Raw genomic sequence first — 72,089 nt, 5'->3', positions numbered from 1 at the left:
AGTCTCCTGTGTGTGTGTGTGTGTGTGTGTGTGTGTGTGTGTGATGGGTAGGTTTAGGGGCAGGGGCAGTGTGTGTGTGTGTGTGTGTGTGTGTGTGTGTGTGTGTGTGTGTGTGTGTGTGTGTGTGTGATGGGTAGGTTTAGGGGCAGGGGCAGGGGCAGTGTGTGTGTGTGTGTGTGTGTGTGTGTGTGTGTGTGTGTGTGTGTGTGTGTGTGTGTGTGTGTGTGTGTGATGGGTAGGTTTAGGGGCAGGGGCAGGGGCAGTGTGTGTGTGTGTGTGTGTGTGTGTGTGTGTGTGTGTGTGTGTGTGTGTGATGTGTAGGTTTAGGGGCAGTGTGTGTGTGTGTGTGTGTGTGTGTGTGTGTGTGTGTGTGTGTGTGTGTGTGTGTGTGTGTGTGTGTGTGTGTGTGTGTGTGTGTGTGTGTGTGTGTGTGTGTGTGTGTGTGTGTGTGTGTGTGTGTGTGTGGACTGGTAATCCCTACGTTATGGGGACAAAATGTCCCCACAAAGATGGCAATATCTGAAATCCTCGTCCTTGTGGGGACATTTTTTGGTCCCCATGAGGAAAACATCTTATAAATCAGACTAAGTGATGTTTTTTGAAAATGTAAAAATGCAGAATGTCTCCTGTGATGGGTAGGTTTAGGGGCAGTGTGTGTGTGTGTGTGTGTGTGTGTGTGTGTGTGTGTGTGATGGGTAGGTTTAGGGACAGTGTGTGTGTGTGTGTGTGTGTGTGTGTGTGTGTGTGTGTGTGTGTGTGTGTGTGTGTGTGTGTGTGTGTGTGTGTGTGTGTGTGTGTGTGTGTGTGTGTGTGTGTGATGGGTAGGTTTAGGGGCAGTGTAAGGGGATAGAATATACAGTATGTACGGTATAAAAACCATTATGCCTATGGAAAGTCCCCACATTTCACAAAAACCCCCCTGTGTGTGTGTGTGTGTGTGTGTGTGTGTGTGTGTGTGTGTGTGTGTGTGTGTGTGTGTGTGTGTGTGTGTGTGTGTGTGTGTGTGTGTGTGTGTGTGTGTGTGTGTATGTGTGTGTGTGTGTGTGTGTGTGTTTTTGTGAAATATCAGGACACAAATGTGTATAATGACACAGGTATTACAAAAAGAGGGTGAAATATGAGGACGTTCCCCATGTCCTCACTTTTCAAAATGCTTATAAATCACAGAATGAGGTTTTTTTCACAGAAAGTGAACTGCACAGTCTCCTGTGTGTGTGTGTGTGTGTGTTTCCTATAGCTCAAACAGTAGAGCATGGCGCTAGCAACGCCAAGGTCATGGGTTCGATTCCCAGGGAAAGCAAGAATTGACAAAATGTAAAATGTGTACCTTGAATGTAATGTAAGTCGCTTTGGATAAAAGCGTCTGCCAAATGCATAAATGTAAATGTAAATGTGTGTGTGCGACTCGAGCTTGGTCAAATGCAGGATTATTGTAACAAATATACAATTATATCAACCCAATTAAAGTTTCACAGGTCTTAAGTAAGTGTTAGCAAAACAACCACAAACAATCATTATATGACAGGTCCATTTTAAAAGTTGACCTATTTTCTGACTAAACTATAGTTAATTATTCAGTCAGAAGCTCAACTTTTAAAAGCTATTTCTCTTTTCTTGAGACCAAACCCCTGTGATGTCCTGCTTCATGGACAGGAGGAGAGTTATAATGTTATGAATGAAGTGCCCAAAGGAACACTGATCTCCATAATGACGAGGGGTTGACGAAATGGCTCTCAAACCAATCAGTTAATCTTAACTTAGGTTTTATAAGTGAATAGTATGTGAATAGTAAAGATAGTTTTACAATCAAGTTCAGACATTAAGTAAAGTTAACTAAAGTGTGTCTTTACCAGCTGAGAAGGCCTCGCTGTGAGCGCTCCAGGGTTTCTCCAGTTGAGACTCTCTGCTTGTTATGATACGAATACGCTGTCAAATCCAACAGTTGCTCTTACTAAGACTTTTTTAGTAAACTTTACATAATGTCCAATAATTTGTTGAACTTACTTAAAACAATTAAGTAATCTGAACTATTTGCATGCTATGCCTTCGTTATTTAGAAAACTCTTTAAATTTTTTTTAGAAAACTTTAGAATAAACTTTACTTGACTGGTTTGAGCAGCATTTGGCCAAAGCAAAAAAACAAGCGGGCGGACGGACAAAGTGTTTTTGAGGCGGGGCAATTTTTTATAGACTTTTCACTCATTTCCTCCACTTCCTCTCACCATAACTGTGATTAGTGTTCCCTTTGGTTGGGCACTTGAAACTTCATTCATATTATAGTAATAAACTTCCTATTAATGCAGCAATGCAAAAAGAAATCATAGTTGTATGATTTCAAAAGAAGGGAAGTAATATATATATATATATATACTGTATATAAAATAATAGTCCATTAATGATATATATCATAACTATATTTCATGTCAAATAATGATCTTTTTAACATTTTTTTTGCTAATATTTATGGCATAAACTTTTAATTGGGTTGATATTATCCCTCTATATTTGTGACAATAGCAATTGATCATGCATGAGTGAGTCACACACACACTTCAACATTCAGCTTGCAAAACACAACAATGGAAACAAGGATTTTTTTTGTAATTAAGTACTGCTTACTTAATTTAATTAAGGCAACGCGTTTGCACAATTTAATTAAGTAAACTGAACAAATTAGTTTTTACAGTGAGCATCTCATTTCCCAGATGGTTTATTCCTGTATTGATTCTAAAAATGCTGATTGTAAAGTATTTGCTCGGGCTCTTCACTCAAAACAATGATTTTCTGACGCTGTTCACTTTATTTAAGCAGTTCCTCTTGATTTAACAGCATTATATCAGGTTTCTGCTTCACATGTAATTGATTCAAGTTAAACTGACTTAAAACTGTCACTCTTTGACATAACTTGATGTTTTCATTTTGAAATAACATGTCAATCAAGCAAGACTTTCACTTCCCATCATGCTTTGCAAAGGGGCTGAATTCAGAGAGTAAATGTTTAAATAAAGTGTTATTTGATGCGTTTTTAACCAGATGAGAAAATGGAGAGACTTTTTAATGCTTAATGTTTTGTTGTGTTGGTATTTAAAAGTGTGTGTTATATTAGTGTGTGTTATGTTAGTGTTTAAAAGTGTGTGTTATGTTAGTGTTTAAAAGTGTGTGTTATATTAGTGTTTAAAAGTGTGTGTTATGTTAGTGTTTAAAAGTGTGTGTTATGTTAGTGTTTAAAAGTGTTTAAAAGTGTGTGTTATGTTAGTGTTTAAAAGTGTGTGTTATATTAGTGTTTAAAAGTGTGTGTTATATTAGTGTTTAAAAGTGTGTGTTATATTAGTGTTTAAAAGTGTGTGTTATGTTAGTGTTTAAAAGTGTGTGTTATATTAGTGTTTAAAAGTGTGTGTTATATTAGTGTTTAAAAGTGTGTGTTATGTTAGTGTTTAAAAGTGTGTGTTATGTTAGTGTTTAAAAGTATGTGTTATGTTAGTGTTTAAAAGTGTTTAAAAGTGTGTGTTATGTTAGTGTTTAAAAGTGTTTAAAAGTGTGTGTTATGTTAGTGTTTAAAAGTGTTTAAAAGTGTGTGTTATGTTAGTGTTTAAAAGTGTTTAAAAGTGTGTGTTATGTTAGTGTTTAAAAGTGTTTAAAAGTGTGTGTTATGTTAGTGTTTAAAAGTGTGTATTATATTAGTGTTTAAAAGTGTGTGTTGTATTAGCTAGTGTTTAAAAGTGTGTGTTTTATTAGTGTTTAAAAGTGTGTGTTTTATTATTGTTTAAAAGTGTGTGTTTTATTATTGTTTAAAAGTGTGTGTTTTATTATTGTTTAAAAGTGTGTGTTATGTTGGTATTTAAAAGTGTGTGTGTTATATTAGTGTTTAAAAGTGTGTGTTATATTAGTGTTTAAAAGTGTGTGTTATATTAGTGTTTAAAAGTGTGTGTTATATTAGTGTTTAAAAGTGTGTGTGTTATATTAGTGTTTAAAAGTGTGTGTTATATTAGTGTTTAAAAGTGTGTGTTATATTAGTGTTTAAAAGTGTGTGTGTTATATTAGTGTTTAAAAGTGTGTGTGTTATATTAGTGTTTAAAAGTGTGTGTTATATTAGTGTTTAAAAGTGTGTGTTAATATAAAAAAAAAAAGTGTTTGGGCCACGGATGTAATAAAACCATCCTCTGGTCAGCCAATAAGATCTTATAAAAGGTTTTGTAAATGTTGTAAAAATAGTATTTCACTAAATAAAAATAATCAATTAAACTGGATTACTTGTTTTGGTTTGCTTTATATTTATTTTAGAATAATTAAATGTAATAGTTTAGGACAAAATTAAGATTGTTAACCGGATTTAACTAAATGGCATTGAATTAATCTTACGTTAAAAAAAACGTACGTTTACTGAAATAAACAATGTTAATTACATTCAACATAACCCAATTACGTGGAACCTGTGGACATAAAAAAGTTAAGTAAATCCAACGTATCATTTTTTTTAGTAGTTTTAAATGATTTTGTTCTGTTATTATTGCTTGTTGTCATCTGATGATGTTGTAAAGGCAGAATGTGGCGATTGGTCGGTGTTGTATTTGTCCCGCCCCTCCTCCACTGTGATTGGACGACTGGGTGAAAATTGTCAGTGAGCTGTGTTTTTGCTAATGTGATGAAGAGATGAGAATACTTTAACACACACAAATTATGACTTTATTCATCCATCTCTTCTCGTCTGTGTCAGACTCTTACGCGGTTTATGTTGTAAATAAAGTGCAGAGCTTCTGAGTTACATCTGAGCTGTCAGAACGCCGGCCTGCCATTGGCCGATGATGATCATGTGACGCATGCGTGTGATGCTCACGCAGAAGCTGACCAATGTAAACCGTGTAAGAGTCTGACACAGACGAGAAGAGACGGATGAATAAAGTGGTAATTTGTGTGTGTTAAAGTATTCTCATGTCTTCATCACATTAGGGCTGAGCCGCTGGAGTCACATGACTACTGTAACGACTCTTTACTTCCTCTCTGGCCCTAGAAAGTGTTCATCAGTGCAGTCTATGAAGGGGTCAGAGCTCTGGGGTCATCAGAAAGATCTTCACTAGAGTCTGAAGATGAGTGAAGGGTTTGACATCAGGAATTAATGACAGCATTTACACTTCTGGGTGAACTGAGCCTTTAAATGTGCCGCTTTATTTAGTACCAGTGGATAAATATTAGGGTTTTTTTGCATTGCAGTAATCAAAAAACAAACTAATCATAAAAGATTTGATGAAAAAAAATCCAGAGTTATTTTTTACAGACGATTAGAGCCGTTTGTTATTTGGAAGCATCATTTCTAGAATGGTTTATTTCTTAAAAATTACAAAATCACACAAATCAGGGTTTAGATTTATTATTGCAGTGAAACATTCACACACACACACACACACACACACACACACACACACACACACACACACTCACACACACACACACACACACACACACACACACACACACACACACACACACACACACACACACACACACACACACACACACACACATGTTGGGTTTTCATGTTTTATGGGGACTTTCCATAGGCGTAATGGTTTTTATACCGTACATACCGTATATTCTATCCCCTTACACTGACCCTGCCCCTAAACCTACCCATCACACACACACACACACACACACACACACACACACACACACACACACACACACACACACACACACACACACACACACACACACATGTTGGGTTTTCATGTTTTATGGGGACTTTCCATAGGCGTAATGGTTTTTATACCGTACATACCGTATATTATATCCCCCTACACTGCCCCTGCCCCTAAACCTAACCCTCACAGGAGACATTCTGCAATTTTACATTTTCAAAAAACATCACTTAGTCTGATTTATAAGATGTTTTCCTCATGGGGACCTAAAAATGTCCCCACAAGGATGAGGATTTCGGATATTGCTATCTTTGTGGGGACATTTTGTCCCCATAACGTGATGATTACCAGTCCACACACACACACACACACACACACACACACACACACACACACACACACACACTCACACACACACACATACACACACACACACACACACACACACACACTGCCCCTAAACCTACCCATCACAGGAGACATTCTGCAATTTTACATTTTCAAAAAACATCTCTTAGTCTGATTTATAAGATGTTTTCCTCATGGGGACCAAAAAATGTCCCCACAAGGACGAGGATTTCAGATATTGCCATCTTTGTGGGGACATTTTGTCCCCATAACGTGATGATTACCAGTCCACACAAACACACACACACACACACACACACACACACACACACACACACACACACACACACACACACACACACACACACACACACACACACACACACACACACACACACACACACACACACACACACACACACACACACACACACACACACACACACACACACACACAATCACACACACACACACACACTCTCTCACACACACACACACACACACACACACACACACACACACACACACACACACACACTCACACACACACACACACACACACACACACACACACACACACACACACACACACACACACACACACACACACACACACACACACACACACACACACACACACACACACACACACACACACACACACACACACACACACACACACACACACACACACACACACACACACACACACACACACACACACACACACACACACACACACACACACACACACACACACACACACACACACACACACACACACACACACACACACACACACACACACACACACACACACACCTTGAGCACACGCGCTCTAACAGCTCCAGACGGGAACAGCTCAGTTAAACTCATCAGTGTATTTGAGAAGTTCTGCAGGATGTGTGTTTGTTTCACCACATCAGGAAAATATGGGGAATTCTTCCTTACACACAGTCAGAATGATTCAAATCAGCATGAAATCTAAACCTGTCCTGCATGTGTTGTTGTTTGAGAAGCTGTTTCACTCAAATACACGTCACAATATTGAGGAAAAGACGACCGCAGCTTCCATTTCATGATCAAACAATGAGTTTCACAACAGCTGAAGAGTTCATGAGTCATACAAAACATCTGGGGGGGATTGGGTTGTTTTAACCCAGGGAATGGGTTGTTTTAGCTCAGCCATTGGGTTGTTTTTTACCCAGCGATTTTTTTTTTTTTAGCGATTGGGTTGTTTTAGCCCAGCGATTGGGTTGTTTTAGCGATTGAGTTGTTTTTGCCCAGCTGTTGGGTTGTTTTAGCACAGCGATTGGGTTGTTTTAGCACAGCGATTGGGTTGTTTTAGCGATTGAGTTGTTTTTGCCCAGCTGTTGGGTTGTTTTAGCACAGCGATTGGGTTGTTTTAGCCCAGCGATTGGGTTGTTTTAGCACAGCGATTGGGTTGTTTTAGCACAGCGATTGGGTTGTTTTAGCACAGCAATTGGGTTGTTTTAGCACAGCGATTGGGTTGTTTTAGCACAGCGATTGGGTTGTTTTAGCACAGCGATTGGGTTGTTTAAGCCCAGCGATTGGGTTGTTTTAGCCCAGCGATTGGGTTGTTTTAGCACAGCGATTGGGTTGTTTTAGCCCAGCAATTGGGTTGTTTTAACCCAGGGAATGTTTTTTTTTTTAGCAATTGGGTTGTTCTTGCCCAGCGGTTGGGTTGTTTAAGCCCAGCGATTGGGTTGTTTTAGCCCAGCGATTGGGTTGTTTTAGCACAGCGGTTGGGTTGTTTTAGCACAGCGATTGGCTTGTTTTAGCCCAGCGATTTTTTTTTAAGCGATTGGGTTGTTTTAGCGATTGGGTTGTTTTTTACCCAGCGGTTGGGTTGTTTTAGCTCAGCGATTAGTTTTTTTTTAGCGATTAGGTTGTTTTAGCCCAGCGATTTGGTTGTTTTAGCGATTGGGTTGTTTTTGCCCAGTTGTTGGGTTGTTTTTGCCCAGCGGTTGGGTTGTTTTAGCCCAGCGATAGTTTTTTTTTAGCGATTGGGTTGTTTTTAGCCCAGCGGTTGGGTTGTTTTAGCCCAGCGATTGTTTTTTTTTAGCGATTGGGTTGTTTTTTACCCAGCGGTTGGGTTGTTTTAGCCCAGCGGTTGGGTTGTTTTAGCCCAGCGATTGTATTTTTTAAGCGATATGGTTGTTTTTGCCCAGCGATTGGGTTGTTTTTTACCCAGCGATTTTGTTTTATTTTAGCGATTGGGTTGTTTTAGCCCAGCGATTGGGTTGTTTTAGCCCAGCGATTGGGTTGTTTTAGCCCAGCGATTGGGTTGTTTTTTACCCAGCGATTTTGTTTTATTTTAGCGATTGGGTTGTTTTAGCCCAGCGATTGGGTTGTTTTAGCCCAGCGATTGGGTTGTTTTTTAACCAGCGGTTGGGTTGTTTTAGCCCAGCGATTGTCTTTTTTAGCGATTGGGTTGGTTTTGCCCAGCGATTGTTTTTTTATCGATTGGGTTGTTTTAGCCCAGCGATTGGGTTGTTTTAGCCCAGCGATTGGGTTGTTTTTTACCCAGCGATTTTGTTTTATTTTAGCGATTGGGTTGTTTTAGCCCAGCGATTGGGTTGTTTTAGCCCAGCGATTGGGTTGTTTTTTAACCAGCGGTTGGGTTGTTTTAGCCCAGCGATTGTCTTTTTTAGCGATTGGGTTGGTTTTGCCCAGCGATTGTTTTTTTATCGATTGGGTTGTTTTTGCCCAGCGATTGGGCTGTTTTAGCTCAGCCATTGGGTTGTTTTTTACCCAGCGATTTTTTTTTTTTTTAGCGATTGGGTTGTTTTTGCCCAGCAGTTGGGTTGTTTTAGCACAGCGATTGGGTTGTTTTAGCCCAGCGATTTTTTTAAAGCGATTGGGCTGTTTTAGCGATTGGGTTGTTTTTTACCCAGCGGTTGGGTTGTTTTAGCTCAGCGATTTGTTTTTTTTTAGCAATTGGGTTGTTTTAGCCCAGCGATTGGGTTGTTTTAGCACAGCGGTTGGGTTGTTTTAGCACAGCGATTGGGTTGTTTTAGCCCAGCGATTTTTTTTAAGCGATTGGGTTGTTTTAGCGATTGGGTTGTTTTTTACCCAGCGGTTGGGTTGTTTTAGCTCAGCGATTCGTTTTTTTTTAGCGATTAGGTTGTTTTAGCCCAGCGATTTGGTTGTTTTAGCGATTGGGTTGTTTTTGCCCAGTTGTTGGGTTGTTTTAGCCCAGCGATTGTTTTTTTTTTTAGCGATTGGGTGGTTTTTGCCCAGCGGTTGGGTTGTTTTAGCCCAGCGATAGTTTTTTTTTAGCGATTGGGTTGTTTTTAGCCCAGCGGTTGGGTTGTTTTAGCCCAGCGATTGTTTTTTTTTAGCGATTGGGTTGTTTTTTACCCAGCGGTTGGGTTGTTTTAGCCCAGCGATTGTTTTTTTTTAGCGATTGGGTTGTTTTTTACCCAGCGGTTGGGTTGTTTTAGCCCAGCGATTGTATTTTTTAAGCGATATGGTTGTTTTTGCCCAGCGATTGGGTTGTTTTAGCGAATGGGTTGTTTTAGCCCAGCGATTGGGTTGTTTTAGCCCAGCGATTGGGTTGTTTTTTAACCAGCGGTTGGGTTGTTTTAGCCCAGCGATTGTTTTTTTTTAGCGATTGGGTTTTTGCCCAGCGGTTGGGTTGTTTTAGCGATTGGGTTGTTTTTGCCCAGCGGTTGGGTTGTTTTAGCGATTGGGTTGTTTTTGCCCAGCGGTTGGGTTGTTTTAGCGATTGGGTTGTTTTAGCCCAGCGATTGGGTTGTTTTTTAACCAGCGGTTGGGTTGTTTTAGCTCAGCGATTGTTTTTTTTTAGCGATTGGGTTTTTGCCCAGCGGTTGGGTTGTTTTAGCGATTGGGTTGTTTTTGCCCAGCGGTTGGGTTGTTTTAGCGATTGGGTTGTTTTTGCCCAGCGGTTGGGTTGTTTTAGCGATTGGGTTGTTTTTGCCCAGCGGTTGGGTTATTTTAGCGATTGGGTTGTTTTTGCCCAGCGGTTGGGTTATTTTAGCCCAGCGATTGTTTTTTTTTAGCGATTTGGTTGTTTTAGCGATTGGGTTGTTTTTGCCCAGCGATTGGGTTGTTTTAGCCCAGCAATTGTTTTTTTTTAGCGATTTGGTTGTTTTAGCGATTGGGTTGTTTTTGCCCAGCGGTTGGGTTGTTTTAGCCCAGCGATTGTTTTTTTTAGCGATTGGGTTGTTTTAGCACAGCGATTGGGTTGTTTTAGCCCAGCGATTGTTTTTTTTAGCGATTGGGTTGTTTTTTACCCAGCGGTTGGGTTGTTTTAGCCCAGCGGTTGGGTTGTTTTAGCCCAGCGATTGTATTGTTTAAGCGATATGGTTGTTTTTGCCCAGCGATTGGATTGTTTTTTACCCAGCGATTTTGTTTTATTTTAGCGATTGGGTTGTTTTAGCCCAGCGATTGGGTTGTTTTAGCGAATGGGTTGTTTTAGCCCAGCGATTGGGTTGTTTTAGCCCAGCGATTGGGTTGTTTTAGCCCAGCGATTGGGTTGTTTTAGCCCAGCGATTGGGTTGTTTTTTAACCAGCGGTTGGGTTGTTTTAGCCCAGCGATTGGGTTGTTTTAGCCCAGCGATTGGGTTGTTTTAGCCCAGCGATTGGGTTGTTTTTTAACCAGCGGTTGGGTTGTTTTAGCCCAGCGATTGGGTTGTTTTAGCCCAGCGATTGGGTTGTTTTAGCCCAGCGATTGGGTTGTTTTTTAACCAGCGGTTGGGTTGTTTTAGCCCAGCGATTGGGTTGTTTTTTAACCAGCGGTTGGGTTGTTTTAGCCCAGCGATTGTCTTTTTTAGCGATTGGGTTGGTTTTGCCCAGCGATTGTTTTTTTATCGATTGGGTTGTTTTTGCCCAGCGATTGGGCTGTTTTAGCTCAGCCATTGGGTTGTTTTTTACCCAGCGATTTTTTTTTTTTTTAGCGATTGGGTTGTTTTTGCCCAGCAGTTGGGTTGTTTTAGCACAGCGATTGGGTTGTTTTAGCCCAGCGATTTTTTTAAAGCGATTGGGCTGTTTTAGCGATTGGGTTGTTTTTTACCCAGCGGTTGGGTTGTTTTAGCTCAGCGATTTGTTTTTTTTTAGCAATTGGGTTGTTTTAGCCCAGCGATTGGGTTGTTTTAGCACAGCGGTTGGGTTGTTTTAGCACAGCGATTGGGTTGTTTTAGCCCAGCGATTTTTTTTAAGCGATTGGGTTGTTTTAGCGATTGGGTTGTTTTTTACCCAGCGGTTGGGTTGTTTTAGCTCAGCGATTCGTTTTTTTTTAGCGATTAGGTTGTTTTAGCCCAGCGATTTGGTTGTTTTAGCGATTGGGTTGTTTTTGCCCAGTTGTTGGGTTGTTTTAGCCCAGCGATTGTTTTTTTTTTTAGCGATTGCGTTGTTTTTGCCCAGCGGTTGGGTTGTTTTAGCCCAGCGATAGTTTTTTTTTAGCGATTGGGTTGTTTTTAGCCCAGCGGTTGGGTTGTTTTAGCCCAGCGATTGTTTTTTTTTAGCGATTGGGTTGTTTTTTACCCAGCGGTTGGGTTGTTTTAGCCCAGCGATTGTTTTTTTTTAGCGATTGGGTTGTTTTTTACCCAGCGGTTGGGTTGTTTTAGCCCAGCGATTGTATTTTTTAAGCGATATGGTTGTTTTTGCCCAGCGATTGGGTTGTTTTAGCGAATGGGTTGTTTTAGCCCAGCGATTGGGTTGTTTTAGCCCAGCGATTGGGTTGTTTTTTAACCAGCGGTTGGGTTGTTTTAGCCCAGCGATTGTTTTTTTTATCGATTGGGTTGTTTTTGCCCAGCGATTGGGCTGTTTTAGCTCAGCCATTGTGTTGTTTTTTACCCAGAGATTTTTTTTTTTTTTAGCGATTGGGTTGTTTTTGCCCAGCGATTTTTTTAAAGCGATTGGGCTGTTTTAGCGATTGGGTTGTTTTTTACCCAGCGGTTGGGTTGTTTTAGCCCAGCGGTTGGGTTGTTTTAGCTCAGCGATTTGTTTTTTTTTAGCGATTGGGTTGTTTTAGCACAGCGATAGTTTTTTTTTAGCGATTGGGTTTTTGCCCAGCGGTTGGGTTGTTTTAGCGATTGGGTTGTTTTTGCCCAGCGGTTGGGTTGTTTTAGCGATTGGGTTGTTTTTGCCCAGCGGTTGGGTTGTTTTAGCGATTGGGTTGTTTTTGCCCAGCGGTTGGGTTGTTTTAGCGATTGGGTTGTTTTTGCCCAGCGGTTGGGTTGTTTTAGCGATTGGGTTGTTTTTGCCCAGCGGTTGGGTTGTTTTAGCGATTGGGTTGTTTTTGCCCAGCGATTGTTTTTTTTTAGCGATTTGGTTGTTTTAGCGATTGGGTTGTTTTTGCCCAGCGATTGGGTTGTTTTAGCCCAGCGATTGTTTTTTTTTAGCGATTTGGTTGTTTTAGCGATTGGGTTGTTTTAGCACAGCGATTGGGTTGTTTTAGCCCAGCGATTGTTTTTTTTAGCGATTGGGTTGTTTTTGCCCAGCGATTGGGTTGTTTTAACCCAGTGATTGGGTTGTTTTATTATTTTGGGTTGTTTTTTTGGATTGTATAATTACTAGAGGCAGCAATAATAATCAAAAGGTGAACATTTATTAATAAGCAATTTCATAAATGTGTATTGTTTAATTATGATTTATTAATTTTATGAATAATGTTCATTTACTAAACATATTAATAAATGTTCAAACATACTTTGGGTTCATTTTAAGCAAGAAATACAGACATTTTTAAACAATAGTTTCAATCACTGATTTAAAACAACCCATTCGCTTGGTTTGTTCATTTTTAACCCAACATTTTTGTTTGTTGTTTTAAACCACTGGTCAAAAAATAACGTTCTATTTTTATATAAAATATTTTGATTGTTCCGAATAAAAACTGTATAGGAGCCCAAATCAGGAAAGCTAGACCTGTGGTGTCTGTCAGTGAGGGGGCGGGGCCTGTGACGTGTTTCAGCGCGCTCTTCTGTGTACGTCTGGACCGTTTCTGCGATGACGCTGTGATGGACAATATGGCGACGGGAGTAGACTTAGCCTGTGAACCTGTCGTTGTCTAAAACACTGGCGATCCGACAGGATGAACCTCTGCGCCCAGTACTTACGGTGAGTACCACCGGGAGATCCCCAGACCCGAGCGGGCGACCGAGTCCGTGTGTGTATCCCTCAGGCCGGGGGCGGTTTATCGGAATGTTGTTCGGCTAGCATTGGCTGTCAGAGCTAGACGCTAGGCTAGTTAGCATGCTAGCCTGTAAACGAGACACGAAACTGAACACAAGCAGAAGTGGAAGGCGTATTGCTCTAACTCTAACCAGAAAACACTGATAGATGTGTGACGAGGCAGATCGAGACATTGGCTTTATCTGGCGAGAGTCCGTGTGTTCGCGGAGCTGGTGTGGGAGGGCATGCTAGCTGTGCTAGCCCGCGTTAGCTACAAACACCACTGGATGAAGGCAGAAAGCAGTCCGGCTACACATGATCCACACATTAGTCACGGAGTTCTTATCCTTCAGTATTAGACTGGCGAAAACACCACAAGGGTTCGGAGAGATTCCCCTTTCCGGCTGCCGGATAGCGAGCGGCAGCGATAGAGCCGACAGGGGTTTATGACTGCGCGTTTAAAGCTTTATGTTAGTTATGTGGAAGATAAGTGTGTGTGTGTGTGTGTGTGTGTGAGACCTTGTTTAGTTCGTGTCACTCGGACACACATTCAGATCCAGATCAACACGTGTTTCTGAAGAGGCTCGTTAGACTGTGGGAAAGTCTGGGATCTGAGAAGCTTCAGGAACCTTGAGCTGGTTCATAACAGCGTGTGTGTGTGTGTGTGTGTGTGTGTGTGTGTGTGTGTGTGTGTGTGTGTGTGTGGCTGATCAGGAGAGGCTGTGAGCCCATGGATGAGGAGGAGTGATGATGAGGATGGTGATGATGATGGTGTTGATGATGCTGATGATGGTGTAGAGATGAAGATGATGATGGTGTTGATGATGATGATGGTGTACAGATGATGATGCTGATGGTGTTGTTGATGATGATGGTGGTGTAGAGATGAAGATGGTGATGGTGTAGAGATGAAGATGGTGATGGTGTTGATGATGATGGTGGTGGTGTACAGATGAAGATGGTGATGATGATGATGATGGTGGTGTAGAGATGAAGATGGTGATGGTGTTGTTGATGAAGATGGTGTTGTTGGTGATGATGGTGGTGCCTAAATGCAGATATGGTAGCAGTAATTTGACGTCTTACAGAACTGTGTAAATGACGGTAATGTGACTGGTCAACTGAGGATAGCCCAGCATATTTCAAAATCAAGGATTTAAAGTTTGAAGCTGAACTCTCCTGACCACACACACACACACACACACACACACACACACACACACACACACACACACTGATCTCCTCACGGCTCTCTGAGAGGATTGTGAAATGTTTATGGGATATTCAGCGATGTTTGATAATGACCTTCCTGCGAAGCTTTACATCTGAAAGTGCAGTGTTTATAACAGTATCATCTCTAAAGTAAGAGTTGAATTGTTTCTCAAACGAGTCTCAAGCCGTTTCGTTGTGACATCATGACCTAATCTGTCGTTCTTACTACTTTGAGTAAAGGTAAAGAATAGAGAGAGGTTTGTTTTTGAAGCTTCAGTGCTTCATACCCTATACTGCTGTTTATTTCTGTTATGATATTATTTTGATGATACCGCTAGGCCTGTCACGATAACTGCTTTTTGTTTCACGAAATATCGTCCCAGAAATAATTGCGATAAACGCTATTATTGTCATTTAATGCCACTGAATATATAAAAATCAAAAAAAAAAAAAAAAAATCAAATCAAATCACTTTATTGTCACACAGCCATGTACACAAGTGCAACAGCAGGTGAAATTCTTGGTGCAGTTCCGAGCAACATAGCAGTCATGACATGTACAACATTTAAAGCAGCATCAGATTACACATCTGATGCGCCCACAATTACTCACAGCACAGTAAACACTACAATAAATAATTTACACAATGTGAGTGTAGTTCTCACAGCTTTAACCAATATACACATACTTACAATATACATATACTTTAAACAATATACACTAAACATACATTAAACAGTATACATTAAGCTATAATAGTAATAATAATATACAATGTACAGTATCCATTATTATTCACAGTAGAGATCCAATGTACAATAGGTGCTATATGATATATGATAAATAATAAATTATATAAATGTGTATATAATGTGTGTTTATCTACAGTGGGTTGTGCTGAGTGATATTCTGTCCAGTGTGTGTTATGATCCTGATGGGTCAAGAGTTAAGGAGTCTGATTGTTTGTGGGAAGAAGCTGTTCTGGAGTCGGCTGGTGCGTGATCTGATGCTGCGGTACCGTCTGCCTGATGGCAGCAGTGAGAGCAGCCCATGGTTCGGGTGGCTAGAGTCTCTGATGATCCTCTGAGCTCTCTTCACACACCGCCTGACATAAATGTCCTGGAGGGAGGGAAGCTCACCTCCGATGATGCAGCTGGCCGTACGCACTACCCTTTGCAGGGCTTTGCGGCTGCGGGCGGTACTGTTGCCGTACCAGGTGGTGATGCAGCCAGTCAGCAGGCTCTCTGTAGTGCTGGTGTAGAAGCGTGTGAGGATGTGGCGGTTCATTCCAAACCTCCTCAGCCGTCGCAGGAAGAAAAGGCGCTGATGAGCCTTCTTCACAACGGCCTCGGAGTGGACGGACCATGAGAGTTCCTCTGTGATGTGGACACCGAGGAACTTGAAGCTGCTGACTCTCTCCACCGGTGCTCCATCGATGGTGATGGGGCGGTGTTCTCTCTCATTCCTCCTGAAGTCCACCACCAGCTCCTTGGTCTTGCTGACGTTGAGGGAGAGGTTGTGCTCCTGACACCACCGTGTCAGAGTGTGCACCTCCTCTCTGTAGGCCGTTTCATCATTGTCAGTGATGAGACCTACCACCGTCGTATCGTCAGCAAACTTGATGATGGTGTTGGAGCTGTGGGTTGCCACACAGTCATGTGTGTACAAGGAGTACAGGAGTGGGCTGAGAACACAGCCCTGAGGGGCTCCAGTGTTGAGAGTCAGTGGTGAGGAGATGTTACTGCCCATTCTGACCACCTGGCGTCTGTTTGACAGGAAGTCCAGGATCCAGCTGCATAACAGGCTGTTTAAGCCGAGAGCCCGGAGTTTCATGTCAAGTATGGAGGGCACAATGGTGTTGAATGCTGAGCTGTAGTCTACAAACAGCATTCTCACATATGTGTTCCTCTTTTCCAGGTGGGAGAGAGCAGTGTGAATAGTGGATGAAATGGCATCATCAGTGGAGCGGTTTTTGCGGTATGCAAACTGCAGTGGGTCCAGTGAGGGGGGGAGAACAGAGCAGATGTGGTTTCTGACTAGTCTCTCAAAGCATTTGCTGATGATGGGGGTCAGAGCAACAGGACGCCAGTCGTTTAAGCAGGTGGTTTTTGCTTGCTTCGGTACAGGAACAATGGTGGACGTTTTGAAGCATGTGGGGACCACAGACAGGGAGAGGGACAGGTTAAAAATATAATCCTATTATATTATATTTTATAATATAATATAATATAATATATATAATCCTAATATAACCGCATAATAATGCAGACCTACACGCTTTCAAATGACAACCTTTTAATTCTTTAGATCATGGAAATTAAGGGTAAAAAATATATTATCCTAAATTAAATTAGTTTTTTGAATAAATAATAAATAAACTTTTTCGCTTGTGAAACCGCTTTAAAGGATTAGTTCACTTTTAAATCAACTTTTGCTGATAGTTTCCTCACCCTCATGTCCTCCAAGATGTCCATGTGTTTCTTTCTGCAGTCGAAAAGTCAAATGTTGTTATGCTATGGACACTGTAGATCTGATCATAACCGCGATGACACTATGGGTTATTCTGCTGCACAGAAGACGATGCACGTTAATAAAGAGTAGAGGACGACCGATAGTGGATTATAGACATAACTAGTGGGACCGCACTCGCCGATAACCGATTCATCGACCGGTAAAACATAAGTAAAACAGTGCAGAACTTTATAACAAGAAATAAAAAACACTACTGATCCATGAAAATGTGCTAAATTAAAAACATATAAATATGAATATTAAAATGAGAACAAATTCTTCAGAAAATAATTTAAACATTAAAATATTACAGGTCAAATTAGTTTCTTTACCTATAACCTAGAAGCATGCGTGCACATTTCAGTCCCTGAGCAACGAGGATGTGTAGCTCACATGAGCGATATGCATTATGCATGTATTAATATGAGCAATACAATTTATCTTGATCATTCATGTTAGCTCATAGTGCATTAACCAAGGCTAACAGATAAACATATAAACTCAAACTCCTTTTAAATGTTCCTCCGCGATTCTGCCTGGTTTAGTCAGTGTGTTGTTATATAGGGTTAGATTTTTAAAATCAAGTGTGTACATTAATCTCTGAGCTTTAGGAAGCCTCTGGGCGGAGCTGGAGTTCAGTTCTGTTTGTTTCCGAAATATGCTCTGTATGCGGTAGACCAATCACAGCAGACTGAGCCATCTGACCAATCACAGCAGAGTAGACCAATCACAGCAGACTGAGCCATCTGACCAATCACAGCAGAGTAGACCAATCACAGCAGACTGAGCCATCTGACCAATCACAGCAGAGTAGACCAATCACAGCAGACTGAGCCACCTGACCAATCAGAGCAGAGTAGACCAATCACAGCAGACTGAGCCATCTGACCAATCACAGCAGAGTAGACCAATCACAGCAGACTGAGGCATCTGACCAATCACAGCAGAGTAGACCAATCACAGCAGACTGAGCCATCTGACCAATCACAGCAGAGTAGACCAATCACAGCAGACTGAGGCATCTGACCAATCACAGCAGAGTAGACCAATCACAGCAGACTGAGGCATCTGACCAATCACAGCAGACTGAGCCACCTGACCAATCAGAGCAGAGTAGACCAATCACAGCAGACTGAGCCATCTGACCAATCACAGCAGAGTAGACCAATCACAGCAGACTGAGCCACCTGACCAATCACAGCAGAGTAGACCAATCACAGCAGACTGAGGCATCTGACCAATCAGAGCAGAGTAGACCAATCACAGCAGACTGAGGCATCTGACCAATCAGAGCAGAGTAGACCAATCACAGCAGAGTAGACCAATCACAGCAGAGTAGACCAATCAGAGCAGAGTAGACCAATCACAGCAGACTGAGCCATCTGACCAATCAGAGCAGAGTAGACCAATCACAGCAGACTGAGCCATCTGACCAATCAGAGCAGAGTAGACCAATCACAGCAGACTGAGCCATCTGACCAATCAGAGCAGAGTAGACCAATCACAGCAGACTGAGCCATCTGACCAATCAGAGCAGAGTAGACCAATCACAACAGAGTAGACCAATCACAGCAGACTGAGCCATCTGACCAATCACAGCAGAGTAGACCAATCACAGCAGACTGAGCCATCTGACCAATCAGAGCAGAGTAGACCAATCACAGCAGAGTAGACCAATCAGAGCAGAGTAGACCAATCACAGCAGAGTAGACCAATCAGAGCAGAGTAGACCAATCACAGCAGAGTAGACCAATCAGAGCAGAGTAGACCAATCACAGCAGAGTAGACCAATCAGAGCAGAGTAGACCAATCACAGCAGAGTAGACCAATCAGAGCAGAGTAGACCAATCACAGCAGAGTAGACCAATCAGAGCAGAGTAGACCAATCACAGCAGAGTAGACCAATCAGAGCAGAGTAGACCAATCACAGCAGAGTAGACCAATCACAGCAGAGTAGACCAATCACAGCAGAGTAGACCAATCAGAGCAGAGTAGACCAATCACAGCAGAGTAGACCAATCATTTCACACTATGATATAGTGCACGTAGTGCTGGGCGGTATGACCAAAAATATATATCACGGTATTTTTCTAAATTATATCGGTTTCACGGTATATGACGGTATTTTTTCCCCTATGCATGACCGGGTGTTAACCACATTTTCTACTGATTGAGAGAGGAAATACTGCAGTAGATTGACTGGAATGCCCTGTTTTACTGTCATGACGGGTGAATATTGTAGAAAAACTCCACACTAGAGTTAATACAGGTTTGCAAAGCCCCACAAAATTATGCTATGGAGAGACAATAAAACATAGACCTACAACACACTCATTACAGGCACATGAATATTAAAATATGACCACAGATAGAAAAAAAAACAGAGTTGAGGGCACCTTAAAGCTACACTATGTAACTTTTCTGTCCACTAGAGGTCGCCTGTTCATAACAAAGGCGTAGTTTGATGACGCCACGTTTGAGCGCAGAATCTCGGGACATGTGGTCTTCACCTCACAGCCGGTGGGAAACAGTCAGGATAGGACTCGGGCAGAAATCATGTTGATGGATGCGATTATTAACATTACTGTAGTGAAGCAGAGCAGGACCGAGTGTTGTGGAGCTGAGCAAGGCCGCAGGAGCGATTGAAGAGCGGGACTGTTATTATGGCAGAGTCGCTGGCGGGACTTTTATTATGACACGGTTGCCGGCGCCACTTCCTCTTCTCCAGTGCTGAGTGTGAGGTAACGCAGCTCTGTTTATCGTATTAGATATATCTGAGTGTGTTGAAAAGGAAGTTATGACGTTCGCTCGGCGGCTGCTATGACACTTGTTCACTCTGCAGTGAGAGTAAAGTGTTTCACTGAATAAAACCGGAGACCGAGGGTGACGCAGATATGACGCAATCGACAGGCGTCTCCCTCACACGCATAGCTCACACGTCCCGGCTCCTCGGTTAAAATAGCAATTTTCTCACGAATTACAAATAGTTTAAAACATTTGGGATATTCTAAGTACTCATCTGAACAAAATATATAACACTGGCCTAGTGATTTCTGGATGTTTTACTGCAAAAATCCTACATAGTTCACCTTTAAGCATTTTAAAAATCTAACCATATATAACAACAAACTGACAAAACGAGGGAGAAACGCGGATATTTGCAATACATTTAAGAGCACTCTCTGAACAAATGACACACATCAGTTTAACAGAAAGAATAAAGCAGTTACTTTTTTGCCCATTCTTCTTTGAATTGTCAGTTTATTTATTAACTTGCATCATTCATTGTCTTTTGTATAGCAGAATAATCGATCGTGTCATAGTGGTCGTGATCATATGGTTCAGTGTAGCCAAATCAGTGCACATTTAATTTGAAGAAGATGTGATGAAATATGTGCGCATACACGCTTCTGGTACTTGTTCAGAGCACTATAGTATATGAAATATGTCCATTAAAAACTTAAACGCGCTCGCACCGGCCTATATATGTGCAATATGATCCATGAGGAGAACGCTGTTAATCTCATCACGGCGCTCCGCGCAGAAACTGCTCTCTCGCGCGCGCCGCGTGTAGTTTCTCCGCTATAATCAAGGGCTGAATCAGAAATAGCCCCCTATAACTTCAAATAGGGCATTATTTGGAGGGGACAGCGCTTTGTAGTGGTGTCCGAAACCATTGGACGTTATTGAGTGCACTCAGTCTATCCCACATCACACCGCAATAACGAGTGTGCAGCCGATGTACACACAACGGTTGTCCGACTTCACGCACTCGTTTTCATTCACTCCTTCAAATAATGTGATAACGTAGGGAATAGTGAACGAGGGTATAGGGGTTTCAGATTCGGATTCAGCCATAGGCTTTAGATGCGATCTCAGCTGTGTTCTGACTGCTCTCACCAGTACAGTGCAACAGTGAAATCGGTCCCCTCTCAAACAATGACGCGCTGCGCCGCGTTCCGAACGTTGTTTAGCGACATATACCGGTATTGCGGTATCATCAAAATTCATATCATAACAAAAATAAATACCGGTATTCGGTATGAACCGGTATATCGCCCAGCACTAAGTGCACGTCTATATGTGAGCAAATTTAAGAGCACTTAAGGGATGGTGATATTCCCTATAATCACTAAAGCCAAACGTCTAGCTTTATAACACACATATTTTGTGTTGGTTAAGATGCGTGATAACCCGCCGCTTCAGATTTAAGAGGTTAAGGTTAACGATTACTGCACTAACGTTAAGGTTAACAACTTGATGAATAAAAAAATGACGTCTTTCTAAGTTTCTCAAAATAACGTCATTTAAATATTCGAATATTAGTTTTTTATGAGGCCAAATATTCGAATACAATATTTTGGAAAATGGCCATCCCTAAAATTGACACCCCTAGTGTATCTCTAATGCAGATTCAAAGATATATATATTTACATTAGGGCTGCAACTTACAATCATTTTAATAATCGATTAATCTGTAGATTATTTTTCGATTAATCGGATTAAAAATAAATAAATAAAACCAATCTTTTATTCAAAAACAGAACTGACAGTGCAAATTCACAGTGCAAAATCAATAAACAATAATAAATCAGCTGCACAACGGCCTTGAGTGTGTGTGTGAGTGAGTGTGTGTGTGTGTGCGTGTGTGTGTGTGTGTGCGCAAGACTGAAGCTGAGATGCTCACCAGACCCAATGATTGGCTCTTAAATCATCTCCTCATTAACATATTGATGTGTTGTTTTGAGCAGGCAGGCAGAGGCCCTGAAGGCGGACATGACAGGTACATCTCTACTCTACTCACTCGCTGTACTTCTGTGCATGATATTGATGTGCTTATCTGACTAATAATCTTCTATATGGCAATGCTTGCACATTATTAGAGGCGTGTTTGTCATCTTATCCCTGTCACTTTGGTAACCATGGCATTGGATGTGGTTTAAAGGGTTAGTTCAGCCAAAAATGTAAATTGTGTGATTAATGACTGAGCCTCATGTGGTTGGACACCCGTCAGACCTCCGTTCATCTTCAGACACAAATGAAGATATTTTAGTGTAAATCTGATGCTCTGAAAGGCCTCCATTGGCTCAACTTTACACTCTCAAGACCCTTAAAAGACACTAAAGACTAAAGTTACAAAGTCCATCTCACTACAGCGGCTCTACAATAACTTTATGAAGACGAGAATAGTTTCTGTGCACAAAAAAACCCTAAATAATGACTTGTATAGTGATGACGATTTCACAACACGGCATCATGAAGCTTCGAAGCGTTATGAATCAGTGAGTCGATTCAGCGGTTCAGAGCGTTATGAATCAGTGAGTCGGTTCAGCGGTTCAGAGCGTTATGAATCAGTGAGTCGGTTCAGCGGTTCATAGCGTTATGAATCAGTGAGTCGATTCAGCGGTTCAGAGCATTATGAATCAGTGAGTCGGTTCAGCGGTTCAGAGCGTTATGAATCAGTGAGTCAATTCAGCGGTTCAGAGCATTATGAATCAGTGAGTCGATTCAGCGGTTCAGAGCATTATGAATCAGTGAGTCGGTTCAGCGGTTCAGAGCGTTATGAATCAGTGTGTCGATTCAGCGGTTCAGAGCGTTATGAATCAGTGAGTCGGTTCAGCGGTTCAGAGCGTTATGAATCAGTGAGTCGGTTCAGCGGTTCAGAGCATTATGAATCAGTGAGTCGATTCAGCGGTTCAGAGCGTTATGAATCAGTGAGTCGGTTCAGCGGTTCAGAGCGTTATGAATCAGTGAGTCGATTCAGCAGTTTGGATCGCCAAATTTCAGCAGTTTGACACGCGATCCGAATCATGATTCGACTGATTCATAACGCTCTGAACCGCTGAATCGACTCACTGATTCATAACGCTCTGAACCGCTGAATCGACTCACTGATTCATAACGCTTCGAAGCTTCATGATGGCGTGTTTTGAAATCGTCATCACTATATAAGTCATTATTTAGGGTTTTTTTCGCACAAAAACTATTCTCGTCTTCATAAAGTTATTGTAGAGCCGCTGTAGTGAGATGGACTTTGTAACTTTAGTCTTTAGTGTCTTTTAAGGGTCTTGAGAGTGTAAAGTTGAGCCAATGGAGGCCTTTCAGAGCATCAGATTTACACTAAAATATCTTCATTTGTGTCTGAAGATGAACGGAGGTCTGACGGGTGTCCAACCACATGAGGCTCAGTCATTAAAGCTACACTGTGTGATATTTTCCCCCATCTAGTGGTGAAAAGGTATATGACCATCCAGTGAATTTTTGTTTCTGTTCCTCTCAATTCCGATTTCGTTTCAACTCCTACGGTGGCCGATTTAGTCCAAGATTAACATGGCTTCCAGTTCGACCTCGTCCACATTCGACCCGGTGCCTGTGGGATATTCTGTGCGCAGTGGGATGGTTGGAACTCAACTGGCCTAATTATTCGGCTAGAAAGAACTGCAGCTAATCCAGAGTGAACTTTGATGATAGTAATGTTTATTCAGTCATCCAATTGCAAGGCATAAACAGGTTTGCGTGGATATGTACATAAATGTGGTTTCTGTGAGAGAACAAATAAGGATGGTAAATATACATACACAGTTAAGAACTGTATAACTATACTTATAAGTTACATTTGTATAATGTAACCGTAAACCAGTTATTGTACCATATATAGGCGCTAAATGCAGCTGCATTAAAAGGAGCGGAGCTGCCGCTGCTAACAAGCGGTGTCCGGTTACAAAAGTGTGTGCGCCGCTTTAACGTTAGCACTGCAGTGCGCTCTGTATAACAATTGTTAATATGCCGATCAGACCTGATACATATTTCCATCAACATACATTACAAGCCAATATTTTCTAAAAACGAATAAACATTGTTCATAACAAAATAACTGAATGATTATTCAAATAGGTGAGCATTACGCTATTGTATGTTGACACAAAAATACTTCTGAGGTAACATCAACTGAATTACATGATGACACACTCTGAAACACATCTACAATGACAATAACTATTATTACTTACGGAGTTATTAACGCACAGAAATACCACACAAGGAAAAACAGACTTTTGAGGAATAAACAAGCCAGGAAAACTCCGTATAACTCTGTTACTGGACGCTGCTGAGATGAAAACTCTCTGCACATGCACCAGACAAGTCTGAACAAGTTGATGCGCACATGCGCGAGGCAGAGAATTTTGTACAGTGCCATCGAGTATTAAAACCGGTTAAAACGCGAAAGGCGAAGCTTGAATTTACGGGTATGTCCCTCTTTGGCTAATGTACTTTCAAGATGGAGGGGCAACATGGCGACCACCGTTAGATCCCATTACCTTATGTATTTTCAATGGCATATTATAAACTTACGAGAATACTTTATTACTTGAAAGAAGTAAATATACATTAATGAGCTCATATATTTTTGACAGAACTAAGTGTTTTTAGCTAAGAATAGACTAAAAAAGTTACACAGTGTAGCTTTAATGACACAATTTACAGTTTTGGCTGAACTGACCCTTTAAGACGAGCAGATCTGAAAGGCTGTGAGAGGGCAGAGTTTAACATGTTCCTCATGTCCTGCAGACTCTAAGCTCGGGGCGGCGGAGGTGTGGACATCACGCCAGGCTCTTCAGGACCTGTACCAGAAGATGCTGGTGACCGACCTGGAGTACGCCCTGGACAAGAAAGTGGAGCAAGATCTGTAAGAACACCAGGGAAGATGCATTGCAGAATGATTTACACACTTTGTCTGAGTTTGTGTGTTGTGTTTCAGCTGGAATCATGCTTTTAAGAATCAGATAACAACACTACAGAGCCAAGCTAAGAACAGGGCCAACCCCAATCGCAGTGAAGTCCAGGCCAACCTCTCCCTGTTCCTGGAGGCAGCCAGCGGATTCTACACACAAGTAACACACACACACAACACACACACAACACACACACACAACACACACACACAACACACACACACAACACACACACAGCAGTGCTGCGTCTCACGGGTATATCTGCGGCATCGCATGGGTCAAAATTATCCATTTTTCTTTATGCCAAAAATCATGAGGATATTAAGATCATGTTCCATGAAGATATTTGGTCAATGTTCATATCATAAATGTATTATTAGTAGTGCTGGGAATCAATTACATTTTTTAAACTAATTAATTAAAAAAATTTGAGTTTGATATTGTATTAATTTCAGTTACTCTCCAAATTAATGTAGAAACAATTTAAAGAAAGCATATTTTTTGTAATATCATATATCTTTTTATGAATGACGGCCAGTATAACTGATACTAAAGTCTCTATGAAACATTAATGACGTTACATTACAGTATAACTGAAAGATTTAGGCTTTAAAAAAATTACTTTTAATTTAAGTGAACTTAAAACAATCTTTGCATAACCCCATTATAATAAATGTTATATCTACCCGTGGCCTTCCCTGCTAGACATGTACAGAAATGTAATAATTATCAACACTTTCAACATTTCTTAACTGCATAAATAATAAATTAAATAAAGATTAATCATCATTAAAGCTACACTTTTCTCTGTTCCCGTTGTTCTGTGATGAACATTAAGGGGGGGGGGGGTGGAGACACTCATTTTCAGCCAATCTCATGTCAATCTTTAGTACCTATAGAGTAGTATTGCATCTTTCATATCTCCGAAAAGTCTTTAGTTTTATTATATTTATAAAAGAAAGATACGCTGTACCTAGGGCTGTAATCTCCCAGTCGATTAGTCGATTATTGGTCGATACGTTCTGGCTCGACCAAAATTTTGATTGGTCGATTTTTTTCAGCGTTCATTTCATTAGTTTTTGCCGCGTTCATTTCATCAGTTTTGCCGCGCCGCGTTCATTTAATCAGGTGGAAAGCACTAATTGCTAATGGGGGTGTTTTCAGAGCACCCCTGTTTCACAGGTATCAGTCTGCCTTCAGAACACCCCCATTGTTTTCACTTCTTTTGGATTGGCCCAACCAACTGGCGAAGAGAAGTCTCTCGCCGGTCCTTTGTTTTTCATTCCCGCTGGCTCAAACGCACACCCATAGCGGTAAACTTGAGGAACGCCCATCAACATACATATGAGGGGAAGCGTCACAACACCACGCTTCAGTCGTGCCGCAAAAGTGGATCTGTACTGTCCGTTTTGCCGCGTTCATTTCATCAGTTTTGCCGCGCCGCGTTCATTTCAACAGGTGGACAGCACTAATTGCTAATGGGGGTGTTTTCAGAGCACCTGTTTCACAGGTATGAGTCTGCCTTCAGAACACCCCCATTGTTTTCACTTTTGGATTAGCCCAACCCACTGGAGAAGAGAGACAGATTGAAGAAGGCTAGTTTTCTGTAACTTATATTATTTATTTAATCGTGAGAGCGTTTTTTCTGCTCTTGATCTGGCTTGTTTAATAAATATTCCTTTTTTATTAAAGTGGACGTGCCTTTTGTGTTTAAGAGTAAAAGCTTTAAGTTAATAGTCTCTTCGTGTCTCAGCCGCGAAGCTGAGCTCCTAACGTTTGAGCTGCACAGAGCGGCTGAAATTATACTGTCTGTCAGTTATTATAATACATATGACAAAAACAATTGTCTAAATTATGTTGCATATTCCTCAAAAGTTCTTGTGATGATATCTAGTTGACAATAGTACTATATTTTGGGAAGTCATAGGCTATGATATTGCACAGGTGCACTTGATGCGACGCTGTCAGAGCTGACAGACTCGTGTGTCAGACTCATTTCAGTGCAAAATAATCAGCTCAAAAACTATTTAATATACTGCAAATAGCCTACTAGTTTTTTATGTTTATTTATAATTAATTTATGCAGACAACAAGGCTACCAAGTACTGCGCACGGTGCGCAGCTAATTAATTTAACTTTTTTTTTCCTAACGTCATTTTTAGTCGATTTTTAGTTGAAAATTTCAGGACTCCAGTCGACCAAGATTTTCTTTGGTTGATTACAGCCCTAGCTGTACCGAGTCTTTCCGAAAAAAGCCGAGTGGCTGGAGGTGTATCGTGTGGGCGGAGCTAAAGAATCACGAGCGCGCAGCTATTGCGCTGAGCTATGCATGTTTACAGAGAAAAACAATGGAATCGATTGCTAACAAATCAAAGACATTTGAAGCAGTTTTACTCACCGCCTGCTTCCACCGCACGACTGTGAACTTTAATCGCTGGGGCCGCTCCATCTATCAGCATTAGACCAGCTACAGGTCAGGAGTTGAACTGGGCCTTGTTCATAAACCATCGTCGTCGAAATTCAGGGAACAAACAAACACTTGCACAACTCCCGCTCCGGAAAAACAAACTCCATCCACTGTCCCATTAATCCTGGGTTCTTGGGAAGCTGTGCAGGGTTGTCTTGACCTGACAACCAAAAACACACATCATTGGTGACACTGTTGATCCCGTACAAGGACATTCCGCCCCATCTGACGTCACACAGACCCATACTCGAAAAAACTTATGAGAAACTGGAAGGAGTATTTTTGGCACAGAAATACTCCATCAAACGTCCACCTTAAAAAAATTAACAAAAAAAACCTTTTCCATGTTTAGGATGGGAATCCACGGCTTTAACAGTGTAAAAATCTCAGTATGCATGAAACAGCATTTCACCCCCCTCCCCCATCTCATCATCACAACTCTTTAAGTTAATTTAGGACGTTATTCAGCTAATCTAAGACTCCTAATATGAGAATACTCGACAAAACTGCGTTTAGGCAACATTGTCTGTGTTATTGTTTGCTCAAGAGCGAAAGAGAACTCGATGTGTGCACGAGACTGACACGAGTCTGTGTGTGTGTGTGTGTGTGTGTGTGTGTGTCAGGGTGTCCCAGCTGGCATGAGACACACACACACACACACACACACACACACACACACACACACACACACACACACACACACACACACACACAGACAGGACATTGACACACAGCGCGTTCTTGTGTCTTGTTGCGCTTGGATTGTTTAAAAGCATTTACAAGAATAAGAGCGAGATCATATAATGAAACGCTAGCCAAAAATGTATATAACAACGGACGCTGCATTGCATTTAATATTTTTAATGCGTTAAACTGAAAAAATGAATCACCCGCTTTGCCCAGCCCTAATTATTAGTAGTAATATGCATTGCTAAGGACTTCATTTACACAACTTTAAAGGAGATTTTCTCATGTTTTAGATGTTTTTGCACCCTCAGATGTTCAAATATTGTCCTATCCTAACAAACCATACATCAGTGAGAGATGATTTATTCAGCTGAAGATGATCTGTACATCTCCATTATGACTGCTGTTGTGCTCCAGGGTCACATTTATTGATGTGGTTGTGGTTGAAACAAGCTCTCAGTTATTATGTTTAATTATTGTTTTCTAAAATCTCTTTCTGTCTTCTCAGTTGTTGCAGGAGCTGTGCACGGTGTTTAATGTGGACTTGCCGTGTCGTGTGAAATCATCTCAGCTTGGCATCATCAGCAATAAACAGAGCAGCACCAGCGCCATAGTGAAGCCCCAGCCCAGCTCCTGCTCCTACATCTGCCAGCACTGCCTGGTCCACCTCGGAGACATCGGTGAGGGCCCTAGAGCATCAGCAGACCAGGGGCCGCTACCATGATGGGGTTTAACAAACTCAGGGTTACAGGATTAGTTTACAGTTCACCAAACCTATCTATTCAGGCTTTGTTGGTCCCATGATGCTGATCATCAGCTTTCTCTGTCAACTCAGGCTTTGATCCTGAGTTTAGCTGTGACATCATCAGCAGTGAACAGCCAATCACACGCTCTGGATCATTCTCTCTTCAAACATATTAAGAATTTAAACACATTTACACTGCAAGAAGAAAAGAGCCGTCTATAAAAGAGTACAACTTAAAGAAAATATTATACGTCAATGCAAGTAAAAGTGATGAAGTTAGTTTAGTTGATTATATAGAGAATTGAGTAATGTAGTCATTTTTATAGCTTTATTTATTGATTTTAAAGCTTATTTGTATGACCTTCGTATAGGCTATTTATATTAATTTCAACTAAGTGCCTATTAATGATTGATTAACTAAAATGATACATGTGTAGTTGATTACAGGTATAATAATTACATAAATGATATCCAAATCATTCAAAATTATTTATTATTATAAATAAGCATTGATAAAAGCCAGACGCTTTAGTCTTTATTTGGCATTTGCTATGTAGTGTTCTTTAATGTGGAGTAGAAACAGGCTTCATTGCATCAGAGGCGTGTCACTTTGCTCACAGCTGATTGGTCCAATTTCAGTTTGAGGTCTCTTATCCAGAACATAACCTGCCCTGGAGCAGGTTAGCTGTGGAGCGTTAGTTACTATTGAGATGAACACTGCTAAAAGCCAAACCACTTTAATGGCACCCAGGATTAGCACAAACTAAGCTTAAACATATCTGCCTAGCCAACTAAACCGGCTTCATGGTACAGGCCCCAGTTCTCCTGCTTTTATAAATATGAAATATTTGGATGCTTGGAATGAACTTCACTGGAGGATTTGATTGGTTGTGGTTTATTTTACTCAACTCACAGCACGTTATCGGAACCAAACCAGCCAGGCAGAGTCGTACTACAGACATGCAGCTCAGCTCGTTCCCTCCAATGGTTGGTATCTGCATGTTTTCACATTCTCAAGCACACCACTGACAATTAAAACATTAACTCCTTCTGCTCTCAGGTCAACCTTACAATCAGCTGGCCATACTGGCCTCCTCCAAAGGAGACCACCTTACCACCATCTTCTACTACTGCAGGAGCATTGCTGTCAAATTCCCATTTCCTGCTGCCTCCACCAACCTACAGAAAGCTCTTTCCAAGGCCCTTGAGAGGTCAGACTGTCTTTGACATTTACATTTACACGATCATAATATTTAGCTGGCAAGTATGAAACTAGTGCTTGATTCTCTCGCGTCTCTTTAACCCACAGCCGTGATGAGGTCAAAACAAAATGGAGCGTGTCTGATTTCATTAAGGCCTTCATCAAGTTCCACGGCCATGTTTATCTCTGCAAAAGCCTAGATAAGCTGAACACCCTGAGAGAGAAACTAGAGGAGCAGTTCCAGGTGCAGTGAAAGCCCTCCGCTATAGCACGTCTCATCATCTGCTCAGTCTGAATGTGTACTCAGATATTGTCCTGCTCCACAGAGGCTGATTCTCCAGAAGGCCTTCAGCTCCCAGCAGCTGGTGCACATCACGGTGATAAACCTGTTTGAGCTGCACCACCTCCGAGACTTCAGCAATGAGGCGGATGAGCACAGCTACAGCTCGGACCAGCAGATCAGCTGGATTCAGCTCCTGGGCCTCTTCAGTATGTTCAGTCTCATCACACTGCTCACAAACGCCGTCTTGAGTCCTTTTAAACCCTGGGTTAAACGCATCATAACTTTTTAAAACGCTTTTGCAGTGCACAGATTGCAGTGTAAACAGTAACCAGGCTTCTTAATTCACCACAGAATTAAAGGGTTAGTTCACCCAAAAATGAAAATTCTGTCATTAATTCCTCACCCTCACGTCGTTCGACACCCGTCAGACCTCCGTTCATATTCGGAACACAAATGAAGATATTTTAGTGTAAAGCTGATGCTGAGAAAGGCTTCAGATAGGCCTCCATTGGCATTCAGTACATTTACACTCACAAGACCCATAAAAGGCACTAAAAACGTCGTTACAAAGTCCATCTCACCACAGTGACTCTACATATATACAATAATTTTACGATGCGACGACAATAGTTTTTGTGCGCAAAAAAAAAATCAAAATAACGGCTTTATCCAGCTTGTTCTTGTCTTCCGTGTGTGTCTCCACGACGCATGCGCGAGAATATGAGCAGATCCGGCGTTCAGACACATGACCCAGAAGAGATTTGTTTACGAGCAGAGGAAGACGCGCGTATCTCAGCTGTTGAATTCTACACTGATCGTGCTTTAGGTCTCGCTGTAGAGCTCAAATGGGGCTAAAGTGGCATTTCATGGATTCCCGAACGCCGGATCTGCTCATATTCTCACGCATGCGTCGTGGAGACACACACGGAAGACAAGAACAAGCTGGATAAAGGCGTTATTTTGATTTTTTTTTTTGCGCACAAAAACTATTGTCGTCGCATCGTAAAATTATTGTAGAGTCACTGTGGTGAGATGGACTTTGTAACGGCGTTTTTAGTGCCTTTTATGGGTCTTGTGAGTGTAAATGTACTGAATGCTAATGGAGGCCTATCTGAAGCCTTTCTCAGCATCAGCTTTACACTAAAATATCTTCATTTGTGTCTGAAGATGAACGGAGGTCTGACGGGTGTCCAACCACATGAGGGTGAGGAATTAATGACACAATTTTCATTTTTGGGTGAACTAACCCTTTAATAACATCGCTACAGATATCATATCAATATCACTAACTTTTCTCACTAGGAGCTCAGTGGCCCCCAACTGAACATTTTAAGGGCACAAGCAGAACATTTAGGGGCGCACACCGTAAATCAACATGCTAACCAAATCTACTCATAAATCAACATGCTAACCAAATCTACTCATAAATCAACATGCTAACCAAATCTACTCATAAATCAACATGCTAACCAAATCTACTCATAAATCAACATGCTAACCAAATCTACTCATAAATCAACATGCTAACCAAATCTACTAATAAATCAACATGCTAACCAAATCTACTAATAAATCAACATGCTAACCAAATCTACTAATAAATCAACATGCTAACCAAATCTACTAATGTCCACTGTATTACTAATAATACTTTGATAATACGGGGCTCCAGACTAACATCTGAGAGCAGTGGCACCAGGAGGAAAATATTTCATATGGTTAATTTAATCATAAAATTACTATTATTTTGCATTGATTTGTTAATAAGTGCAGTTACTAATAATAGTACATGTTTATTTATTGTGAATTTAACAGTGAAGCGCTGAGCTTGAATTATGCAGAAAAAATTATCTTTTATTAACAACAGTAATGTGCGCAAAACTCATTTCTATAAGGAAAATTGTAATATTCCACTCTTATTAAATGTACTATTGTTCTTCTGTAGTATCACACTGAACTAAAAGGAACTCTCTTTACTGGTTTTCTGTGTAATCCAGTCACAATTTCAGGGTTTTTCCTGGGTCAAAACTGGTCTTCGGTGGTGGCTGACAGACATGGTCATCCATACACACACACACACACACGCACACGCACGCACGCACAGTAAAAAAGTTCCCTACCCACGTGATCTGCAAGTGCAATACTGACAAAACATTTTAAATAAATTCAAAGAAAATTTGTAATTTTTGCTTATCTTATTTTGATACCTTGATGTTTGTTTTTGTTCCTCATTTTTACACTATTTACTGATAGTTGTTTTGGTATATAATCATATCAATATTAAAAAGTAGTATTAAAAAATGAACAAATAGCCTAATTTTCTGCTATATACAATTTCATAAAATTATCAGCTAGCTAACCACAACTTTGTTCTGGGTTCACTCCAGTCTAAACTAAATGATTTTAGGCTATTTATTTTACTACACATTGTCCAAATAAATAAGCTGAAAGACTGTGGATGATTAAAGCTAATTCTTACTATCCACTCTTGCTAAAGTGGGTAAGCACACTTGTGTTCTCATTTCAAGTGTTCTGAGTAAATGATTCAACTGATTCATGAGTTCAGTGTTGGACTGATCCGTTCTAACCAGTCGTTAAAATGATTCGGTTCAAAGGAGTCATAATGTGGCGAATCGGACATTGGCTGACGCGCTGTGTGTGAATCCCTTCTGTTAGAACATCGCGAAAGATTTGTCAACACACAGAAAACACTTCATAACCGGATAGGATTTGTTTCCTGTTTATTTAAAGTATGCTTTATGTCAGCTGGTCAGAGAATCAGTCAATGTTTTTTGAGCGCATTTCACACCCAGCGGTAATTAAAGGAAAACATCGTCTGATAGCGCCACGTGCAACATGGATTCGGTCTTCCGACCTTTTGATTTTGATTAACGTAATATGTGAAATATTAGAAAGCTAAGAATGCCTATTTTGAAGACAGAGAGCGTGCGAGCGAGGGAGGAGCTCTGATCGTTCTCTCTGTCACTCAGTTAACGCAAGGGCAGCGGTCATCTATTCTACATCACTCATAAATCACAATAACTCATCAAATAAGGCTTTGGCGGGACAACAATTTGTTTTGGCGGCCGCCAAAAAATTTTCAATGTAGGAAAAACCCTGCAATTTAGAAGAAAAGTTTTAGTTTTTCATGAGACTTTGACTTCCTACTTTTTTCCATATATTAAGGAGTGGAAATGTCTAATAAGTCAAATAAGTGCTCCTATGCTACCACCTACTGGTTAAAGTGTTTTTTTTTTATTATATATATATATGGACAAAAGGAAGAAGTCACAAGTCTAATGAAAAACAGAAACTTTTCTTCAGATTGTGACTGAATTACCCAGAAAGCAAGAGCAGAGCTCCTTTAATAATCACTGGAGCTGTGTGTCCGTTCAGTGTGAGACTATAGAACAACAACGGCACATTTAATAAGATTTACATTCACACTATAAAGGTTTTATCAGGTTTTTGACTATTACTGTTAATAAAAGTTCATTTTATCTGCATATCAACTCAAGCTCAGAGCTTCACTGTTAAATATCCAATAAACATGTAATGTTATCAGTAACTGCACTTGTTAACAATAGTAACTTTATGATTAAATTAACTTTATGATGATTTTTCCTCCAGCGCCACCAGATCAGGCGCCACTGCTCTCTAATGTTTTCTATTTGAATATATTTTAAGCTGTAATGTTTTCGGTGTCATGTGATCTTCCAGAAATCATTCTGATGTCTGATTTGGTGCTCAAGAAACATTTCTGACTATTATCAATGTTGAACTCAGTTGTTGCTTAAAGGGTTAGTTCACCCAAAACTGTAAATTGTGTGATTAATGACTGAGCCTCATGTGGTTGGACACCCGTCAGACCTCCGTTCATCTTCAGACACAAATGAAGATATTTTAGTGTAAATCTGATGCTCTGAAAGGCCTCCATTGGCTCAACTTTACACTCTCAAGACCCTTAAAAGACACTAAAGACTAAAGTTACAAAGTCCATCTCACTACAGCGGCTCTACAATAACTTTATGAAGACGAGAATAGTTTCTGTGCGCAAAAAAACCCTAAATAACGACTTATATAGTGATGACGATTTCAAAACACGGCATCATGAAGCTTCGAAGCGTTATGAATCAGTGAGTCGATTCAGCGGTTCAGAGCATTATGAATCAGTGAGTCGATTCAGCGGTTCAGAGCATTATGAATCAGTGAGTCGATTCAGCGGTTCAGAGCGTTATGAATCAGTGAGTCGATTCAGCGGTTCAGAGCGTTATGAATCAGTGAGTCGATTCAGCAGTTCAGAGCGTTATGAATCAGTGAGTTGATTCAACAGTTTGAATCGCCAAATTTCAGCAGTTTGGCGGTTTGACACGCGATCCAAATCATCATTCGGCTCATTGATTCATAACGCTTCGAAGCTTCATGATGCCTTGTTTTGAAATCGTCATCACTATACAAGTCGTTATTTAGGGTTTTTTTGCGCACAGAAACTATTGTCGCCGATTCATAAAGTTATTGTAGAGCCGCTGTAGTGAGATGGACTTTGTAACTTTAGTCTTTAGTGTCTTTTAAGGGTCTTGAGAGTGTAAAGTTGAGCCAATGGAGGCCTTTCAGAGCATCAGATTTACACTAAAATATCTTCATTTGTGTCTGAAGATGAACGGAGGTCTGACGGGTGTCCAACCACATGAGGCTCAGTCATTAATGACACAATTTACAGTTTTGGGTGAACTAACCCTTTAATATTTTTGTGATCTTACTGACAATGTATGTAAATGTAAAAAACTAGGATAACGAAGTACTGAGATCCTCCAAATAAACGTGCGGTGTTGTAATGGACTTGTGTTTCCCCAGTGTCTTTCCTGGGAGTGATGCTGAGCCGAGCTTTACTCAATAAGAACCGGGAGGAGATCATGGGCGAGTGTCCTCTTCCTGCCATCAAAGTGTGTCTGGACTGGCTGAGGCTGCGGCCCACAGTGTTTAACGACAGCGCTCTGGACAAGCAACAGTAGTAAGGCTTCATTCACGCTTTCATTTCAGTTTCAAGAGATTTAATATGTTTGTACTAGGGCTGAACGATATGGACAAAATTTCATATCTCGATTTTCATGCCGGATATATCGATACAATACGATATGACTACGTGTTTGGTGAAAACCAGAATCTGAATTAAAATGTTTGATTTAAGCCTACATTTCAAAAATTTGTGTCAGAAAATGTATTGTTGTTAAGCCTTTGGCACGTACGATCACAGGTGTAATCAGTCTAAGCTGGAGCGGATGATCAAGAGCATCACATGATCAACAGGCGCGCTCAGAGCTGTCATATATCACAACTTTTCAGTGTTTTCAACCACATACTGTTTATTTTAGGTTTCAAACACATACATTCACATAAGTACTAAAAAAACAATACATTTAGAGTTTGTAAAATACACACTGATGTCTATGGAAGAGGTAATAATAATCCTTTCCATTATAATTCGACACGTTTTATTCATATCAGATACACATTGTGTAAGTAACTTCAATGTTTACTCAAGGTTTCCGCGGGGTCTTAAAAAGTCTAAAAAAGTCTTCCATTTCAAAATCTAAATTTTAGGCCTTAAAAAGTCTTAAATTCGCTGAAGTATTGAGTTCTAGGTCTTAAATAATTTTAAACAGGTCTTAATTTTCCTACGTCCATGTAACGCTACCTCTATTGCTCATTGAAATGCTCTCGCAGCGCTTTAGGGTGTGTGTGTGTGTTTATTCCGGGAAACAGTACTTAAACTATTTAAAGTTTTTATTTTATTATTGACTGTTTACTTGATTACTTAATTACTTGAGATCTTATTAAGCAGTTGCTTATTGCTGTGGTTTAGGCCTACTTGTAAGATTTCTGGTCATATTTCCCATCCTATAAGCGATCGTGTTATTAAAGCTAGATAGCACACCACTGGCCTAGCCTTTTTTTTTTTTTTTTTTGTAAGATACCAAACAATATTTATGCATTTTGTTTGTTTTATTGTCGTGTGTAACTATTGTGCATCTAACATAATATGGTAAATGTGGCATCCTAATTATGAAAAAAATAACATGTACATTTCAAGTCATTTTTCTCAAACAAATCACCCAAAAAATATATTTATATATATATTGTGAAATTCTGGTGGGATCGAGATGTGGAGAAGTACAAGTTTACTGATACTTTGTTCAATTTGAATAAATTAATTTGCTTTGTGAGAAATTTTGTGATTCTGCATTTCCTTTGTAAAAAATGTTTTATTGCGTGATATAGGTCTTAAAGAGCACCTATCATGGCATTTAAAATGTTCCAAATATTGTTTTAGAAGTCCCCAACAACAGTTTTGCATGCATGCAATGACAAAAAAGACTTTAGTTTTCTTATAATATGCATTTATTTTTACCTGTTTTGACAGCGATTCTCAAATGATTCCTTTAGTGATTGACTTTTCAAAACTCCGCCTTTACGTGACGCTAATCTGCGCTGATTGGTCCGATGACCCAGTCAGTTGTGATTGGTTTAGTCTGTGCAGATATTTTCGGAAACGGAACGCCCATCAAAGACTGATAGTGACAGTAATTTGTTAATATGTGTCAGGAGTTATGAATATGAAAACCGCGTCGGTACCGTTTGATTGTAATATGAGCCTCAGCTGATCTCATTCATAAACTCCTCTATTCTCCTCACGAAGACTCGCGACAAATCAACATCCCTCAGGGCTTTTAGTTCAAAAGTGTGCAGATGAGGAGACATATTGATAGATTCTCATATGTCTGTGTCAAATTTCTAAACAGAGGACTATTTTTTATTCAATACTTCCTCAAAATGCGCAGATATAGCCTAATCATGAGCGATTGAGTCTCTTATGTGTTGTTTTCAGCTCCTCCTGGCAGCCGGAGGGCGCTCTGTGCACATGTAGTCTATATATGGCACACACAGACGAAGAAGAACCATGTGCCATAATAGAAGTCCATAATAAAAGCTTCCTGAGATCGCGAAACATACATTTGACGACTAATAAACACTCAATCGCGACGATGTATGGTTTGTCTTCAAGCCACTTAGTCTTCAAATGCTCATCCTTGGGCAGATGAAAGAAGTTTGCTTTTGAGTGGCACTTCAGGACACAGCGTCTCGTGGCCATGATGTTTTCTAGTTTTCACTGGCGTCTTGGAGCGCAATAAGTGGGCGTATTCTATTCAAATAACTTGACAAGTTGACGTCATCTAGTCAGAGAAAAAGCTTCGGTCTTCTAACGATTCTTAAAAATGACTCCGAGTCGACTCTTACTTTTGAAAGAAAATAACTATATATACGGTGCACTGTCATATTTCAAGCTATCACAGGATGTTTTTGTTCACTTAGATCTGTTACACACTACATGAAAGGTACATTTCAAAATTCCATGATAGGTGCTCTTTAAATTTAATTCATAATGGTCTTAAAAAGGTCTTAAAAAGTCTTAAATTTGACTTGGTGAAACCTGCAGAAACCCTGTTTACTCTATTCTATTCCCAGTTCCCCAGCCACTTACTTTTAAGTATTTCGGGAGAAGTGGATGAATTCACGAGTTGTAAACATCGTAAATCCAACATATCGGATTCTCTGAACTGCGTCTGCGGCACAAACTAACCCGGCGGCGGCCATCGTGCACACAGCTCAACTAACACCATCGTTATAAAGGTGTTTAAACAACAATATACTTCCACTGGCATGTGTTTGACAATCGCAATATCAGATATTTCATGCCATAGCTAGCACATTTTTTGAATATTCTTAATAAAATATATCTAATATAGATACGATAGCGATATATCGTTCAGCCCTAGTTTGTACTAGTAGTTTCTTAAAAGGCTGATTCAGTCTCTTTAATCTGCAACAATACCCATGTTTTTTGTTTGACATTTAAAACGGCTCTGAGGTATTGATAGTGTTAAAATGACGCCTCTTTGTGGTCTCAGCATCTGGCCATGGCTGGTGTCCATCCTGAACAGCTTTCAGCCCAAGGAGGAGGATGTGTCCAGTGCATCAGGTATGAGTTCTGCTTCACACTCTTCAGCAGGGCTCCCACTCGTCCTGGAAAACCTGGAAAACCTGGAAAATTGATGGGAAAATTCTTTAAAAAAAAGTTATTTCTTTAGCCGAGTATAAAGAGTTTATCGCTGGCCCAAACAATTAGCACTAGCTGCAGAAAGCACATGTTCAGGAACGCTGAGTTTGATGCGTGTGTGTAGTATTTTGAATAATGATGTTTAGTCTTGTGTTAGCTAATGCTATGAACTGCTCAAATGTGTGCAGTGAATGTTAACTCGTAAGCTGCTACCTAATCACATCATTTTGATATAAAGTCACATTTGTGTGTTATAAAGTCATAATTGCAAGATAAAGTCAGAATTGCGTGATATAACTCGCAAGTCTTTTCTTCACAATTGACTTTTTTGCGCAGTTGCGAGTTTATATCTTGCAAATCTGACTTCTTTTCTCAGAATTGTGAGATCTAAACTGCAATTGCAAGTTATAAAGTCAAATTCTGAGGAAAAAAGAATTGCGACAATTTTCGTGTTTATATCACAAATATGTAAACTCGCAATTGCGAGAAAGTCAGAATAGCGAGATAAAGTCACAATTACCTTTTCTTTCTATTCTTTGGTGTAAACAAGCTTCCATAGTCATAATGTATGATTAAGAGCTCATATTGATAAATGCTGGATTGTTAAGTAATGGCAATAAACCTTACGGCCTTTAAAGACTTAGAAAGCAATATTTGGCATGATCTTTGTCTTTTATTCCCACCGTAGTAAAATGTAAAATGTCCTGGAAAAGTGCTGGAAAATGGTTGCTGAAAAAGAGCGGGAACCCTGTTCAATCTCTGATCAACAGTTTGATTGTTTGTTTCAGTTCTTCCACTGCCTGAGGAGTTCGAGCTGCAAGGCTTTCTGGCCCTTCGCCCTGCTCTGCGGTAAACCTTCATGCTAACCCGATCTCTGCTGTTGTTTTGGCTCTTCTTCCACACACATGACTCTTTTAGCTGTATTTGTTCTCTTAAGGTTGTTGTTCACTGATTCCAGGATGCTAGACTTCTCTAAAGGGCATCAGAGTGTTGTGGTTGGCAAAGAGAGCCTGTTAGTTCATGCCCGACACCAGAGGCTCATCGGCCTGGGCAAATGGGTGGCTGACAACCAACCACGGTGAGCCGGAGTTTCACTTTCACTCATGATTTACACCTGACTTTTTTGTTTTTTTTTGGGACTTTCCGGAAGTGTGGTGCTTTCATTTAGTCATAGTTCTTCTAGCTGTAAAATATGCATTAAAATAACTAAACTTTTCTTAAAACATTTTTCTTTTATTGTTTTTTTTTAGACTAATTAAAGGAACACTCCAATTTTTTTGAAAATAGGCTCATTTTACAAGTCCCGTAGAGTTAAATAGTTGAGTTTTACCGTTTTTGAATCCATTCAGCCGATCTTTGTACCTGGCGGCAGCACTTTTAGCATAGCTTAGCATACATCATTGATTCTGATCAGTCCATTAGCATCTCGTTCAAAAGATGACCAAAGACACTTTCAATATTTTTCCTATTTAAAACTTGACTCTTCTACAGTTACATCGTGTGCTAAGACCAACTGAAAATGAAGAGTTGTGATTTTCTACACCTATAGGCTAGGAACTTTCTCATTCCTGATTGATTGGTTGGTATTCTGTGAAACATGGTGGTAGTTACACCTTCGACTTACTAATCACAGCCCTTTACAACACACAGAAGCATGGCTAATCACAGCTAAATCCACAACACACAGAACCATGGCCAATCACAGCTAAATCCACAACACAATTTGTCGGCTGCAAGCCTGAAACTTTCTCTGCAACTACACGAACTTAGTGCCGGTCACATTGAAAGTTCCCTTGCTGGACTACTTTCAGGCGCTGTAATATCATTGCCATGGTACGGCTGCGAAGATCCGCGACTATTACGCAGGAATGAGAAAGTAGTTCCTAGCCTATAGGTGTAGAAAATCACAACTCTTCATTTTCAGTTGGTCTTAGCACACGATGTAACTGTAGAAGCGTCAAGTTTTAAATAGGAAAAATATTGAAAGTGTCTTTGGTCATCTTTTGAATGAGATGCTAATGGCCTGATCAGAATCAATGATGTATGCTAAGCTATGCTAAAAGTGCTGCCGCCAGATACAAAGATCGGCTGAATGGATTCAAAAACGGTAAAACTCAACTATTTAACTCTAGGGGGCAATTTTTAAAAAAAGTGGAGTGTTCCTTTAATACAGGGGTGCAAACTTGTCACCTTTTCGGCGAAATTCGCTGTTTTTGATCAAAAATAGGTCATTATTGTGATTAGTCTAGATCTGATGAGTTTTTGGAAATGGGGAGGGGGTGGAGTCACGGTTAATGACATCAACAGACTGAAGTTACTCATTCACGTGAGGTTGCTGTGCATGACACGTTTCATTTGCATGCGTTTGTAAGCATTGCAGTGTAAAATCAGGTCATTTTAAGCCTTTGAATCCCAGCAGCAGCGAAAGACGACTCATTTCTCCATTTGCGTGAGAGACTGACCGCAGTCAGAGATGCAGACTCGTCCGCAAGTCTCCTCGTAAACATGTCTTAAATGAAAGTAAATCAGTAAACTGAGATAGAAAACACAAGTGTTACCGTATAATGGACCCAGAGCCAGTGCTACTTTTGACAGCATATTTTGATTTAGTTTTAGTCGTAGTCTTTTGAATAAAATGCCATTTAGTTTTAGTCATATTTTAGTCACCTGAATTGTTTTTAGTTTTAGTCTAGTTTTAGTCGACTAAATATCATAAGATTTAAGATTAAATCTACAGTAGATTAAGTCTCCTAAAATCACATGAGTTTAGTTCAATTGTAATACATTAAGCATTTAAGCGTCACATAACCGACTGTCACTTGAACTGACATTTTGACATCATTTTGTTTTTGACATTAAAAATACACCAAAGAGCTCAATTCACTTTTTTGTTTGTTTTTTAAAAACATCTTTATAGTTTTTATAACTTTGCATTTCTGTTTTAGTCAGTAGGCCAGATCAGGTTAAGCTAAAGCTTCAAATAAGTTTGTTTATTTATTGTTTTAATTTCAGTTCACATTTATTTAATTTCAAGTAATGAAGTTTTTTTTTTAAATGGTTTTAGTGAACTATTATAACCCTGATACTTTATTGAATATGTGTCAAATACTGGTCTTTCCTCCTGAATATGAATTAAATGGGAATTCAATTAAATACAGTTTATTGTGTAAGCAAAAACGAATATATAACGCGTGACTTTTAATTATAAACAAGCTGGAATTTTTTGTTTGTTTTTTAAAAACCTGTTTATAATGGGCTATTAGGTCTGAACTCATTGTTCCTGCGCTGCTTATTGATTCAGTTCATTTGAATGAAGATACATTGCATGTATAGCAGGTATCTGATCTATTAGTGGCATTCAGTGTAAGGATTTGACTGTCCATAGATTAGGTCAGATATCTGATCTATTTTTAGCTTCGCTAGCATCGTCGGCATCGGGAGCTAACGCAGTTTGAGCAGCGGCTCGCATTGATGAGGCTCTGGGTTTGTGTCTACAGACGATCCGCCCTCGTCCACTTCAGGTGAAGGTGGAGAGAATGGCCGCTCTGTTGCAAAGCTACTGGCGTCACTCCAGTCATTCTCCATCTCTGCGACTCGCGAGTCTGACAGCTGTCAATCAATCCGTCACAGCGGGTCTCAGGTGCACGCCCTCCGCTCAGCCCCGCCCTCGGTTCATCCCCTCTGTCTCCGCCCACTTTCCCAGCATTTTTAAAAAATTGCCAGTGGGTGGAGTTGACCTGAGCTGGGGTTTAGTTACCCTTTAACCTCAGTAGCCTAGTTTCCATTACCTTTCAAATTGCGCAAATTGAAATTGCGAATGGAAATGCGACAATTTCGCACAAACTCCCATATATCGCAAAAAAGTTTTTACGCTCTCATGAGGTGGTTTTTCAGGCAATTCGAAAAAGGACATTTTCGCAAAACTGTAATGTTTTTTTTTTTCGCATGTACGGGTCACCTGGCCTACGTGAAAGACGATCATTCTTTACAGATGACGCCGTATGTCGGACAGAAGATGAGACCGAGTTCTTTATTACACACAATAGACAATAGAATTACAGGAATACTGGATTCTCAACACAGAAATGCCACAAATTATCATCAAGACCTGGAAGCAGATCTGAGGGAGAAACACACACACCTCATACACCCCATTTAATGCTTGGATAACACGCCTACGTCTCCTTCCATTAATAATAACGCTAGTGTGGTGGCTGGGATAATCATAAACCTTATGATACATATGATTACTTTATACAATGCGTATAGTATTTATTTATTTGTTCTCCTGTAGCTTTGTAATGACTTATTCATCACTAACTCTTTACTGTCTTCAGTGAGCTTGAGTTTGATTTATTCAGGCGAGTCGATTTTTGTGATTTTGACATTGGTGACAAGAATTGCATCAGAAATGTTGAATGGGGTCTTGTGTTCATCACTGAAGTCATTGTTTCTTCTGTTATCAACAGCTTGATCCAGTGTCGCATCAGTGATGGCCTTCTGCTCTTCATAACTGATATCCCTGAGATGGTGGTAGAAGAGCCACTGGAAAAAGACCCGCCTGTCCTCCAGGAGTCCTCTAACGGTGAGCAGACCCCCAATGACAGCACCCAGGGCCTGAAGTCCGTCCTCTCGGCTGGAAAGAACCAGAACACTGGGCTGGATAGCAGCGAGAGACCTGTGGTCACCTTCAAGGAGAACATCAAACCCCGAGAGCAGAGCCGGAGCCAGCCTCAGAGGGAGGCCGGGAAGGACAGGGCTGGCTTCAGTAAAGGAAACGGAGTACAAGCCAAGAACGAGCAGAAGAAAGAGGGCAAAAGAAAGAGTGAGGTCAAGAAGAACAGTCATGAGAAAACAACGGATGCTGGGAAACAGGTACGAGAGAATCACATTTTCCACACCAAAAATCATGAGGATATTAAGATCATGTTCCATGAAGATATTGGGTCAATGTTCATATCATAAATGTATTATTAGTAGTAATATGCATTGCTAAGGACTTCATTTGGACAACTTTAAAGCAGATTTTCTCAATATTTAGATTCCTGGGCCCGTATTCATAAAGAATCTTAATGCAAAGAGTAGCTCCTAGTGACAAAATTCTAAGAAAATTCTTTGAAATGTGGGCGTTTACTCTTAAAATTAACAAAAAAATCCTAGTAAAGAAAAAAGTAATTCAGAAAGCGTCTTAAGGTCACATTTGTTAGGAGCACTGACGAGGACTTTAAAGAGGCTTAAGAGTTTCTTTAGCAGCGGAGAAAATGGCAGAAAGACGAAGAGGGACAAGAAATGTGTTGCAGACGATGGAGGACAGTGACTTAATAAAACGCTAGAGATTAGATCATGTTTGTTTCACTAAACCCAACTTTCAAACCACTTAAATATTAAATAGACATGCCAGCGATCAGTGTAATTGGAAAGAGTGGAGCAATGTTTATAGTTCTAAGCCAATCAAATACCTTATAGGATATTAACAGCATGGTAAATAATAAAAGGATTTATATACATATATATATATATATATATAAAATGTGTGTGAGTGAGAGAGAACGGTAAAATAGGACAATTTGCGCTTGTAATTTCAAAGTGAAGGCTTAGAATAGACCCTATACTTAAAAGCGCTCCTTTTTCCCCTGTTTGGACAACCAACCAATCACAGTCTTCAAAACACTGTGTCATGCGTAGCAACGGGGTCAGCTCCGCCTCTTCACTGAGATAAGAGCTTTTGTATTTTGCTTGCTCAGAGTTGCTCTCAGATCAGTCCCGAATAGCTCTTAAGCTAAGACTCCTGCGTAAAGTGTTTAAGCTAAATTAGGTTTTCTGAGAGGACTCTTAGAATCTTTATGAATACGGGCCCAGATGTTCAAATATTGTCCTAACACACCATACATCAGTGAGAGATGATTTATTCAGCTGAAGATGAGCTGTACATCTCCCTTATGACTGCTGTTGAAAGTTGTGCCTCATTTTCCTGTAATTCTTATTTAAACGTGTAAACACTTTTTTTGCTCTAAGGTGAAGACTCAGACTGAGATGAGGAAGACTCCGGTGTCTGAGGCGAGGAAGACTCCAGTCACACAGACTCAAACCACATGTTCTTCACAGTTCATCCCCATCCACCACCCTGGAGCCTTCCCGCCTCTGCCCAGCAGGCCAGGTACACACACACACACACACACACACACACTCACACACCTGAACATCACTACACTTGGGCTGTTCAGTCATGGCTCTCTTCCTCCTTCAGGCTTCCCTCCACCAGCATATGTGATCCCTCCTCCTGTGGCGTTCTCCATGAGCCCGGGCTTCACCTTCCCCACAGGTGTATCTGTACCTGCACCCTTCCTCCAGACCGCCTCCCACCCTCAATCTGCCAATTCTGTGCAGACGGGGAAACCTTCACACATTCCCTACAGCCAGCAGAGGCCCTCGGGCCCTGGAGCCCTAAACCAGGGCCCTCAGCAGACACAGCCGCCCCCTCCGCAAACATCCCAGCAGGCTTTGCAGCAGTCTGTGCAGCTCCAGGTACAGCAGTCGCCCACCAAGCAGAGCTCTCAGCTGGGCAAAAGCCCGCCCCATCATCACAGCATGCAGCAGGTAATGGGACGCCTTTATTACCAATCACCATGGAGACATGGACATTGCTGACCTCTACTTTCTCCATTTTGCAGTCCTACATGCAGGTACCTGAACAGCCTGGCCAAATGTGGAGCCAGCTCCAAACTCCGCCCACCATGCAGAAAATGCCCATGCAGATGCCAGTCAAGCAGCCTTTCTTCATGCCCACCCAGGACCCAATGAAGCTCTTCGAGCACCCAATGAGCATGCAGCCACCTCAGCCCAGCATGGACAAGAAGATGAAGTTTCCAGAGGTCAAAGTGCAGGATTTCTACTGGGAGCCACCTTACCACATGGGCGGAGAGGGCAGGAGCGGAATGGCGGACCGGATGGGCAAACGTCAGCCAGGAGTCTTCCTCCCGGACCAGGAGAACATGCCCAGAGGCGCTCCATATGAAGTTAGCGTTCTTCTTCATCTGTTTATACAGCTGTTGAGTTACTAACATTCAGGTCAAGACATGAGTATGATAAACCACACTATTGCACTACTCTTATGTAGTATGTGTATAGAAAATTAATATATTTAAATATAGTGTATTAAGTTTTGTGAAACTGAGATGTATATAAATCATCTCTCCACTGATGTATGGTTTGTTAGGATAGGACAATATTTGAACATCTGAGGGTGCAAAAACATCTAAATATTGAGAAAATCTCCTTTAAAGTTGTCCAAATGAAGTCCTTAGCAATGCATTAGAGCCCGACCGATATATCGGCGGGCCGATATTATCGGCCGATATTAGGCTTTTTCCAAACTATCGGTATCGGCATTTATGATGGCCGATAAATGAATATTTTTTTAAAAATAAAAAAACCGGACGAAACACCTCTCAAACACATTGAGTGTTGGCGTTTCATAGTTTGTCCACCAGAGGGCGCTCTACAACGTGCCGGCTGGCAACACCACCAGCTGATCCAGCAGAGTCATGCTGAGCTTCAGCGCTCTGAGCGCTGCATTCACAACACAGATCATCCGCGAAATGCATGTAAGTTGGCAACGAGACATACATTGCTTGAATTGAATAACAGTTAAAAGAACATCCCCATCAGTTCTCTTAACTCAAATAACATGACACAATTTGTAACTGCCAAGTCCAGTTTTGCTGTTACATGTAAGCCAAGAGAGCTGGTAATTACGCTAGGTTACAGTTGACTGACTTATTTTACCTCGGACAATGTGACTGAATAAAATGTATTTCTTTAATAGTCTGACAGTTTGACATCATGAGACGTATCATCTCTCCCCTGCCCGTTATTTTGAAAAAGTATACATATTTCTAAATTATAACTTATCATAGACGCTAACCACAAAGCTAGCTAATGCCATGGCTATCAGTGGGAGACCGCTAACATTAATGCGCCTTGAAAAACACAACAAACTTATTCTGCCTAAATAAAGTAATGATTACTGTATTTATAACTAGTATATTTGTAGTTCCAGTCTCTGCATTGTAAATCGTAAGTTAGGCTCGTGCAGAGTGAACGAAAGTGCGTGACTTCGTTCAGACGCCGCATTAACGAGTCAAATAATGGATTACACGAGTCATCATCAGTAACGTTAGTAGATTTTAGAAGGCAGGCAGCAAATGATGATTGAAAATGGTTTGTTGTAGCTTGATGGATAGAATTAAAAGTGCATGTAAAGGGATAAGCAAGTTGACATTGTAATTATAAGGTGGCTCATATTTATACTGTATATAGTTTATGTTTTGCTGTTGTTGTTATTTATCAGAACTTCTAGAACTTAACTGAATATTTTTTTTTCCAGTCTTGCTAAAAGTTATATTTATAAAGCTTACCACATCTATTAATACTGGTAACTTTGATTTTTTGTTTTTGTTAGCCTATTGTGTTTTCGTCCAAACGACTTTAAGTTTCATATCTTAAGTTTGTATTTTTATACATTTTATTTATCAGAACTTTAATATATTTTATGTTCCTCTGTTCTGTTGTAACAATAAAACAAACAAGTTTATTTTTAAACTGCATTATCATATTATTTTAGAGAGGCTGAGGGATCATGAATAACTACAAATAACTGATGTATAAGGGAAATCTGTTTGTGTTTTTTTACGCGTTTCTGTTATTTTATTTTTTTATTTTTTATATATATCGGCTGATATATCGGAATATCGGATTTTTAAGTGACCAAATATTTGTATCGGTATCGGCCTTAAAAATCCTTTATCGGTCGGGCTCTACAATGCATATTACTACTAATAATACATTTATGATATGAACATTGACCAAATATCTTCATGGAACATGATCTTAATATCCTAATGATTTTTGGCATAAAGAAAAATGTATAGTTTTGACCCATACGATGTAACATTCAATGGATTATATAGCGATGAAAACACCCAGTGGTCTCTCCTCTTATAATCACTAAAACTCACTTCAGTTCATGATATTCTGAATATGTTATTTACATTCGTTAATTATAATGAGAGGATTCACAAGCTCGCCACAGAACAAACATGATCTTAATATCCTAATGATTTTTGGCATAAAAGAAAAATGGATAATTTTGACCCTTACGATGTATTGTTGGCTATTGCCTAGGGCTGGACGATTAACCGAAAACTAATCGAAACCGAAATTCAGAACCTCTAACCGACGTATTTTTCCCATGCTGGTTATTTTGGTTTTAGTCACGTGACTCCGCCCCGTCAGTCACATCGAGTGCAGTTTGCAGGCACACGGAGAGATGCAGGAGCGGTTATCTGTGTTTATAGATGCTCAGATCACTATAGTAACTGCATGCTTTACACCGTTTATACAGGTCAGTTAATCACGTGCTGATATATGTGCTGATACACACACACAAATCACTCTCTCATTAATGCACTCAGATAAATGTAATGTAGACCTACAGTGTTCATTTATCTGATGTACAACACACAGAAATCTGCCCCGTAGACATCAATAACTTCTGAAAGTCAACCGTTCCCTTCAAGTGTTTTAAAATCACAAAGAAATGCACTTTCATTAGAAAAAAATATCCCACCTTTAATAGTAGAAAATATTTACAGTAAAAACCTTATCGGTGAACTATGATGGCAAAAAAAAAAAGAGCCGCATAATCGTTCATTAATCGTAATCGAGGTAAAATGTTCAATTAATTGAGATTTTTATTTTTGGTTGAATCGTTAGAGCCCTACGACTGCTGTTGAGCTCCAGGGGCACGAATATAATATTTCATTTAACTATATTTTACATATTTAAATGTATGTCAATATTTGCTCGTTTTTTAATAATTCTCTTCTGCTCACCAAGGCTGCATTTATTTGATCAGAAATACAGTAAAACGGTACTATTGTGAAATATTATTACAATTAAAGCCACAATCAAACGGCAGTCGCGACACATTCATAGACGAAATATTGGAGAAGTCCAGGATAGGGCATAAGGAACACAAGTTATGACATTATTATTAAACATTACTGTCGTGCATTTAGGAAGTAAATGGGGTGAATATTTTCTTTATTTATGAAGACTTTAAAACAAATGTTTGGATTTATTTTAAATAGTAATTTATTTGTGTGAAGTCAAAGCTGAATTTTCAGTGTCACATGATTATTCTAATATCAATGGGGAAATATTGATAAAGCGTAATGTTTTTGTGGAAATCCGGAATTGTAGTTTCTCGATTCTTTGAATAGTAAAGTTCAGAAGAACACCGTTTATTATATACACGCATTATAAATGATACCACAGTCACTTTTTATCATGATTTTGAATAGTAATGCTTTTTTTTACGTTAAAATATATATTTTTTTTTCCGACTGCGAAGAGTGAAGTCTTTTTTTAATTTTTATAAAATGTGTATTTATAATGTAATCATGACATCACTCATTAATTTAAAGCGTGAGGTCGAGCGTTGATGTTTGGTGATGTGTTCTGTTCTGCCCTCCTCATCCTCATCCTCAGTCCGCTCCTGCTTTATTCAGACTCCGCCTCCGTCCGGCTGACCCTGATCCTCACGGGTTTCCGGCATTCGCTGAGGATCGTTTACATCCACATTGGGCTTTATCGAAACTTGACCTCAGCGGTTGATTCTGATTCCTCATCTCTTCTTTCACGCTTCTCTAACTCTAAACACTATTGGAGTGATTTGAGTTTAGGCTGAGAATGCCACTGATCTTCACAGGCTGCTTCCTATTTTCTTATATCCTGTTTCTCTCATCCCTTTCCCTCTCTCTCTCTCTCCTTCCTTCCCCTTCGTCTCTCACTAGGACAACAAGAGCTCCCCTCTTCTGCCCCCAGACCTGTTAAAGACTCTGGCGGACTTTGAGGAAGAGGAGGAGCTGCTCTTTTCTAAACCTCATGATTTCTACCAGGCCATGGCCGGCCCTCTTAATTCTGCTCCTGGAAGGAACATGTTTGTATGTAGTTCTCCTCCTATCGTCTCTTCTGGCGGGAGTGGATAGAGAGTTTTAGAGTAGATAAAAACAAATCTGGTCCCTTTTTATGTAATGAGGTGCATCCTGGGATGCTTTTTAAACCGTATTAATCTCTAGGTATGAGTTATATATGCCTATAGGTTTTAAAATCTTAAGAGAAACCAGTTCAGTGTAACGTGTCCAAATGCTGGACTTGTGTCATGTGTTTAGTGTGCTATATTTCACTTGTTATAATGTGTGGCTATATCCAGTGTTAGCTAGTCCTGTGGTTTGGCTAAGAGCGCTCATCTTCTGCGCTTCTCTCCTTCTGTAGTTGCCAAATCCGTCACGGCTGGACAGTGGAGCTGATGTGATTGGCCAGTCTTCTCTTCTCCCCCGGTTCTCCATTCAGGTAAAGCGGCTTGGCTCTTTCTCTCCCAAACAAACTCTTTTGTCCTCCTTTGCATTGTGGATCAGAAGCCAGCAGGGGGCAGTGTTGTCCAACATTACAGTGTGTTGTGTTTGGATGTTGCTTTGTTTACTTGCCCCAATCGTGCTAATGTTACTAAACATGTTGTTTTTCGGTAACTTTAAGAAGTAAAATACCCAAGTTTGAATTTCCTGATTCTGTCCTCTCTCTCTGTGTTATTACACGTGCTAATGTTGTTTTTGTTGTTGTCTTACAGGATAGCTCCTACCAGAACAACAGTATTTTTAGCGAGGCATACGGTAAAAATATGGCCCCTGCGTCTAAGCCGGATGCTCCCATGATGCACCAGGAGCCCTCACTCTACTCCCTGTTTGAAGGAACCCCCTGGTCCCCGTCCCTTCCTGCTAGCTCAGGTACCACATGAACAAATCCTGGGGCAAATGATTAGTGTATTTTCTGTAATCTCGTGTGAAAGGTGCTTTAGAGACGTCATATAATGAGGATTTGTTCTTTTGCTGTAGATCACTCCACACCAGCCAGTCAGTCCCCTCACTCCTCCAACCCCAGCAGCCTGCCTTCATCCCCCCCCACCCACAGCCACGGCTCGCTGCCCTTCTCCAACTTCGGCCCCATTGGGACGCCGGACAGCAGGGACCGCCGCGGGACTGACCGCTGGAAGGCAGAGAAGACTGGTAATGTTCACTCTATTGGTTCTGTGCATCTCTTCTAGTGGTCGACCTGTTGACAAAGCTGTGATATTTAGCCCATGAGATTTCTGTTTGGCCAGTAAGTGTCGTAAGCAGGACTTTTATTTATTATTTTAATATATTTTAATATATTTTGCCAAAGCCATTGGTTCTCATTCACTAATAAGTGCGTGGATTCTTTCGTATATGTACGCACAGGAGAACTTCTCACGAAAAATCCATCGCTCTCCATTGACTTTGTTTTGCGTGAAGCGCCTCCTTGTCACTTTTGACTTATAACAAAAAACAGAACGATGTCTAAAAGCTGCTGTGTGACAGGGGGCCTATACCATGAAGCCGATTTAGCTGGCTAACCAGATATGTCTAAGCTATGTTCTGGATAAGAGAACTCAAACTGAAATTGGACCAATCAGCTGTGAGCAAAGTGACACGCCTCTGATGCAATGAAGTCACTCCCCCTTTTTCAACTCCAAATGAAAGGTCACTACTTAGCAAATGGTTTTTAAAGACTAAAGCATCTGGCTTTTAACAATGCTTATTTATAATAATAAAAATGTTGGTTTATTTATCATTTATGTAATTATTATACCCTTAATCAATTACACTAGTATAATTTTTGTTAATCAATCATTAATAGGCACTTGGTTAAAATTAATATAAATAGCCTATATAAAGGTCATACAAATAAGCTTTAAAATCAATAAATAAAGCTAATAAATGACTACATGTGAGCTTAAATGTTCAATTCTCTCTATATATCAACTAAACTAACTTCATAACTTTTACTTGCATTGATGTAGTAAGATTTTTCTTTAAGTGGTCCTCTTTTATAGACAGCTCTTTTCTTTTTCCTGTGTAAATTATTTTAAGTTCTTAGTATTTTTCAATCATGTCATATTCTGCAGAAGAGAGAAATAAATCTCAGTTTCACTGATCCACAGCGTGTGATTGGCTGTTCACTGCTGATGTCACAGCTAAACTCCTAAACTCAGGATCAAAGCCTGAGTTGACAGAGAAAGCTGATGATCAGCATCATGGGACCAACAAAGCCTGAATAGATTGGTTTGGTTTTGTCAACTCGAAACTAATCCTGTAACCCTGAGTTTGTTAAACTCCCATCATGGTACAGGCCTAGGGTGTACATCAAACAAGCTAAACAGAGGGCGTTGGATTGTTTTCCCCCCTGGTGTGGGCGTGGCCTAAATCATTTCAGCCCAACCCATCTCCATATAAGGGCTTTCAGCCCAACCCATCTCCATATAAGAGCTTTCAGCCCAATCCATCTCCATATAAGGGCTTTCTGCCCAACCCATCTCCATATAAGGGCTTTCTGCCCAACCCATCTCCATATAAGGGCTTTCAGCCCAATCCATCTCCATATAAGGGCTTTCTGCCCAACCCATCTCCATATAAGGGCTTTCTGCCCAACCCATCTCCATATAAGGGCTTTCAGCCCAATCCATCTCCATATAAGGGCTTTCTGCCCAACCCATCTCCATATAAGGGCTTTCTGCCCAACCCATCTCCATATAAGGGCTTTCTGCCCAACCCATCTCCATATAAGGGCTTTCTGCCCAACCCATCTCCATATAAGGGCTTAATCCAGTTTCCCTCTGTCATGTCATATTCACTGTGCGCTAGATGTATTATCGGCCATTTTAAGTAATGAATAACCTGTATGTAAATATGAATGTCTTCAGGTGTGAGTGGCTTTGGGTTGGACTTCCTGCCTTCTGCCTCGTCTGCGGTGTCAGAGAGCAACAGCTGGCACCAGGGGGCGCCACCCAGCAGCTGGGCCGCCCAGGACATGCCCATGGAGGACTCCTCTACGGTGCTCCTCGACAGCTTCAAGGTTAGCACAGGGTGTTTGGCATGAGTTCTCAGCAGATGTGCCGATCCTGTCCTCACCTCTCTCTCTCTCTCTCTCTCTCTCTCTCTCTCTCTCTCTCTCTCTCTCTCTCTCTCTCTCTCTCTCTCTCTCTCTCTCTCTCTCCGCAGTCGATCTGGTCCAGCTCGATGATGCCGCCCGGCCCGTCTGCGCTGGAGCAGCTCCTCATGCAGCAGAAGCAGAAGCAGCAGCGCGGGCACGGCAACATGAACCCGCCACACTGAGAGCCCACAGGAAGACGCACTTGTGTCAAACATGATTCAACAGAAGAGGTGCAACACCACAAGCTCCAATCGGAAATTTCCGGCATTGTCTGCGCGCGGAGGCTGGAGACGGCGAACGATGTGAAGCGACAGGCTCAAAATGACCCGCTCGCCTGCCCGCCGAGGGACAGCCTCTCCTCTCCTCTCTCTCTCTCACTCACTCTGTCTGTCTCTCTCCCTGAGCCTCTAAGGCCACGAGGGCGTGTCCCGCTGCCCAGCACGCAGCCGCTGCAGAACACTGACTCTCTGATTGGCCCTCGCTTCCTCTGGGGGTCAACGGTCATCCTCCTGTCTCATCTGGACTCTGGACTGGACTCCTGCTTAAACCGCTGGGCGTGGGCGTGGCGGAAAGGGATGTTTATTGGCGGCAGACGTGGGTTTTCCGAGGGACAAAAAAAAGACAGGAGTGGTTTTGTGTTTTATTCCAAGTCTGGATTCATTTTCTCAGAGGGATCCGTGTCGCTAATCCAGAATATAAAAAAATAAACGGAACGAATGAAGGATGGACGAGAAGGCGCTCCACTATTAGGACTAGGGTTGCCAGGCATGGGTCGGGGGTTGTCGTGTACAGGCTGTGGTGAACCGGGCGACCCATTACGAGCTCATGCTCAGCATCAGTATCAGCGGAGCGGGGTTAGACTATAGATGTAGGACGTAGTATCATTAGCTGCAATAGAGACTGCAATTATTAACAATACTGTATTTTGTGACTTGTTCTGTAGCAGTTTTAGCTCTGAAATATTATTCAGTCAATATGTTCAATAGTTTACTGCTCACGGGGGAGTTCATCCGATATAATGTGTGCGTTTCTTTCCTCTAGCTTACCCGCATAACGACGGCTTCTTTCGTTCATGTTCTGCCTTTTTATTAATAGTTTTATCAGCTCTCTTCGTGCCTGCTCTGTGTTTTCTCTCTTCCTTTTGTTGTTCTTTCTCTTTGTTTTAAGGAACCGTTAGCGTTGGGAGAATCAAGCGAGGGACGCCCGTTGAACGCTCTTGTGTCAGGTACCATCTCCACAGGAACTGATATCTCCGTTACGCTTAGCACTAAAGCAAGAGGAAGAGCGTCAGTCCGATGACTCTGAAATCTTCTGATGTATATCGTGGGCCGCCTCAGGTTAGCGTCACATGACTCGCATCATCATGGACGCCCTGTCCGGTTTGTTTGTTTTCCCCTTTTCGTTTTGGACCGAAGCGTTCTCTCTTGCTAGCACTGAGCCGGGTGGGCGGCACTGCTAATGTCCTGGGGTGAGCGCTGATAGGCTGAGAGATCGATGATGGTCATTTCTTCTGTTCGGCGAAGGTTAAATGAACGACATATGATGAGAATAAAGTGTGTTTTTATTTTTGAGAACATTTTATTAAAGACGAACTTTAAATGATGTGTCTATTTGCCGTGTGATTGTGCTTCTCGTTGCATTTAAAATTGTATTTAAACAAAAAAGAGGAATAATTACATTCAGTTAGGTCAAAAAAACACACAAATCTACGAGCAACGCTACTGTTCAGTTTAGTTTCTCCTCTTAGGATCGTGCTGGAGTGTCAGAATCCTGTGCTCTGATTGGTTGCTGTGGACTCTTTTATTTGGGATGGGTTGTAGTGCCCAGTCTTGTGTGAATGTGCTTGTGTTGAGACGCTGTGTCTCGCTGTACCTGTGGGTTTCCTCTGTTAACCGTGGCTTCTGTAGTGATGTACATTACACTGCTGATCACAGGACAACAGCCGCGCGCCTTTGGGCCGTAATATTACATTCCAATAGTAAAGCTAAAGATAAAACAGCCAGCTTTTTACATTAAGGCCACCACTATGACAGTTTGTCCCAGCCCGCTCCTCTTGAACTTCTGCATGACGTCCATCTTTCAGAATGCCTTGTGTTTGGATGAGGGAGATATCCAGTCGAGTTCTTTTTGTTTTTTGTTTCTTTAGAGGATCTTGTCAGGGAATAGTTGGGTTTGAGGATATCTCCTTCTATAATGGGCTTGATTTATTGTATTCTTGTCTCTTTGTGGACGCTGGAATCAGCTATGCCTTTAATAAAATAAACCATGTCCTCTCATGCAGACTTGAGTCTTTTCTGTTCCTCACACTGTGCTTTTATTCCTCAGGACACTGATGACCGTTCCACGCTACAGGGTCATACATTTACACCGTTATCATTACGATACACACCTATCAGGCATAACATTATGATATTGTGTTGGTCCCCCTGACCCGTTGGATTGAGATCTGGGGAATTTGGAGGCCGAGTCAACGCCTCAAAACTCGTTGTTGTGCTCCTCAAACCATTCCTGAAGCGTTTGAAAGACTGTGAAAACTTGCATAACTCCAGATTGTCTGGCAAAAGACAATAACTCACTGAGAGGACAGTTTTTTCGCAGCCGACGTCCCACTGAGTGAATCAACTGAGAATGGCCTTCATTTGCATGTATCTACCTTGCCCCAAACTCCTGATCCCCTCTCCTGGGAGATCACTGAAATATACCCCAAATCACTGCAGACCGGGAACACCCCACAAGAGCTGCAGTTTTGGAGATGCTCTGACCCACACTGCAAAAAATGCTTTTCTTACTTAAGCCGCGTTTCCACCGAAATTACCCGGAACTATTTGTATCAGGAACTTTTTTCCCAGGAACTTTTTCTCCCCCAGACCTGCTACTTTCTGCGTTGTCACCGCGGTCTAAAGTACCGGGAAGATTAGGCAAATTAGCCCGGTGACGTGAGAATGCGCGCGGCTGCTCCTCCCTGTCACCGACGGACAGTAATCACTTTTGCGCGATACTGTCTGCAACAATAACAAGTGGAGAAGATGCAAGCAGCGCTGCTTTTGCATACACATTACCAACACTGCTTATTTAAACGTGCACTTTCACCTGGTTTGACCATTTTAATGCAAAATGGGATGATGGGCAATCCAAAATCTGAATGTGTTGTAATAGCTCAATTCCAAAATATTTTCTATAAAAGGATAATGAGGTTTCAGTCATGACAGATGTGTGAAAAGTTAATTGAATGAAAACAATAGACTGAATTAAGCGGTTGAAAGATTAGGTACTAGACTGCAAGTATTTTATTTTTTATCACAATAACATCTCTTAACATTCACCAAAAAAAAAAAATTCACATGACTAGTATTACAATATGCTTCATTAAATGCATAATTTTAGAGACTTCTTCCTCAAATTTGAAATGAAGCAGGACCACACTTATGGCTTCACTTAAGTTGTGGTTATAAGTTATTATACTACATTCACATAGTTATACATTTAAAAATATAATATTTGGGTTTTCTAGATATGTTTGTGCATATTCAGAAAGACTTGCGAGCAGCAGCCCTTTTATTTGCTTCCTACACTATATGAATACAATTAGAAAGTGGTTCTATAGTTAGAATGTGGAAATTAAAAAGACACAGTGACATTTTACACATTTGACTTTATTTTGGACAGATTAGTTCTTACAAAATTAAAATAAGTGTGCAAAGACAAATAAATTACTAGAACAATAAAATGAAATTATAAAATGTGAAAACAACAATATAAAAAAGTGTATTTTTCAGTAACCTGTCCAAGAGCTGTGCCAACACGTACAATATATAAAGTACAAATGTGGTAGAGCAAATGCTTCATTCAAGCGGCTGGTCATTGTGGCTACTTCTTGAACGACTGGACAAACTGTCCAAGAACAGACAGAAACCCGGTCTGAAAGTCCCTCTGCTGCCGTCTGCTTTCTTCCGCTTCTGACTGGTGGAATGCCAGCTCTTGCCTCCTCGTCTCTCCTCGGCCTGGCTCTCCAGTAACAGCTGAATATATTGGTCAGGCTGTTCTTGTCCATGCTGCAGGACGGCCCGGTTAGCATCCTCCATGTCCCTCAGTGCATCAAGAAAAGTCAGTCCCTTTTCCTTTTCCCTAAGTAGAAAACTTGCACAGAAACACATGGAAATTAATACACAAGGCAACCATGAAACAATAGAAACCATCAATTAATTATTTAGTGTTTTCACTACAAATAATGAACAATTGCTTGCCCAGCTTGAACAATGCCCAGTGTGCAATTTCTATCATTGGCAATTTAAGTTTACAATTAAAAACAACAAAACCATTATGGATTACACATCAGTTTTTAAATATATACACATTTTGTCAGCTTTATACCTCTGGCATGTGTGTTTCGGCAGGAGACACGGGACGAGGGCTAACGTGTACTGGTGACCGCGGGGGAAAACACGCTGGTCTCCGTTGCCTGCAATTCATCAGGGCCACCCGTTACGTCTGGAAAAGCACGTTGAAAAAAGTTACTGCAACGTTACTCTGCAACGAGTTTAATAGATGATACCAAGATGAGATATTTACCTTCAACCCACTCGGATTCCGGGATGGTTTCCAACAACGCACTAGCCGAGTCTTTCGTTACCGCTGCCCTAGAAAAGGACGGTCTGTGTCCCAGCAACGCGTCCAGGCGGTCATGCCACTTGTTGATACGCCGGTTGGAACCGCTCTGCTTGTTATGATCCTTTAATTTCTTGTAATCTTGTCTTAATTTCTTTAACTTCTCTCTGCACTGTTTTCCAGTGTGACTGGAACCGAGTCGATATCTTCAGGTAACGTTATACCTTTTCATTGCGGGTCGCACTGGATCCAGTTCCCGCTGGATGTCCTCCTCCGCATATATGCTCAAAGCCTGAACCTAGTCGTCGGTCGAATTTTTTTGTTGAACTCCATTGTTGCAAAGAAAATATTTACTGAACGCAGAACCCACCTCGCAAAAAACTTGTAAAAATGGCGGTGGGGAAAAAAATGCTGCGAGAGCTCAACCAATCAGCATGTTCAGCGCCCAACTCCCACCCCCGAAAGTTCCCGACCTTTTCAAAAGGACCACCTCGCAAGCAGGGCCGTTTGGAGGGGGAAATATTTACCCGGAACTTCATTTAGACCCTAGTTCCTGCGGTCGAAACACACCGAGTTCCCCCCCTGGTTCCGGGGTAAAGTTCCTGCGGTGGAAACGCGGCTTTAGTATTTTTGTCTTGTTTTCAGTCCAAATATCTAAAAAATCTTACATTTAAGAAGCATTTTACTAGACAAGCAAAAGTTTTTGTCTTGTTTTGGGGGAAAATAACTCAAAAATTAAGGGAGTTTTTGCTTAAAATAAGCAAAATAATCTTAATTCAAACAGAAAACAAGATTATTTTGCTTACCCCATTGGCAGATTATTTTAAGAAAAGCATGTTTTGCAGTGCAGTCGTCTAGCCTTCACAATCTGGCCCTTGTCAAACTCGCTCAAATCCTTACGCTTGCCCATTTTTCCTGCTTCTAACACATCAACTCTGAGGACAAAATGTTCACTTGCTGCCTAATATATCCCACCCACTCACAGGAGATGAAGAGATCATCAGTGTTATTCACCTCTATTGTGTTGCTGTTTATTTTTGTCTGAAATTGGTGCTAAATTGACTTCATAATGAGAGCGGGGAACGGGTTTACTGTAAATCTCAGAGGAACAAGCGGTGAAGCTGATGCTGTCTAGAAACGGAGGGGAACGGGTTGTTCTTCGAAGGCCTCTCAGCTCCTCACCACTTCCTGACAGGAAACCAGCGTGGTTGAAGATCAGCTCCCCACACGCGCCAGCTGCCTTATCATCGCTCTCCTTCATGCAAACTCTACTGAACCGTTTTTGCCACACAGTATTTCAGTGTGTACTGGACCACCCTGAGTCAATCTGTGAGGACTCCCTGCAAAAACTCACTTCATAACACGCGTGTTTCCTGTGATGATTCCTGTTCAGTTTGACCAGACTCTCAGTCTGGCCTGATAAATCACTTACCACTGTCAAACTGCATGTTATGAATGTTGATGTATGATGTTATGAATCAGTGAGTCGATTCAGCGGTTTGGAGCGTTATGAATCAGTGAGTCGATTCAGTGGTTCGAAGCGCTATGAATCAGTGAGTCGATTCAGCGAGTCTTTTCAGCGGTTCGGAGCATTATGAATCAGTGAGTCGATTCAGCGAGACGTTTCAGCGGTTCGGAGCGTTACGAATCAGTGAGTTGATTCAGCAGTTCGGAGCGCTATGAATCAGTGAGTCGAATCAGCGGTTTGGATCGCCAAAGTCACGTGATTTCAGCAGTTTCGCGGTTTGACACGCGATCTGAATCATGATTCGACTCACTGATTCATAACGCTTCGAAGCTTCATGAGGCTGTGTTTTGAAATCGGTCATCTCTATATAAGACGTTATTTAGGGTTTTTTTGCGCACAAAAACTATTCTGGTCGCTTCATAAAGTTATTGTAGAGCCGCTGTAGTGAGATGGACTTTGTAACGACGTCTTTAGTGCCTTTTAAGGGTCTTGAGAGTGTAAAATGTATTGAGCCAATGGAGGCCTTTCTGAGCCATCGGATTTACACTAAAATATCTTCATTTCATTTCTTCATTTGTCCAACGACATGAGGGTCAGTCATTAATGACAGAATTTACATTTTTGGGTGAACCCTTTAAGCCCTCCAATACCCCTTTTCCACCAAGGCAGTGCTAGAGCTAATTCAGAGCCAGTGCTAGTCCCAGTTCATAGTTGGTTCGACTGAGGAGCCTTCTAAGAATCGTTTGCTTTTCCACGGGCTGAGAGCCACAACAGAGCCATGTCTTTCGTCACTGTATATGTCTCATCTTTCTCAGCAACGCTAGCGAGGCAGCGGCAGTGTTGCCAAGTCCGCGGTGTTCCCGTGGAATTGGGCTACTTCATCACTGTTGCCGCGGGCTGTTTTTGATGTCCGCGGGTTGAAGCGACCCCAATTATGTGATATTTAGCCCTGGGAATGCAAATTTTAGTAGGCATCCATGCCAAAAAACACATATTTTACCCCCAAATGTGATTTTTACCGGGGAAGCCCCCCTGAAACGCGATTGGGCTTGTTTTGAGTAGCAATTGGGCAGGTTTTGTTGTGGCAACCCTGGGCAGCGGGAAACACACACACACACCAGGCTTGTTCGAGATACATCTGCGCTGCGCAGACCGATCCACGTATGATATATATATAAAAAAACGCATGAGTGAATCAAAAGCATAAGGAGTCATATGCTCTCGCTGGACTTATCATACGGCGATCGGTCTGAACAGCACCACTGCGATCAAGCCTTCCATCAACAATGCAAACGTTGTGTTACTATTGATTCACATGGCTTTACGATCCTACATCGGCATCAAAACACAACGAAAACACCACGAATCCAACGCATTCATGCAGCTCGCCGTAATTTGTATAGACGGAGATTACAAACGAGCAGCAGCTGTTAGCTCCATTAGCTGCTATTTCAACAATGGCGGATCTCAAGTTTGCGTTGGTCTTGTTGACTCCGCCCCCAGCGCCGGACGTAATCGGTTCTTACTTATAGCCCTGTTCTAGCCCAGCAATGTTTTGGTGCTACTTGAGAACCACTTTTCCTGGCTCCGAGCTGGGGCTTTGGGTGTGGAAACACAAAGAACCGATTTGAAACTAGGCTCTGGCTCCGATCCAGCTCTAGCACTGCCTTGGTGGAAAAGGGGTACAAGTCAAGGTCCATGGTCCTGAAGAGGGGGAAAGTGGTTGACAAGTTTAGTTTTTCATCCCAACCATCACGGAGCAACCTGTCAAAAGTTTGGGGAAGCTTTTGGACTCCAGCCTGAAAGACTCTGCCGCCATCCAGAAGTCCAACAAAGAACTTGGAGCTTGGCTCACCAGGGTTGACAAATCCGGTCTGCCTGGTAGATTTAAAGCCTGGATCTTCCTGTGGCCCCTGCTCGTCTATGCAGTCCCAATGACAACAGTTGAGTCCCTAAAAAGGAAGATCAGTGGCTTTCTTCAGAAGTGGCCAGGCCTTCCATACTGTCTTACCGGCGAGCATGAGACGATTAACATCCTGCAGTTGCCCTTCCGTGCCCTCACTGAAGAAGTCATGGTGGTACGCAGCAGAGAAGCCCTACAGCCCTATCAGCCGGCGTTGAAGTGAGGCAGGAAGGAAATGGAAGGCTGGGAAAGCAGTGGAGGAGGCAGAGTCACGCCTGAGACAAAAGGCACTGGTGACATCCAGAGCGGGCTTGGGCTACTTCCCAAAGTCTCTGGTCAGCCAGGCCCGCGGCAAGGAAAGGCCCTATGTCCTCCAGGAAGAGGTCCGAGCAGGCGGTGGAGGAAGAGCGAGTGAGTAGGCGGTGGGACTTCGACAGCAGGGAGCGTGGACTAGGTGGGAGAGTACACTGCAGCGCAGGACTACCTGGGCGGACATCTTGTAGGCAGATATCCATCAGGTCCTTTTCCTGGTACAAGCTGTCTATGATGCCCTGCCAAGCCCAGCGAACCTCCATATCTGTGCCTTTTGCTACATGCATGTCGGCTACAGACGCTTTTATCCAAAGCGACTTACAGGGACAATCCCCCTGGAGCAACATGGAGAAAAGTGCCTTGCTCAAGGACACACTGGTGGTGACCGCTGGGATCGAACCAGCAACATTCTGCATATCAGTTCCATGGTTTAACCCACTGGTTAAACCATTAACCCACCATCTCCCACCATCTTTTGCTCTTTAGAACATCTCCTCAGCAGCTGTCCAGAGGCTCTGGCTGATGGCCGCTATCGTTGGCGCCATGACCAGGTGCTTTAGGCAATTGCTGAGAGCTTAGCATCAGCCATCAGCACCAGCAAACACCATCATGCTCAAAAGAAGGCAGTCCCCTTCATCAAAGCTGGAGAGAAACCCCAATTAACAACAGGCCTCAGGTCGACCTGGGAAAACAGCGGAGGTTTAGAACAACAGATCTCCGCCCAGACATGATAGTTACCTCTGAGGTTTCAAAACATCTGATCTTGCTGGAACTTACGGTGCCCTGGGAAGAGCACAGACATCCCAAGTCTCCCGGAAGTTCCGGGAATCTCCCGCATATTGATAGCGACTCGCTGATGTCCGCAAATTAGTTAAAATCTCCCGGAATCTAGAGCTAGCAAACAAGAGCGCGCATGCGAGACAGAGAGGGAGGCGGAGCGAGAGACCTGGCGTCTGTGATAGTGTGCACCTCTTGAAGCGCATGTAAGACAGAAAGCATGCTGATTGGCCTGTTTCGGTCAACCAATCAATTGTCAGTGTGGGCGGGTTTTATCTCTTCTCCCGAACCGAATTAATCAGTTCAGTGTATCTAGAAACAGGAGCACCATGGCAGAGAGGAAAGTGCCCCAAAAAAACAAAAGTATAAGACGCCAGACTACACAAAAGTGTACCCCTGTCTTATAAGCGTTAAACATAATGACAATTGTGCATGCTGTACAGTTTGTAACTGACATGTTGAGGCTGAGTTAAACAAGTTTCATGTGCACATTTTCAGGTCGGCTAGTTGCCAAGGCTACATGAAAAGGTCTTCGGGATACCTCACTGAAATGACTTTTTTCAGGTTGGGATGTCTGAGAGTGTATTGAGGAAGCCAATGAGAGGAAATGCACTAACCAGGATCTGGTGGAGGGGTGCAGGGCAGTGATGCACGGGTTGATCCAAAATGAGTGGGTGCCTGCGGTCACCCGCGGTTACTAGTCATCCAAAAATATTTTTAATGATATTCGGGTTGCGGTCGGTCGGGTCGTTTGAAATAAAGACGGTTTCTTCTCACATCTATGACAGGACCTGCGGAGCTGAATGTGCGCTGACTGGCTGCACTGATGCTGGAACGCAGAGGATCCTCCTTGCCGGTTGATTCAATATTATTTCTACACAGCGCGAGGAAAGCTAAAAATAAGTAGGCTAATCTTCTGTTTTAGGCCACCAACGGCACCTTATAGCCCTTTAAAGCCCAAGTTAGGCTTACTGTATCTGATTTAGGTTCCTGTGTTAGTTTTATGGATATATTTGTGTAGGCTAAACAATGCAGCGTATTTTATTTTCTTATACAAATGCATATATTGCGTTTATCTTGTATTAGGCTACTTTTTTTTACCAACAAGTGGCACCTTTTAGCCTTCTTTTTAAGCCCAGGTTAAGTTTACTGTGTGTTTCAGTTTTCAGTTTTACCTTCATGGGTATTTGTGTAACGAATCCACTGGAGGCAAGTTGAGAACCCAAGTGCAGTTTATTTACAAGGTGATACACAGAATCCAATGGTGACTTTGACTTGATGTGACATGACTTGAACTGAAACAGACTTGACTAAAAAACATGACAGACACTCACCAACAGCGGTTACACATAGTAATACTCGACAAAGACACATGGCAAACATGAGGGCTAAAATACACACAGACTAATGACAAGACAAGGGGCACCTGTGAACAATGATGAGACAATGAACCACTGACAGAACACAACAAGATCACATGAGGGCATGGGAATCACGTGACAAAACCAGGAAGCAAGACAGTGAACATGACACTCAAACATAACATGAACATAATCAACTAAAAACATGAACAAGGAACAATGAACATGAACCAACACCAAAACACCCTGTGACAATTTGTGAACATTTATTTATGGATATTGTAGCCTCAGTCTTTGGCTTAGCCTAGCTGTTTTTGTTAGTCTAAAATGTGTTAATAAAGACTTTATTAACATATTCAATGCCTGCATTTTGTGCTTGTGAGAGCTTCAATTGGGCATCCACGTGGCGAAATAGCCTAAGCCTACTAATACAAGTGGGAAATCCTTTTACCTTTTGAATATTGAGCGTTATACATTTTTGAATAAATGCTGACGCGGGACAAAATGCGCGATTTCCCAACACGTTGAAGTGAGCAATGCCATTGTACCATTTTAATAGGCTACTAACGCATATAGCTCAGTAATGTCAGTTTTATGTATTTTCTGAGAGGGGCGTGATTTTTGTTGGTAAAGTCCAGGGAGAGACGCACACTTCGATTAGACTGGATAAACACATGCAGCATCTTAATTGTTAAGAAAATGAAACCAAATGAATAAATCAAGCCTTTATTACATAACACTAGGCTATGTCATACAGCATTCAGAAAAAGAACAGTTTGCGGCGGCCATACGAAGATGTTGCGAGACCCCCAATGATCCCAGGATACATCACTGAGGATGCGTCCCAGATGTTTCTTTTGCATAGAAGTGCTTTTTTCAAAATATGTAAAGATCAGTTTATTTACATTGAGTTATAAACATTATATGATAATGCATTTATTAAATTGTTCTCAAAGATTTTGGGGCACCAACTTTATTCTGAGGTAAATAAATCCATCCGTTTTTAATCTGTATATAATGATGAAAGGATTAAGTGTATTTTGTATGACTCCAGGCCAACAACTTTATGATTGTTTTATTGTTTTGTAAACCATTTAGTAATCATCATTCTTTCATTATTCTTGAAATGTGTGGATTTAATATATCAGTATCTAATAACACTTTACAGTGCCTGTGTTGCCAATGTTAATGTATATGTGAATACACACAGCTCCACAAACGTAGTACAGTATCTGTTACATTGATCCCGAATGTAATACTAATTATTTAAGAGTTTTTGAGTGTCTAAGGCATGTATTGTGTGAGGTTGTGTGTCATGTGTGGTTTGCTCTCTCACACAGGTTTTAGTTTCGATGTGTGTCAGTGTGGACTGGGGTACCACTGTGATTCATCTCTCACTCCGCCTCGCACACAAACCTCTCCCAGTTTACAGTGCTGAGCGATTCTCCTGAGGACGTTCTGCCATCTCCCACGGGAAGATTCCCACCCCAGCTCTGTGTGTCCTCTCACGCTGGGGATTCTCAACATCGCTTCACTCAAATCTGTGGGATTCAGATTCAGATTCCAGTCTTTCTCCTGTATGAGGCGACCCCAGCTCAGGACAGGTTTTTGTATTGGTGTTTTTCACTGTGTCGGGACTACCACAGTGGTTCATTCTTCATCAGCGGCTGTACAATATCTCTACGCACGCTTTAGAAGGAGCATCTGCGGATAGACTGGATTAAAACCAGTATCTGACTGGAAGACGGAGCGGTCACATGTGGGATTCTCACAGTCTTGTTGTTTCTGTTTTGAAGGAGTTTGTCCCAGGCTCATGTGTGTTTCTGAAGGGAGCAGACGAGTGTGTATCACCAGGACACACAGCGGATGGAAGGGATTGAAAGAACATCAAGCTGGATCTTTCCCCCTGGCTCTTTCCCATCAGAGTCCAGAGGAGTCTCTAGTATATCCCTGAGGATCAGAGGAGACTCTCCATTACTGAAGGATATTGTCAAAGGGCTGAACGAAGTGCGGATCCTCTAATGTTTGGAGCTCCCATCCGTCTCACGGTCAATCCAAGTAAGTAAATTCACTTCAGTATTATTAATATAATGCAACTTTCCAACCCCTGCACGTGGTTTTGTGAGAGCATGAAGTTTGTGTAGTTATTTGTAGTAAACAGGGCTCAGTTCGTGCAGATGTAGGGTCAGGAGTGTTTTTGTTAGGCTTATGGTAGCCGTGCTTTTTCGTATTCTGACACTTTAACATTTGGAAAGCCCATAACCCTCACCGTCTTACCAAGTAAGTACATCTGTTTAACTATTACATGCTTTACACCAACACTTGTGCTGTAGAAAATTGGGCTCAGTGCAGATGTAGGGTCAGGAGTGTTTTTGTAAGGCTTGCGGGAGCAGTGGATTTTCAGCTACTGACACTTTAACATTTGGAAAGCCCATAACCCTCACCGTCTTACCAAGTAAGTGCATCTTCTCAGCTATTACACGCTTTACACCAACACTTGTGCTGTAGAAAACAGTGTAAAACTCCACAGATTGTGTTGAAATGGTGTGTGTTTCTGTTGGTTGTGTTCTGTTGCGTTCAGCTTGATCACAGCGTGTTAACGTGACTTTTGCTCTGAAGAACTCATTTACAGTAGAGTAATAATATCTGTTCATAAATCTACTGGTGTTTTATGCATGCTTTACTCGGACATCATGAGCACAGTTGTGCAGATGCCACGTGCAGGGTTCCCACTTGTGCTGGAAAAACTGGAAAATTGATGATAAATTTAACATGGAACATTTTAGAAAATGAAAAAACTTGTCCTGGAAAATTATTTAAAAAAAAGTTAAAAACAGAGTTTATCACTGGCCCAAAACAGTTACCGTTGGTTGCAGAAACTCCTTATCTCACTCTGAAAAATTTTCTCGCATGAGTTTATATCTTGCAATTCTTAATACTTTTCTCAGAATTGTGAGTTATAAAGTCACACTTTCATGTCATAAAGTCAGAATTTCATTTTATAAAGTCAGTATTTATTTTAAAAAAAATCAGAATTTCATGTCTTAAAGTCAGAATTTATGTTATAAAGTCAGAATTGTTAGATATAAAGTCTGAATTCATGTTATAAAGTCAGAATTTATGTTATAAAGTCAGAATTGTTAGATATAAAGTCCGAATTCATGTTATAAAGTCAGAATTTATGTTAAAAAATCAGAATTGCATGCTATAGTCAGAATTTATGTAAAAAAATCTGAATTTCATGTTATAAAGTCAGTATTTATGTTAAAAAAATCAGAATTTCATGCTATAAAGTCAGAATTCATGTTAAAAAAAATCAAATCTCATACTATAAAGTCAGAATTTATGTTGTAAAGTCAGAATTTCATGTCTTAAAGTCACAATTTATGTTATAAAGTCACAATTTCATTGTATAGTCACAGTTTATGTTATAAGGTCAGAATTTCATGTCTTAAAGTCACAATTGTGAGATATAAAGTCCTTATTTCATGTCATAAAGTCCGAATTCATGTTATAAAGTCAGTATTTATGTAAAAAAAAATCAGAATTTCATGCTATAAAGTTAATATTTATGTTAAATAATCAGAATTTCATGATATAAAGTCAGAATTTATGTTATAAAATAATTTTCATTTTATAAAGTCACAGTTTCTTAAATAACAATGGGTTCTTGAAAGGCGCTATAAAAAATAAACATATTATTATTAATTTGTTATAGTCACAATTTCATGTTATAAAGTCAGAATTGTGAGATATAAAGTCTGTATTTCATGTCATAAAGTCCGAATTTCATGTCTTAAAGTCAGAATTTCATGTCTTAAAGTCAGAATTGTGAGATATAAAGAGATATTTCATTTTATATTCACAATTTATGTTATAAAGTCAGAATTGTGAGATATAAAGTCTGTATTTCATGTCATAAAGTCCGAATTTCATGTCTTAAAGTCAGAATTTCATGTCTTAAAGTCAGAATTGTGAGATATAAAGAGATATTTCATTTTATAGTCACAATTTATGTTATAAAGTCACAATTTCATGTCATAAAGTCCGAATGTATGTTATAAAGTCACAATTTCATTTTATAAAGTCACAATTTCATGTCTTAAATTCAGAATTGTGAGATATAAAGTCCGTATTTCATGTCATAAAGTCCGAATTTATGTTTTAGTCACAATTTCATTTTATAAAGTCAGAATTTGTTATAAAGTCAGAATCTCATGTCTTAAAGTCAGAATTGTGAGATATAAAGTCTGTATTTCATGTCATAAAGTCAGAATTTCATGTCATAAAGTCAGAATTTCATGTCTTGAAGTCCGTATTTCATGTCATAAAGTCCGAATTTGTTATAAAGTCACAATTTCATGTCTTAAAGTCCGTATTTCATGTCATAAAGTCAGAATTTGTTATAAAGTCCGAATTTCATGTCTTAAAGTCAGAATTGTGAGATATAAAGAGATATTTCATTTTATAGTCACAATTTATGTTATAAAGTCACAATTTCATGTCATAAAGTCCGAATTTATGTTATAAAGTCACAATTTCATGTCATAAAGTCACAATTTATGTTATAAAGTCACAATTTCATTTTATAGTCACAATTTATGTTATAAAGTCACAATTTCATGTCTTAAAGTCAGAATTGTGAGATATAAAGTCCGTATTTCATGTCATAAAGTCCGAATTTCATGTCATAAAGTCCGAATTTATGTTATAAAGTCACAATTTCATGTCTTAAAGTCCGTATTTCATGTCATAATCAGAATCTATGTTATAAAGTCCGTATTTCATGTCATAAAGTCACAATTTGTTATAAAGTAACAATTTCATGTCTTAAAGTCCGTATTTCATGTCATAAAGTCCGATTTTGTTATAGTCACAATTTCATGTCATAAAGTCACAATTTCATATCTTAAAGTCAGAATTGTGAGATATAAAGCCAGAATTGTAAGATATAAAGTCAGTATTTCATGCTGTAAACTCAGTCTTTTTTTGAAATTTTTTCTAAAGCCAGCATTGCGAGTTATAAAGTCCAATTCTGAGGGAAAAGACTGACTTTTTGTGAGAATGCTTTATGCTATTGTGTGGCGTAATCAAGCTTCCAGAGTCCTGATGTGTGATCAAGAGCTCATGTTAATAACTGATGTTATAGTTGATGGCAATAAACCGTGCGGCGTTTGCGGACTCCGAGAGCGATATATGGCGGGATCGTTGTCTTGTCTTCTCGCTGGAGTAAAGCTGTAAATGTCCTGGAGAATGATCCTGGGGAAGAGTGGATCATGTGAAGAGAGTTTATGTCTTGTGTTTGTCTGCTTGTAGAAGATGTGGAAGCCTCTGCCCCGCAGCTGTCCGTCATGTCCCCTCTGAAGGCCGGAGGACAGGACATCTGTTTGTCCGCCGGCTTCTATCCTCAGGAGAAGACCATGACTTTGACTCTGGAAGGGGAAAAGCCTGAGAGTCTGAGCACCAGCACTGCAGTTCTGCACAAATCCAACAAAAAATACTATTACGCCGGATTCTCTGGAGATCCCATCCAGAAGTGCAAAGTGGATGAAGTGGAAGCCGTCAAAGTGGACAATGACGCTCCTGGCGCTTCAGAAGCTCCGAACCCAGGTTTATGCTCATATTGATCATTACTGTTTCATTTCTGTTTCTGCATTTGTACTGATTTGTTTTCTACTTCATTCAGATCCTAAAGGAAACCTAGATCAGCCTGTAGACCCATGTGACACAAACACAACCTCCTCTATCACTTCTGCCCGCATAACCAGCGGTCAGTCATCATCATCTGATACATGCACAGCTCACATTTGGGCAGTTATTATGCCATTATTTATGAGATTTAAGTTCATTAAACATCAAATATGATTATTATTTTTCCAGATGATCCAAAAATGAATTCCATGACCCTTCTGGTGACCGGTTTGAGGATTCTTCTGGCGAAATGTGTTGCGGTCAATGTGCTGATGACGGTCAAGGCGTTTCTGTTTTAGCTGTGTCCAGATCTGTCCATGTGGAATGGCATGAGTTATTGTTATTAATGTGTTCAGATATACAGTATGCTCTCAGTGGTGTGTTGTGCATTGCTTTGCTATGTTGTGTGTTTTTGTTGCAGACACTGCAAGTTATCATTTTTATGTTTTTTTTAATCAACAATATTTTTTTATTCCCATTTAAAAGCCTTACATTGTCAAACTGTGCTATTGATTACTCTTAACTATTGAGGCTTCGATCTTGTAATATGATTTTTGTTCAATTAAATAATAAAATTACAGAAAACAGAAAACTCTCTGTGTGTGTGTGTGTGTGTGTGTGTGTGTGTGTGTGTGTGTGTGTGTGTGTGTGTGTGTGTGTGTGTGTGTGTAAACCACAGTTTCAACAGCTCTCGAACCGCACGTCTGATAAAGATCTGCTCGCTTGGGTTCCAGGAACGAGTGTGTGTTGTTGCTCAGTGTTTCCTCTACGCGCCTCAGACACACACACACACACACCTGTAGCACACTCTCTCATCTACAGTTCCTGAGGCAGTTTTAATTCATTACTGAACTTTATTACTTCATTTAAAAATCAATATTCCACAAGTGATCAGTTTTAATGAGGACATTTGTGGGACACACACTATCAAAAGTTATAGATCGGGAAGATGTATTCATGTTTTCAAAAGAAGTCTCTTCTGCTCAACAAGGCTGCATTAATACAGTAAAGCTGTTCTCTGTGTGAATTATACAGTAAAGTGTCATTTATTCCTGTGATCAAATCATACTCAAACCATTACTGCAGTCTTCAGTCACATGACCCTTCACTGATTATTCTCATATGAGGATCTGATGATCAACACACATTTATTAGCCTATTATTATCAATGTTATTATTATTATTATCAGTGTTTCGGGATTCTTTGATTAAGAGAAACTTTGGTAACATTATTTTCAGTGTCATTGGTACGTGTGTTACATGTATTTATCAAGTCAACTCAAGTCAACTTAAGGTAAGGTGGGCCACTGCCTACCGGTGTATGCAGCCCAATCTCACGGCAATTCGTACTCATTTTACGAGGTGGCTAATTCGTACGAATTGATACGACCTCACTCGTACGAATTCATACGATTTTTGCTAATTCATACATATTTTACAAGTTACCAAACAACCAGTTGGGTTGGTTACCAGTTTTTAACAAGCAGATATCACTATGAAACTTTCCCAACTTTCCCAGTTGATTAAAGATGAGAAAAGAAAAAAAAAAGTTTAAATATGCAAATTAGGCATTATCTAATTATATATGCGCTAATTTGCACATATTTGAAAAAACGAAATCTGAGTATGCTATTGGATAAAGCCAGGTTCAATAATATATTCACATATTAGATGGGGAAAAACTTACTGAGGGATTTATGTCTACTTTTGTTATCCTGTTAATCAGAATATAGTGTCAATAGCCTTACATTTTTTTTATAAAATGTTATATAAATCAGGTTAGGAATTATATATTTACAAATCCCTCTGTAAATGTTTTTATAATATAACTAGGTACAAGACTGGAAATTTTGGTGTATATAGTCTAATGTAGTTGCTTCTGAAGTGGAGATTTCGGACTTGGAGAGAAAAGTCATTTTGAGAAAACGGGTCACAGAAATTTGCATCAGCCAATGAGATTGCCCATTTAGAGTTAAATCACCCCTTTTACTTTCACGGTTGGTTGCTGATAAAAAGGAGATGACCATATTTGGATCCGACAGCATTGTACAGAAGAGCGAGAGCTTTGTGTTGATGATGACAGGGTGCAGACAGCGATCGCTTGCGATTGCATTTAGAATGTAAACTTTTGATGAATTTATGAGAAATCTACAGACGCAAACAGGAAGTAAAACTCCCATTGATTTTTCTCCATAAGGATTTAGATTATCAGCTATAATGTCTAAAACATCTGAGGTAGACTGACCACGAGTTGTGAAACGAAAGTTTCTGCTTCTGTAGCTAGAGGTCTGTAAGAAAAACTACACTACCCACAGTCCTAAGCTTAACAGCGACGCCTCTGATTGGTCCAACTCGCTGTTACCATAGAAACGTTTACCGTACCCGCGAACGGCTGTAGCTGACTAGCAAAGGGAGCTTGTTGTCACAAACTTTCAGTGATTTAAATACCAGAGAATGCATATAATTACATCCAGTTATTTATCTGATAATAATGTATCCTGAATTTTACTTGTAGGCCTACATTGGCTAATGGGAAAAGGAAAAGGTGACTTGTTCAGTGGCATGAATCTAACCGTGAACCAAATTAACCCCAAAAACATAAAGTTTAGTACTGTTTTCCGAGCTCACTCACTTTGGGCTTGTAGCCGAGCCCGTTTGCTGGCATTAGGAGGAGGGCTGCTGTCTTGACGGCGCTTAAACAATTGCCGGATATCCATTTTTGAATCTTGGTTGCGCGTCGTTCATGAATGATTTGTTCATTTTGAACAAATCTTTAATATGACTCGGGACTACCGAGTTGTCTCAGAGAGTGATTCGTTCATTTTGTGTTGACCGCGCATGCGCATTACGCAACATATGGGTTCTTGATTCTGAATCGACAGGTGAGATCCGAGTCTTTTGTTCTTCCTGTCAGTCCCATAGAGACGGAAAGAGAAAAGATTAGTTCATTTTGCTGAACGAGACTCAAAGATCCGAGTCAGTAAAATGATCCGAACTTCCCACTACTCACACTGACAGTTGCAGCGCAATATGAAAGACTTCGTCTAACTGTACAACAAACAACCAATGAAAATGAACAATATGAAACTAAAACGACATAAGCTTAATTTAAAATGGCTTAGGAACTGTAGGCTATTTAGAGGTGGATAAACTCAATTTAGATGTGGATAAACGCACTTTGGAGGTGGGTAAACGCTATTTCCGAATTTTGGGAGGTGCGTAAACGGTGTTTACATGCGTTTAGCCTCCACTACATCCCTGGTCATCACGCCGGAGACGGGTTTATTGAGGATGCCGTGTCGATGAGGCAGTTTCAGGGGGAGGATAATCACGGTCTCTCAGACACTTCAGGGTCATGTGTTGGTCATGTGTTGGTCTTCTCTGGGCGCAGGTCCAGCATCTGATCCGGATCCGGCTGACTGCAGTAAACCTCGGGATAAACAGAGAGACTATCATTAGCGTAGATGCCATTCTTCTGATGATGTCACGAGTACATCAGGTGTTATGGGAAGTGTTCCCGGTTCCGGCTGACCTAGTTAATGCAGCCTAACAATCATTTCATTGAAAAAGTGTTTTATGTGTATGCCACAGTAAAGAGATGTGTTTTTAGTCTAGATTTAAACTGAAATCTAGTGTGTCTGCTTCCCGAACAATGTTAGGAAGACTGTTCCAGAGTTTAGGTGCTAAATAGGAAAAGGATCGAGCGCCTGCAGTTGATTTGAATATTCTCTGTATGATCAACAGTGTTGCCACAGTTACTTTGAAAAAGTAACTTAGTTACTTTACAGATTACTTGATTTTA

General features: G+C 40.8%; 2 protein-coding genes across 6 annotated transcripts; both read left to right on the top strand.

The window, feature by feature from the left end:
• Positions 1-12,973: 12,973 nt before the first annotated feature.
• smg7 (SMG7 nonsense mediated mRNA decay factor) lies at positions 12,974-55,488 on the top strand. Of its 4 annotated transcripts, none has more exons than XM_079818621.1 (23): positions 12,974-13,091; positions 21,620-21,651; positions 24,438-24,555; positions 24,628-24,760; positions 28,264-28,435; positions 29,416-29,487; positions 29,561-29,711; positions 29,810-29,945; positions 30,028-30,190; positions 34,839-34,995; positions 37,952-38,022; positions 38,889-38,949; positions 39,059-39,178; positions 42,570-42,975; positions 44,116-44,257; positions 44,348-44,697; positions 44,772-45,116; positions 48,957-49,106; positions 49,438-49,515; positions 49,790-49,946; positions 50,055-50,225; positions 51,941-52,092; positions 52,239-55,488. In XM_079818621.1, exons 1-23 carry the CDS (start codon positions 13,066-13,068, stop codon positions 52,350-52,352), a joined length of 3,477 nt encoding a protein of 1,158 aa, XP_079674747.1. In that variant the 5' UTR covers positions 12,974-13,065; the 3' UTR covers positions 52,353-55,488. The 4 variants fall into 4 exon arrangements, with proteins under 4 accessions (XP_079674747.1, XP_079674746.1, XP_079674749.1 ...); XM_079818620.1 differs by having other exon boundaries at positions 39,038-39,178; XM_079818623.1 differs by lacking the exon at positions 48,957-49,106.
• An 8,453-nt stretch (positions 55,489-63,941) lies between these two features.
• On the top strand, positions 63,942-68,875 carry trdc (T-cell receptor delta constant). 2 transcript variants are annotated; one of them, XM_079818421.1, is made up of 4 exons: positions 63,942-64,654; positions 67,913-68,206; positions 68,283-68,366; positions 68,477-68,868. In XM_079818421.1, the coding sequence occupies exons 1-4, from the start codon at positions 64,618-64,620 to the stop codon at positions 68,584-68,586; spliced, it is 525 nt and encodes a 174-aa protein (XP_079674547.1). In that variant the 5' UTR covers positions 63,942-64,617; the 3' UTR covers positions 68,587-68,868. The 2 variants fall into 2 exon arrangements, with proteins under 2 accessions (XP_079674547.1, XP_079674548.1); XM_079818422.1 differs by lacking the exon at positions 63,942-64,654 and adding an exon at positions 64,883-65,051 and having other exon boundaries at positions 68,477-68,875.
• Positions 68,876-72,089: the final 3,214 nt, after the last annotated feature.

This window comes from Gobio gobio (genome assembly GCF_949357685.1).
Source record: "Gobio gobio genome assembly, chromosome: 6".
NCBI lineage: Eukaryota > Metazoa > Chordata > Actinopteri > Cypriniformes > Gobionidae > Gobio > Gobio gobio.
The sequence above is the reverse complement of the archived record's forward strand: the minus strand, read 5'-3'. Positions and strand labels throughout refer to the sequence as shown.

What these genes read in the sequence shown, in the direction of transcription:
- smg7 (XM_079818620.1), top strand. Translation starts at nt 13,066, where the DNA reads ATGAACCTCTGCGCCCAGTACTTACG. An exon ending in GCCTCTGCCCAGCAGGCCAG is followed by an intron (nt 44,258 to 44,347) that starts GTACACACACAC and finishes TTCCTCCTTCAG; the next exon opens with GCTTCCCTCCACCAGCATAT. An exon ending in GTCCCTTCCTGCTAGCTCAG is followed by an intron (nt 49,947 to 50,054) that starts GTACCACATGAA and finishes CTTTTGCTGTAG; the next exon opens with ATCACTCCACACCAGCCAGT.
- trdc (XM_079818421.1), top strand. Translation starts at nt 64,618, where the DNA reads ATGTTTGGAGCTCCCATCCGTCTCACGGTCAATCCAA. An exon ending in TTCAGAAGCTCCGAACCCAG is followed by an intron (nt 68,207 to 68,282) that starts GTTTATGCTCAT and finishes TACTTCATTCAG; the next exon opens with ATCCTAAAGGAAACCTAGAT. An exon ending in TTCTGCCCGCATAACCAGCG is followed by an intron (nt 68,367 to 68,476) that starts GTCAGTCATCAT and finishes TTATTTTTCCAG; the next exon opens with ATGATCCAAAAATGAATTCC.